The sequence below is a fragment of the Zea mays genome, chromosome 10 (genome assembly GCF_902167145.1).
Source record: "Zea mays cultivar B73 chromosome 10, Zm-B73-REFERENCE-NAM-5.0, whole genome shotgun sequence".
NCBI classification, from domain to species: domain Eukaryota; kingdom Viridiplantae; phylum Streptophyta; class Magnoliopsida; order Poales; family Poaceae; genus Zea; species Zea mays.
The window spans coordinates 142,127,368-142,196,491 of record NC_050105.1 but is presented as its reverse complement, the minus strand read 5'-3'; the positions used below and the strand labels follow the sequence as shown (position 1 = coordinate 142,196,491).

At 49.4% G+C, this 69,124-nt stretch overlaps 4 protein-coding genes across 21 annotated transcripts; 3 read left to right on the top strand and 1 right to left on the bottom strand.

Moving 5' to 3' along the window:
• Positions 1-35,236: 35,236 nt before the first annotated feature.
• On the top strand, positions 35,237-43,385 carry LOC103642006 (transducin beta-like protein 3). Its single transcript, XM_008665320.4, has 14 exons — positions 35,237-35,828; positions 37,248-37,430; positions 37,624-37,773; positions 38,399-38,604; positions 38,677-38,962; positions 39,046-39,180; positions 39,331-39,449; positions 39,536-39,692; positions 40,022-40,268; positions 40,362-40,438; positions 41,905-42,024; positions 42,292-42,422; positions 42,498-42,672; positions 42,804-43,385. Exons 1-14 carry the CDS (start codon positions 35,493-35,495, stop codon positions 43,140-43,142), a joined length of 2,661 nt encoding a protein of 886 aa, XP_008663542.1. The 5' UTR covers positions 35,237-35,492; the 3' UTR covers positions 43,143-43,385.
• Positions 43,386-50,822: 7,437 nt separating this feature from the next.
• On the top strand, positions 50,823-53,546 carry LOC100273321 (SNARE associated Golgi protein family). Of its 4 annotated transcripts, none has more exons than XM_008663371.4 (5): positions 50,823-51,282; positions 52,344-52,389; positions 52,483-52,614; positions 52,767-52,937; positions 53,032-53,546. In XM_008663371.4, the coding sequence occupies exons 1-5, from the start codon at positions 51,122-51,124 to the stop codon at positions 53,191-53,193; spliced, it is 672 nt and encodes a 223-aa protein (XP_008661593.1). In that variant the 5' UTR covers positions 50,823-51,121; the 3' UTR covers positions 53,194-53,546. The 4 variants fall into 4 exon arrangements, with proteins under 4 accessions (XP_008661593.1, XP_008661595.2, XP_008661594.2 ...); XM_008663373.4 differs by having other exon boundaries at positions 50,869-51,460; XM_008663372.4 differs by having other exon boundaries at positions 50,958-51,460; positions 52,344-52,614.
• Positions 53,547-54,238: 692 nt separating this feature from the next.
• On the top strand, positions 54,239-58,219 carry LOC103642005 (uncharacterized). 15 transcript variants are annotated; one of them, XM_035963541.1, is made up of 11 exons: positions 54,239-54,455; positions 55,239-55,287; positions 55,521-55,640; positions 55,729-55,823; positions 56,120-56,513; positions 56,641-56,829; positions 56,901-57,110; positions 57,311-57,464; positions 57,599-57,662; positions 57,743-57,817; positions 57,922-58,219. In XM_035963541.1, the coding sequence occupies exons 5-11, from the start codon at positions 56,422-56,424 to the stop codon at positions 57,999-58,001; spliced, it is 864 nt and encodes a 287-aa protein (XP_035819434.1). In that variant the 5' UTR covers positions 54,239-54,455; positions 55,239-55,287; positions 55,521-55,640; positions 55,729-55,823; positions 56,120-56,421; the 3' UTR covers positions 58,002-58,219. The 15 variants fall into 15 exon arrangements, with proteins under 15 accessions (XP_035819434.1, XP_035819432.1, XP_035819430.1 ...); XM_035963539.1 differs by having other exon boundaries at positions 55,516-55,640; XM_035963537.1 differs by having other exon boundaries at positions 54,244-54,455; positions 55,516-55,640; positions 56,308-56,513.
• A 1,034-nt stretch (positions 58,220-59,253) lies between these two features.
• On the bottom strand, positions 59,254-62,014 carry LOC103642004 (WEB family protein, chloroplastic). The gene is made up of 3 exons (NM_001358368.1): positions 61,934-62,014; positions 61,566-61,794; positions 59,254-61,470 (listed from the first exon to the last, which is right to left on the bottom strand). The coding sequence occupies exons 1-3, from the start codon at positions 61,951-61,953 to the stop codon at positions 59,431-59,433; spliced, it is 2,289 nt and encodes a 762-aa protein (NP_001345297.1). The 5' UTR covers positions 61,954-62,014; the 3' UTR covers positions 59,254-59,430.
• Positions 62,015-69,124: the final 7,110 nt, after the last annotated feature.

The window sequence follows — 69,124 nt, the reverse complement described above, 5'->3', positions numbered from 1 at the left end:
GTTCTAAAGGGGGAGCAAGTAGTATTTTCAAAACTTGATATCTTAAAACCCTCTTGAACACTAAGAGGAGAATTTATTTGAGGGGGGGTTTTGTTTAGTCAAAGGAAAAGCATTTCAAACAAAAGGAGAAAATTTCAAATCTTGAAAATGCTTCTCAAAATTCTTATCCATTTTACCTTTGACTATTTGCAAAAGGATTTTGAAAAGAATTTACAAAAGGATTTGCAAAAACAAAACATTTGGTGCAAATGTGGTCCAATATGATAAAAACAAAGAAGCAATCCATGCACATCATGTAAGTATTTATACTGGCTAAATTCCAAGCAACCTTTGCACTTACATTATGCAAACTAGTTCAATTATGCACGTTTATATTTGCTTTGGTTTGTGTTGGCATCAATCACCAAAAAGGGGAGATTGAAAGGGAATTAGGCTTACACCTAGTTCCTAAATAATTTTGGTGGTTGAATTGCCCAACACAAATCTTTGGACTAACTAGTTTGCTCTAGTATGTAAGTTATACAGGTGCAAAAGGTTCACACTTAGCCAATAAAAAGACCAAGAGTTGGGTTCAACAAAAGGGCAAAGGAGCAACCAAAGGCTCCTCTGGTCTGGCGCACCGGACTGTCCGGTGTGCCACCGGACAGTGTCCGGTGCACCAGAGGACTTCAGCTCAAACTCGTCGCCCTCGGGAAATTTCCAGAGCCTGCGCGCTATAATTCACCGGACTGTCCGGTGTACACCGGACAGTGTCCGGTGCTCATTTGGGTCGCGGCTCAAGAACTCGCCAGTCTCGGGAAATCGCGAAGGCTGCTCCGCTATAATTCACCGGACATGTCCGGTGTGCACCGGACTGTCCGGTGCAACCTCGGGGCAACGGCTACTTCGCGCCAACGGTCACCTGCAGGCGCATTTAATGCGCGCCAGAAGCGCGCAGTCGTCAGGCACGCGGGAGCAGGCGCACCGGACATTGAACAGTACATGTCCGGTGTGCACCGGACATGAAGGCGGGCCCAGAAGACAATACCCCAACGGTCGATCCAACGGCTATTTGGTGACGTGGTTGTCGCACCGGACATGTCCGGTGTGCACCGGACTGTCCGGTGCACCATACGACAGACAGCTTCCACCAACGGTCAAGTTTGGTGGTTGGGGCTATAAATACCCCAACCACCCCACCATTCATATAGCATCCAAGTTTTCCAGCTTCCAACCACTATACAAGAGCTAGCATTCATTGCAAAGCACACCAAAAAGAGATCAAATCCTCTCCCAACTCCACACAAAGCCCTAGTGACTAGAGAGAGTGATTTGTAGTGTTCATTTGAGCTCTTGCGCTTGGATCGCTTCCTTTTCTTTGGCATTCTTTCTTGTGATCAAACACTCACTTGTAATTGAGGCAAGAGACACCAATCGTGTGGTGGTCCTTGCGGGAAGTTTGATTCCCAAGTGATTTGAGAAAGAGAAGCTCACTCGGTCCGAGGGACCGTTTGAGAGAGGGAAGGGTTGAAAGAGACCCGGCCTTTGTGGCCTCCTCAACGGGGAGTAGGTTTGAAAGAACCGAACCTCGGTAAAACAAATCCGCGTGTCTCACTTCATTATTCGCTTGCAATTTGTTTTGCGCCCTCTCTCGCGGACTCGATTATATTTCTAACGCTAACCCGGCTTGTAGTTGTGATTATTTTTGAGAAATTGAGTTTCGCCCTATTCACCCCCCCCCCTCTAGGTGACTTTCACTTACGCGCACTCTTACCCGTCCATAGGGTTCTGTCACCTACGCAGTCGAGAAGGCTCGAAGAATCGCTTCGGCAGAGGAGCTTTCGAACGTGAAGACTTGTTCGGTCCACGGAATCACTTATCCGAACGTGAGTTACTTATCGCAGAAGGTGATGAGTGAGGTATCCGTATCCCGGAGGCGTAGGAGTCCCTCGGCTCGGTCAGCCTTGGCTGCTTACGTGTACTCCGTCATTTACAGGATCCACTTTCGAAGTAGTCGAAAAGCACGAAAGACATTCTGGCAGAAAAGATCTTTTTCCTGGAAAATTTTCGACGCAGAGGGGGTTCCCCCTTTTAGCCCCCGAGGGAGGGTCGGGCTTTGCCGAGGCAAGGCTGACCCTTCCTTGATGACTAAACTTTGCGTGGAAGCGAGGTATATGAACAACTTGAAAGCATCTTAAGGGTAGAAGCGATGTAAATGTTGGATGTTCCAAGCGTTGTTGTAGACCTCGCCTTGATTGTTGGCCAGCTTGTACGTTCCGGGCTTCAGAACTATGGCGATGACGAACGGCCCCTCCCAGGGGGGCGTGTGCTTGTGCCACCCTCGGGCGTCTTGTCGCAGCCGAAGCACCAGGTCGCCCACCTAGAGGTCTCGGGACCGGACCCCTCGGGCGTGGTAGCGTCGCATGGACTGCTGGTACCGCGCCGAGTGTAGTAAGGCCTTGTCCCGAGCCTCTTCCAGCTGGTCCAGCGAGTCTTCTCGATTAGCTTGGTTGCTTTGGTCGGCGTAGGCCCTCGTCCTCGGGGAACCGTATTCCAGGTCTGTGGGCAAGATGGCCTCGGCCCCATAGACTAGAAAGAACGGCGTGAAGCCTATGGCTCGGCTCGGCGTTGTCCTCAGGCTCCAGACCACCGAGGGGAGTTCCTTCATCCATCGCTTGCCGAATTTGTTGAGGTCGTTGTAGATCCGAGGCTTGAGTCCTTGTAGAATCATGCCGTTGGCACGCTCTACTTGCCCATTCGTCATGGGGTGAGCCACGGCGGCCCAGTCCACCCGGATGTGGTGATCCTCGCAGAAGTCCAGGAACTTTCTGCCGGTGAACTGGGTGCCGTTGTCGGTGATGATGGAGTTCGGGACCCTGAAACGATGGATGATGTTGCTGAAGAACGCCACCGCCTGCTCGGACCTGATGTTGTTTAGGGGTCGGACCTCGATCCACTTGGAGAATTTGTCGATGGCGACCAACAGGTGCGTGTAGCCCCCGGGTGCCTTCTGCAAGGGGTCGATGAGGTCTAGACCCCACACGGCAAAAGGCCAGATGATGGGTATGGTCTGCAGAGCCTGAGCAGGCAGGTGGGTCTGCCTTGCGTAGAACTGACACCCTTCGCAGGTGCGGACAATTCTAGTGGCGTCGGCCACCGCCGTCGGCCAGTAGAAACCTTGCCGGAAAGCGTTTCCGACAAGGGTTCGAGGCACTGCGTGATGGCCGCAAGCCCCCGAGTGTATCTCTCGTAGGAGTTCCTGACCTTCGGCGATGAAGATGCATCGCTGGAGGATGCCTGAGGGGCTGCGGTGGTAGAGCTCCTTCCCATCTCCCAGCAAGACGAACGACTTGGCGCGTCGCGCCAACCGCCAAGCTTCGGCTCGGTCGAGGGGTAGCTCTCCTCGGTGGAGATATTGCAGGTACGGGGTCTGCCAGTTTTGATTAGGCGTGACCCCGCTTCGCTCCTCCTCGATGCGCAGTGCCTCACCCTCGGGGGCCGAGGGTACCTCAGGCTGAACCGAGGATGCCTCGGGCCGAGCCGAGGGTGCCTCGGACTGAGTCGAGGGTACCTCGGGCTGGGCCGAGCGTGCCTCGGGCTCGGGCGTGTCGTCGATCTTGACGAAGGGTTGATGCAGGTCTTGGGAGAAGACGTCCGGGGGAACCGTTGTTCGCCCCGAGGCTATTTTAGCCAGCTCGTCCGCCGTCTCATTGTAGCGCTGGGCGATGTGGTTGAGCTCGAGCCCGTAGAACTTGTCTTCCAGGCGCCGAACCTCATCGCAGTAGGCCTCCATCTTCGGGTCGCGGCAGTGGGAGTTCTTCATGACTTGGTCGATGACGAGCTGCGAGTCACCGCGAGCGTCGAGGCGTCGAACCCCTAGCTCGATGGCGATCCGCAACCCGTTGACCAGAGCCTCGTACTCAGCCACATTGTTGGACGCCGGGAAATGGAGGCGTAGCACGTAGCGTAGGTGCTTCCCGAGGGGCGAGATGAAGAGTAGGCCTACGCCGGCTCCTGTCTTCATCAACGACCCGTCGAACAACATGGTCCAGAGCTCCGGTTGGATCGGAGCTGTTGGGAGCTGGGTGTCGACCCATTCAGCCACGAAGTCCGCCAGGACCTGGGACTTGATGGCCTTCCGAGGGGCGAACGAGATTGCTTCGCCCATGATTTCCACTGCCCATTTTGCGATTCTACTCGAGGCCTCTCGGCACTGGATGATCTCCCCCAGGGGGAAGGATGACACCACAGTTACCGGATGAGACTCGAAGTAGTGTCGCAGCTTCCGCCGCGTCAGGATCACCGCGTACAACAGCTTTCTGAACTTGTGGGTAGCGGATCTTGGTCTCGGACAGTACCTCGCTGACGAAGTAGACTGGCCTCTGAATGGGCAATGCATGCCCCTCTTCTTGCCGCTCGACCATAATCGCGGCGCTAACCACCTGAGTGGTCGCGGCGACATAGATCAGGAGGGCTTCTCCGGCAGTTGGGGGCACCAAGATAGGCGCATTCGTGAGGAGCGCCTTCAGGTTCCCGAGGGCTTCCTCGGCCTCAGGGGTCCAAGTGAAGCACTCGGCCTTCCTTAAGAGGCGGTACAGAGGCAGACCTCTTTCGCCGAGGCATGAGATGAAGCGGCTCAGAGCCGCGAGACATCCCATGACTCTCTGTACGCCTTTTAAGTCCTTGATGGGCCCCATGCTGGTGATGGCTGCGATCTTCTCCGGGTTGGCTTTGATGCCCCGCTCGGAGACGATGAACCCCAAGAGCATGCCTCGGGGCACCCCGAAGACACACTTTTCGGGATTGAGCTTCACGCCTTTTGCCTTGAGACATCGGAATTTCACTTCAAGGTCAGAAAGGAGGTCGGAGGCTTTCCTCGTCTTGACTACGATGTCATCGACGTAGGCCTCGACCGTCCGGCCAATGTGTTGGCCAAACACATGGTTCATGCACCGCTGGTACGTCGCGCCCGCATTCCTCAAGCCGAACGGCATGGTGACATAGCAGTACATGCCGAAGGGCGTGATGAAAGAAGTCGCGAGCTGATCGGACTCCTTCATCCTGATTTGGTGATACCCAGAGTAGGCATCGAGGAAAGATAGGGTTTCGCACCTAGCAGTGGAATTCACGATTTGATCGATGCGAGACAGAGGGTAGGGAACCTTCGGACATGCTTTGTTTAGACCAGTGTAGTCTACACACATCCGCCATTTCCCTCCTTTCTTTCTCACAAGCACAGGGTTGGCAAGCCATTCGGGATGGAATACCTCTTTGATGAACCCTGCCGCCATTAGCTTGTGGATCTCCTCGCCTATGGCTCTGCGCTTCTCTTCGTCGAATCGGCGCAGAGGCTGCTTGACGGGTCGGGCTCCGGCTCGGATGTCCAGCGAGTGCTCGGCGACATCCCTCGGTATGCCGGGCATGTCCGAGGGACTCCACGCGAAGACGTCGGCGTTCGCGCGGAGAAAGTCGACGAGCACTGCTTCCTATTTGGGATCGAGCTCGGAGCCGATCCGGACTTGCTTGGAGGCGTCGCTGCTGGGGTCGAGGGGGACGGACTTAACCGTCTCCGCTGGCTCAAAGTTGTCGGCATGACGCTTCACGTCCGACACCTCCTTAGAGAGGCTCTACAGGTTGGTGATGAGGGCCTCGGACTCGGCGAGGGCCTCAGCGTACTCCACGCACTCCACGTTGCATTCGAACGCGTGTTTGTTCGTGGGGTCGACGGTGATGACCCCGTTGGGGCCCGACATCTTGAGCTTGAGGTAGGTGTAGTTGGGGACGACCATGAACTTCGCGTAGCATGGCCTTCCCAGTACCGCGTGGTAGGTTCCTCGGAACCCGACCACCTCGAACGTCAGGGTCTCCCTTCGGAAGTTGGAGGGCGTTCCGAAGTAGACGGGAAGGTCGAGTTGTCCGAGGGGCTGGACGCGCTTCCCGGGGATGATCCCGTGGAAAGGCGCAGCGCCTGCCCGGACCGAGGACAGATCGACACGCAGGAGCCCGAGGGTCTCGGCGTAGATGATGTTGAGGCTGCTGCCTCCGTCCATGAGGACCTTGGTGAGCCTGACGTCGCCGATGACGGGGTCGACAACGAGCGGGTATTTCCCCGGGCTCGGCACGTGGTCGGGGCGGTCGGCTTGGTCGAAGGTGATGGGCTTGTCGGACCAGTCTAGGTAGACTGGCGCCGCCACCTTCACCGAACAGACCTCCCGACGCTCTTGCTTACGGTGCCGAGCCGAGGCGTTCGCCGCTTGCCCACCGTAGATCATGAAGCAGTCGCGGACCTCGGGGAACTCTCCTGCCTGGTGATCTTCCTTCTTGTCGTCGTCGCGAGCCCTGCCACCCTCCGCGGGTGGCCCGGCCCTGTGGAAGTGGCGCCGAAGCATGGCACACTCCTCAAGGGTGTGCTTGACGGCCCCTTGATGATAGGGGCACGGCTCCTTGAGCATCTTGTCGAAGAGGTTGGCACCTCCGGGGGGTTTCCGAGGGTTCTTGTACTCAGCGGCGGCGACAAGGTCCGCGTCGGCGGCGTCGCGTTTCGCTTGCGACTTCTTCTTGCCCTTCTTCTTGGCGCCGCGCTGAGTTGACGCCTCGGGGGCATCTTCCGGTGGGCGGCCCTGGGGCTGCTTGTCCTTCCGGAAGATAGCCTCGACCGCCTCCTGGCCAGAGGCGAACTTGGTGGCGATGTCCATCAGCTCGCTCGCCCTGGTGGGGGTCTTGCGACCCAGCTTGCTCACCAGGTCGCGGCAGGTGGTGCCGGCGAGGAACGCGCCGATGACATCCGAGTCGGTGATGTTGGGCAGCTCGGTGCGCTGCTTTGAGAATCGCCGGATGTAGTCCCGAAGAGACTCTCCCGGCTGCTGTCGGCAGCTTCGGAGGTCCCAGGAATTCCCAGGGCGCACGTACATGCCCTAGAAATTGCCGGCGAAGGCTTGGACCAGGTCGTCCCAGTTGGAGATCTGTCCCGAAGGCAGGTGATCCAACCAGGCGCGAGCGGTGTCGGAGAGGAACAGGGGGAGGTTGCGGATGATGAGGTTGTCATCGTCTGTTCCACCCAGTTGGCAGGTCAGCCGGTAGTCCGCGAGCCACAGCTCCGGTCTCGTCTCCCCCGAGTACTTTGTGATAGTAGTCGGGGGTCGGAACCGGGTCGGGAACGGCACCCGTCGTATGGCCCGGCTGAAAGCCTGCAGACCGGGTGGTTCGGGCGAGGGACTCCGATCTTCCCCACTGTTGTAGCATCCCCCACGCCTGGGGTGGTAGCCTCGGCGCACCCTCTCGTCGAGGTGGGCCCGATGGTCGCGGTGATGGTGCTCGTTGCCGAGGCGACCCGGGGCCGCAGGCGCTGTGTTGCGCGTGCGCCCGGTGTGGACCGAGGCTTCCCGCATGAATCGAGAAGTCGCGGCATGATGTTCCGAGGGGTGCCCCTGCCTTCGGGAGGCGGAGCTTTCGGCCCGCCGGACCGCGGCGCCCTCCAGGAGATTCTTGAGTTCTCCCTGGATTCGCCGCCCCTCGGTGGTCGATGGCTCCGGCATCACGCGGAGAAGCATTACCGCCGCGGCCAGGTTCTGGTCGACCCCACTTGAAGCGGGTGGTGGCCTCATCCTGACATCGTCGGTGATGCGGTGCTGGAAGCCCTGGGGTAGATGACGCATTTCTCCGGCCGGAGGTTGGCCCGCCCATTCCTGCCCGACGTCCCGGCGGATCGGCTCAAGCGCTCCTGCTCCCTCGTCGAGCCTGGCCTGCACCCCGCGGATTTGCTCGAGTTGTGGGTCATGGCCCCCCGCCTGAACGGGGACCACAACTAGCTCCCGCAGGATGTCAGCGCGAGGCACCGGCCTAGGGAGATCACTGTCCTCCGGCATACCGAGATGGTTGCCTTCAGAGGGACCCCCTAGATCGACGTGGAAACATTCGCGGCTTGGGCCGCAGTCCTCGTCGCCGAGGCTGCGGCTACCGTCGGAACAGTCGGAAAGGTAGTAGTCGCATGCGGTCATGAAGTCCCGCATGGCACTGGGGTCGCCAAGTCCAGAGAAATCCCAACAGGAGTCGGGCTCGTCATCTTCCTCAGACCCCGAGGGCCCGTAGGTCGAGACGTCCGTCAGCCGGTCCCAGGGTGACCGCACACGAAACCAGAGGGTTTGGACTCGCCTCTACGAGAGCGTCCGCCAAAGCGAAGCCGCTTGGCGGGTCGAGGCTGAATCCGAAAGGCGTGAGATGAGAATCGGTCGGTACCTCTTGGTCGACGGGCGGTGATGAATTCACGTCGGGGACTGACTGCACCGTCGTCTCAGGTACGAGGGTGACGTCCAGCAAGCCTTTCGCGAGCGTGCTGGCGTCGTCCGTTTGCTCAGAATTGGCGTGTCGCGGGGAGACGGCGCTCGTCTTCTTCTCAAACGCGAAGTCGATGCCCGACGCGCCCCCCGTTGGGGCGCTGGCGCCGTCGACTCGCTCGACAGCCGACGAGGCGCTGCCTCCTGCTTGGCCTTGGTTGCCCCGCCTCCTCCTCCGTCGGCGGGGGAGAGGACGGGGTGAGCTCGAATGTTGTTCTTCCACCACGCGGGGAAGACGTCGTCGATTCCGCCGCCGGCGGGCGGGCTGTCGGCCGCCATTGTCGCTGTCGCACGACGGTGGAAGGAGTATCATGTCGTAGCTGCCGTCGAGGGACATGAACTCAAGACTCCCGAAACGGAGCATCATCCCGGGCCGGAGAGGTTGTTGGAGACTGCCCATCTGGAGCTTGACGGGAAGCTGTTCGTCAACACGCAGCAGGCCCCTACCTGGCGCGCCAACTGTCGGCGTTTCGAGACCGGGGGGTCCCTGGGCCGACGAGTGAAATGTCGCCACGTGCCCCAGCCCAGATGGGTCGGCGCGAGGCCGAGCGCGAAGGGGGGAAGAGAGGTGGCCGGAGACAGGTGTGAGAGAGGTGGAAATCCCGCGGCCTTCGTGTTCGTCCCGCGCCCAGGTCGGGTGCGCTTGCAGTAGGGGGTTACAAGCGTCCACGCGGGAGAGGGAGCGAGCGGCCTCACGCGAGCGCCTGTCTCGTCCTCGTCCCCACGCGGCCAACCCTCTATAAGAGGGCCCTGGTCCTTCCTTTTATATGCGTAAGGAGAGGATCCATGTGTACAATGGGGGGTGTAGCAAAGTGCTACGTGTCTAGCGGAGGAGAGCTAGCACCCTAAGTACATGCCGTCGTGGCAGCCGGAGAGGTTTTGGCACCCGGTTCGTGTGATGTCGTGGCCGTCAGAGGAGCGCTGGAGCCTGGCGGAAGGACAGTTGTCGGGGCTATCGAGTCCTTGCTGACGTCCTCTTGCTTCTGTAAGGGGGCGGAGAGCTGCCGTCGTCAGGGAGCGTGCGGGGCGCCATCATTCCCTATCTAGCGGAGCGAGCCAGATGGGACGCCGGTCTTGTTCCCCGTAGCCCGAGTCAGCTTGGGGTAGGGTAATGATGGCGCCTCCTGTCGACGTGGTCGGTCTGCGCCCTAGGCTGGGCGATGTGGAGGCTCCTCCGAGGTCGAGGTCGAGTCTGTCTTCCGTGGCCGTGGTCGAGTCTGAGCCCCTGGGTCGGGCGAGGCGGATACCGTCCGCTGAGGCCAGGGCTGAGCCCGAGCCCTGGGGTCGGGCGAAGCGGAGTTCGTCGTCTTCTGGGCTGAGCCCAAGTCCGAGCCCTGGGTCGGGCGGAGCGGAGTTCGCCGTGTTCCGGGGCTTAGCCCAAGTCCGAGCCCTGGGTCGGGCGGAGCGGAGTTCGCCGTCTTCCGGGGCTTAGCCCAAGTCCGAGCCCTGGGTCGGGCGGAGCGGAGTTCGCCGTCTTCAGGGGCTTAGCCCGAGTCCGAGCCCTGGGTCGGGCGGAGCGGAGTTCGCCGTCTTCCGGGGCTTAGCCCCAGTCCGAGCCCTGGGTCGGGCGGAGCGGAGTTCGCCGTCTTCAGGGGCTTAGCCCAAGTCCGAGCCCTGGGTCGGGCGGTGCGGAGCTTCCTATGGTGCCTGAGGTCGGGCCTGACTGCCTGTCAGCCTCACTCTGTCAAGTGGCAGTGCAGTCGGTGCGGCGCAGGCGGCGCTGTCCTTCTGTCAGGTCGGTCAGTGGAGCGGCGAAGTGACTGCGGTCACTTCGGCTCTGTCGACTGAAGGGCACGCGTCAGGATAAAGGTGTCAGGCCACCTTTGCATTAAATGCTCCTGCGATTTGGTCGGTCGGCGCGACGATTTGGTCATGGTTGCTTCTTGGCGAAGACAGGGCCTCGGGCAAGCCGGAAGTATGTTCGTCGCTGGAGGGGGGCCTCGGGCGAGGCGGAGATCCTCTGGGGTCGGCTGCCCTTGCCCGAGGCTAGGCTCGGGCGAGGCGTGATCGAGTCCCTCGAATGGACCGATCCCTGACTTAATCGCACCCATCAGGCCTTTGCAGCTTCGTGCTGATGGGGGTTACCAGCTGAGAATTAGGAGCTTTGAGGGTACCCCTAATTATGGTCCCCGACACTTATATACAAAATGTGTGTTATACTGTTACGAGAAAATGTTTCATAATCTATTTGTGATTCTGGTCATACATAAATTTTGTTGTTTTAATCTAGTTGTTTCACCACTACATTGCAACCATCAGTATCATGCCGACTTCGATATATGTCACGATTTTTGTGGTCTCATCATTGGTGAGCACGTCCCACGCCTGCCGAAAGAAGTTCCCTCATACATCTTGAGTCATCAGGCATGTACCACCATACGCGCTTGCTCAAACAAAAAACAATTTTGTGTGTTTGCGAAGAGAATTAAAGACAAACTAGCACAAAAAGCTACCCCGACGTTGTGGAGGATGACGAACTGATCATTGCTGTCGGTCCTCCTCTGCGTCACCTCCGGTGCCGAGATGACGCCATAGTACATGATATAGTAGTCGCCGAACGCGCGCGACATGTCGAGTGTTGTGTCGATGACTCTTGGCTGGGCTGTCAGACGAAGTGCACCTCGGGTTCATCAACAAGGTAGTACACCTGACCGTTGCACCACCGGATGCGCTACTCCTCTACATATATCATGTTCGAGGACACTCACACAACATCAGCAACGACCGTCGTCCGAGCGCACAAGAATTTATGGCCGGTCAGTATTACTTACATGACAGGTTGGGCTTCAGATGGACGATGAGCTGTGAAAGGGAATTAGGCTTTCACCTAGTTCCCAAATAATTTTGGTGGTTGAATTGCCCAACGCAAATTTTTGGACTAACTAGTTTGCCCAAGTGTATAGATTATACAGGTGTTAAAGGTTCACATTCAGTCAATAAAAAGACCAAGTGTTGGATTCAACAAAGGAGCAATGAGGCAACCGAGGGCACCTCTGGCTGGAGGCACCAGACTGTCCGGTGTGCACCGGACAGTGTCCGGTGCGCCCAGAGGACGCCAACTCAAACTCTTCGCCCTCGGGAATTCTCGGAAGTCGGCGCGCTATAATTCACCGGACTGTCCGGTGTGCACCGGACATGTCCGGTGCTCCAAGGAAGCGCGGTCTCCGGAACTCGCCAGCCTCGGGTTCGCGCGGCAGCCGCTCCGCTAAAATTCACCGGACTGTCCGGTGTGCACCGGACTGTCCGGTGTGCCAGCGGAGCAACGGCTCCCTGCGGCGCCAACGGCTCCCTGCGGTGCATTTAATGCGCGCGCAGCGCGCGCAGACGTCAGGCACGCCCATATCGGTGCACCGGACATCAAACAGTACATGTCCGGTGTGCACCGGACACCCAGGCGGGCCCACAAGTCAGAAGCTCCAACGGCTAGAATCCAACGGCAGTGATGACGTGGCAGGGGCACCGGACTGTCCGGTGTGCACCGGACTGTCCGGTGCGCCATCGAACAGACAGGCTCCCAACGGCCACATTTGGTGGTTGGGGCTATAAATACCCCAACCACCCCACCATTCATTGCATCCAAGTTTTTCCACTTCCCAACTACTACAAGAGCTAGGCATTCAATTCTAGACACATTCAAAGAGATCAAATCCTCTCCAATTCCACATAAAACCCTAGTGATTAGTGAGAGTGATTTGCCGTGTTCATTTGAGCTCTTGCGCTTGGATTGCTTCTTTTCTTTCTCACTTGTTCTTGTGATCAAAACTCCATTGTAATCAAGGCAAGAGGCACCAATTGTGTGGTGGCCCTTGCGGGGAAGTTTTGTTCCCGGCTTTGATTTGAGAAGTGAAGCTCACTCGGTCCGAGGGACCGTTTGAGAGAGGGAAGGGTTGAAAGAGACCCGGCCTTTGTGGCCTCCTCAACGGGGAGTAGGTTTGAGAGAACCGAACCTCGGTAAAACAAATCCGTGTGTCACCCTTCATTATTTGCTCGCGATTTGTTTTGCGCCCCCTCTCGCGGACTCGTTTATATTTCTAACGCTAACCCGGCTTGTAGTTGTGTTTATATTTGTAAATTTCAGTTTCGCCCTATTCACCCCCCCTCTAGGCGACTATCAATTGGTATCAAAGCCCGGTGCTTCATTAGAGCCTAACCGCTCGAAGTGATGTCGGGAGATCACGCCAAGAAGGAGATGGAGACCGGCGAAAAGCCTACTACAAGCCATGGGAGCACTTCATCGGAAGAGTCCCGCACCAAAAGGAGGGAGAAGAAGAAGAGCTCCTCCAACAAAGGGAAGGAGAAGAAATCTTCTTCTCACCACAAAGAGAAGAAGGAAAAATCTTCTTCCCACAAGCCGCATCGGAAAGGCGACAAACACAAGAGGATGAGGAAGGTGGTCTACTACGAGACCGACACTTCATCAACATCGACCTCCGACTCCGATGCGCCCTCCGTCACTTCTAAGCGCCAAGAGCGCAAGAAGTATAGTAAGATCCCCCTACGCTACCCTCGCATTTCCAAACATACACCTTTACTTTCCGTCCCATTAGGCAAACCACCAACTTTTGATGGTGAAGATTACGCTAGGTGGAGCGATTTAATGCGATTTCATCTAACCTCGCTCCACAAAAGCATATGGGATGTTGTTGAGTTTGGCGCGCAGGTACCATCCGTAGGGGATGAGGACTATGATGAGGATGAGGTGGCCCAAATCGAGCACTTCAACTCTCAAGCAACAACAATACTCCTCGCCTCTCTAAGTAAAGAGGAGTATAACAAAGTACAAGGGTTGAAGAGCGCCAAGGAGATTTGGGATGTACTCAAAACCGCGCACGAGGGAGACGAGCTCACTAAGATCACCAAGCGGGAAACGATCGAGGGGGAGCTCGGTCGGTTCCGGCTTCACAAAGGAGAGGAGCCACAACACATGTACAACCGGCTCAAGACTTTGGTGAACCAAGTGCGCAACCTCGGGAGCAAGAAGTGGGACGATCACGAAGTGGTAAATGTTATTTTAAGATCTCTCATTTTTCTTAATCCCACTCAAGTTCAATTGATTCGTGGTAATCCTAGATATACTAAAATGACCCCCGAGGAAGTTATCGGGCATTTTGTAAGTTTTGAGTGCATGATAGAAGGCTCGAGGAAAATCAACGAGCTTGGCGACTCATCCGAAGCCCAACCCGTTGCATTCAAGGCAACAAAGGAGAAGAAGGAGGAGGCTACACCAAGTCGACAACCAATCGACGCCTCCAAGCTCGACAATGAGGAAATGGCGCTCGTCATCAAGAGCTTCCGCCAAATCCTCAAACAAAGGAGGGGGAAAGACTACAAGTCCCGCTCCAAGAAGGTTTGCTACAAGTGTGGTAAGCCCGGTCATTTTATTGCTAAATGTCCTATATCTAGTGACAGTGACCGAGGTGACGACAAGAAGGGGAGACGAAAGGAAAAGAAGAGGTATTACAAGAAGAAGGGCGGCGATGCCCATGTTTGTCGCGAGTGGGACTCCGACGAGAGCTCAAGCGACTCCTCCGACGACGAGGACGCCGCCAACATCGCCGTCACCAAGGGACTCCTCTTCCCCAACGTCGGCCACAAGTGCCTCATGGCAAAGGACGGCAAAAAGAAGGTTAAATCTAAATCCTCCACTAAATATGAATCCTCTAGTGATGACAATGCTAGTGATGAGGAAGATAATTTGCGTTCCCTTTTTGCCAACCTTAACATAGCTCAAAAAGAAAAATTAAATGAATTGGTTAGTGCTATTCATGAAAAGGATGACCTTTTGGATTCCCAAGAGGATTGTCTAATTAAAGAAAACAAAAAACATGTTAAGGTTAAAAAGGCTTATGCTCTAGAAGTAGAAAAATGTGAAAAATTATCTAGTGAGCTAAGCACTTGCCGTGAGATGATTGACAACCTTAGGAATGAAAATGCTATTTTAAATGCTAAGGTTGATTCACATGTTTGTAATGTTTCAATTCCCAATCTTAGAAATGATAATGTTGATTTGCTTGCTAAGATTGATGAATTGAATGTATCTCTTGCTAACCTTAGAGTAGAAAATGAAAAGTTGATTACTAAGGCTAAAGAACTAGATGTTTGCAATGTTACAATTTCTGACCTTAGAACTAAAAATGATATGTTGCATGCTAAGGTTGTAGAATTAAAATCTTGCAAACCCTCTACATCTATTGTTGAGCATGTATCTATTTGTACTAGATGTAGAAATGTTGATATTGATGCTATTCATGATCATATGGCTTTAATTAAACAACAAAATGATCATATAGCAAAACTAGATGCTAAAATTGCCGAGCACAACTTAGAAAATGAGAAATTTAAATTTGCTCGTAGCATGCTTTATAATGGGAGACGCCCTGGCATCAAGGATGGCATTGGCTTCCAAAGGGGAGACAATGTCAAACTTAATGCCCCTCCTAAGAACTTGTCTAACTTTGTTAAGGGCAAAGCTCCCATGCCTCAGGATAACGAGGGTTACATTTTATACCCTGTCGGCTATCCTGAGAGCAAAATTAGGAAGATTCATTCTAGGAAGTCTCACTCTGGCCCTAATCATGCTTTTATGTATAAGGGTGAGACATCTAGTTCTAGGCAACCAACCCATGCTAAGTTGCCTAAGAAGAAAATTCCTAATGCATCAAATGATCATGCCATTTCATTTAAAACTTTTGATGCATCTTATGTGCTTACTAGCAAATCCGGCAAGGTAGTTGCCAAATTTGTTGGGGGCAAACACAAGGGCTCCAAGACTTGTGTCTGGGTACCCAAAGTTCTTGTTTCTAATGCCAAAGGACCCAAAACCGTTTGGGTACCTAAAGTCAAGAACTAAAATTGTTTTGTAGGTTTATGCATCCGGGGGCTCAAGTTGGATACTCGACAGCGGGTGCACAAACCACATGACCGGGGAGAAAAGGATGTTCTCCTCATATGAGAAAAACCAAGATTCCCAACGAGCTATCACATTCGGGGATGGAAATCAAGGTTTGGTCAAAGGTTTGGGTAAAATTGCTATATCACCTGACCATACTATTTCCAATGTTTTTCTTGTTGATTCGTTAGATTACAACTTGCTTTCTGTTTCTCAATTATGTCAAATGGGCTACAACTGTCTTTTTACTGATGTAGGTGTCACTGTCTTTAGAAGAAATGATGATTCAATAGCATTTAAGGGTGTGTTAGAGGGTCAGCTATACTTGGTAGATTTTGATAGAGCTGAACTCGACACATGCTTAATTGCTAAGACTAACTTGGGTTGGCTCTGGCACCGCCGACTAGCCCATGTTGGGATGAAGAATCTTCATAAGCTTCTGAAGGGAGAGCACATTTTAGGATTAACAAATGTTCATTTTGAGAAAGACAGGATTTGTAGCGCATGCCAGGCAGGGAAGCAAGTTGGAGTCCATCATCCACACAAGAACATCATGACGACCGACAGGCCGCTTGAGCTACTCCACATGGATCTATTCGGCCCGATTGCTTACATAAGCATCGGCGGGAGTAAGTATTGTCTTGTAATAGTGGATGATTATACTCGCTTCACTTGGGAATTCTTTTTACAGGAAAAATCTCAAACCCAAGAGACCTTAAAGGGATTCTTGAGACAGGCTCAAAATGAGTTCGGATTAAGGATCAAGAAAATAAGAAGCGACAACGGGACGGAGTTCAAGAGCTCTCAAATTGAAGGCTTCCTTGAGGAGGAGGGCATCAAGCATGAGTTCTCCTCTCCCTACACGCCTCAACAAAATGGTGTGGTGGAGAGGAAGAATCGAACTCTATTGGACATGGCAAGAACCATGCTTGATGAGTACAAGACACCGGACCGGTTTTGGGCCGAAGCGGTCAACACCGCCTGCTTCGCCATCAACCGGTTATATCTTCACCGAATCCTCAAGAAGACATCATATGAACTCCTAACCGGTAAAAAGCCCAACATTTCATACTTTAGAGTTTTTGGTAGCAAATGCTTTATTCTTGTTAAAAGAGGTAGAAAATCAAAATTTGCACCTAAAACTATAGAAGGCTTTTTACTAGGATATGACTCAAACACAAGGGCATATAGAGTCTTTAACAAGTCCACTGGACTAGTTGAAGTCTCATGTGACGTTGTGTTTGATGAAACTAACGGCTCTCAAGTAGAGCAAGTTGATCTTGATGAGATAGGTGAAGAACAGGCTCCATGCATAGCGCTAAGGAACATGTCCATTGGGGATGTGTGTCCTAAGGAATCCGAAGAGCCTCCACATGCACAAGATCAACCATCCTCCTCCACGCAAGCATCTCCACCAACTCAAAATGAGGATGAAGCTCAAGTTGATGAAGGACAAAATCAAGAAGATGAGCCACCTCAAGATGATGGCAATGATCAAGGGGGAGATGCAATTGATCAAGAAAAGGAGGATGAGGAAGAACCAAGACCGCCACACCCAAGAGTCCACCAAGCAATACAGCGAGATCACCCCGTCGACACCATCCTCGGCGACATTCATAAGGGGGTAACCACTCGATCTCGTGTTGCACACTTTTGTGAACATTACTCTTTTGTTTCCTCTATTGAGCCACACAGGGTAGAGGAAGCACTACAAGATTCGGATTGGGTGGTGGCGATGCAAGAGGAGCTCAACAACTTCACGAGGAATGAGGTATGGCACTTGGTTCCACGTCCTAACCAAAATGTTGTAGGAACCAAATGGGTCTTCCGCAACAAGCAAGATGAGCATGGTGTGGTGACAAGGAACAAAGCTCGACTCGTGGCCAAAGGGTATTCACAAGTCGAAGGTTTGGATTTCGGTGAAACCTATGCACCCGTAGCTAGGCTTGAGTCAATTCGCATATTATTGGCCTATGCTACTTACCATGGCTTTAAGCTCTATCAAATGGACGTGAAAAGTGCCTTCCTCAACGGACCGATCAAGGAAGAGGTCTATGTTGAGCAACCTCCCGGCTTTGAAGACAGTGAGTATCCTAACCATGTTTATAGGCTCTCTAAGGCGCTTTATGGGCTCAAGCAAGCCCCAAGAGCATGGTATGAATGCCTTAGAGATTTCCTTATTGCTAATGGCTTCAAAGTCGGCAAGGCCGATCCTACACTCTTTACTAAAACTCTTGAAAATGACTTGTTTGTATGCCAAATTTATGTTGATGATATTATATTTGGGTCTACTAACGAGTCTACATGTGAAGAGTTTAGTAGGATCATGACACAGAAATTCGAGATGTCAATGATGGGGGAGTTGAAGTATTTTCTAGGATTCCAAGTCAAGCAACTCCAAGAGGGCACCTTCATTAGCCAAACGAAGTACACTCAAGAAATTCTAACCAAGTTTGGGATGAAGGATGCCAAACCCATCAAGACACCTATGGGAACTAATGGGCATCTCGACCTCGACACGGGAGGTAAGTCCGTGGATCAAAAGGTATACCGGTCGATGATTGGTTCATTGCTTTATTTATGTGCATCTCGACCGGACATTATGCTTTCCGTTTGCATGTGTGCAAGATTCCAATCCGACCCTAAGGAATCCCACCTTACAGCCGTAAAACGAATCTTGAGATATTTGGCTTACACACCTAAGTTTGGGCTTTGGTACCCTCGCGGATCCACGTTTGATTTGATTGGTTATTCGGATGCCGATTGGGCGGGGTGCAAAATTAATAGGAAGAGCACATCGGGGACTTGCCAGTTCTTGGGAAGATCCTTGGTGTCTTGGGCTTCAAAGAAGCAAAATTCGGTCGCTCTTTCCACCGCCGAAGCCGAGTACATTGCCGCAGGTCATTGTTGCGCGCAATTGCTTTGGATGAGGCAAACCCTGCGGGACTATGGTTACAAATTAACCAAAGTCCCTTTGCTATGTGATAATGAGAGTGCAATCAAAATAGCCGACAATCCCGTCGAGCATAGCCGCACTAAGCACATAGCCATTCGGTATCATTTTCTTAGGGATCACCAACAAAAGGGGGATATCGAGATTTCTTACATTAATACTAAAGATCAATTAGCCGATATCTTTACCAAGCCACTTGATGAACAATCTTTTACCAGACTTAGGCATGAGCTCAATATTCTTGATTCTAGAAATTTCTTTTGCTAGCTTGCACACATAGCTCATTCGAATACCTTTGATCATATCTCTTTTATATGCTATGACTAATGTGTTTTCAAGTCTATTTCAAACCAAGTCATAGGTATATTGAAAGGGAATTGGAGTCTTCGGCGAAGACAAAGGCTTCCACTCCGTAACTCATCCTTCGCTATCACTCCAACTATCTCTCTACTCTTTGGGGGAGAAATGAGCATCAAAGAAAAGGACTTCATCTTTGGTATAATCTTAACTCGTTTACTTATGACCAAAGGGGAAGAAATTACCACAAGGGCTCTAATGATTCCGTTTTTGGCGATTCATGCCAAAAAGGGGGAGAAATGAGCCCAAAGCAAAAGGACCGCACCACCACCAATTTCAAAAACTTAGTGCTTTCCAAAAGTATTTATCAATAGGTATCCTATTGTGTTCAAAAGGGGGAGAAAGTAGTATTTCAAAAATGGTATATCAAAACCTTCTTGAACACTAAGAGGTGGATCTCTTTTAGGGGGAGTTTTGTTTAGTCAAAGGAAAAGCATTTGAAACAGGGGGAGAAAATTTCAAATCTTGAAAATGCTTTTGCAAACTCTTATTCATTTACCTTTGACTATTTGCAAAAGATCTTTGAAATGGATTTACAAAAGGATTTGCAAAAACAAAACATGAGGTGCAAACGTGGTCCAAAATGCTAAATAAGAAAGAAACATTCCATGCATATCTTGTAAGTAGTTTCATTGGCTCAATTCCAAGCAACCTTTACACTTACATTATGCAAACTAGTTCAATTATGCACTTCTATATTTGCTTTGGTTTGTGTTGGCATCAATCACCAAAAAGGGGGAGATTGAAAGGGAATTAGGCTTTCACCTAGTTCCCAAATAATTTTGGTGGTTGAATTGCCCAACGCAAATCTTTGGACTAACTAGTTTGCCCAAGTGTATAGATTATACAGGTGTTAAAGGTTCACATTCAGTCAATAAAAAGACCAAGTGTTGGATTCAACAAAGGAGCAATGAGGCAACCGAGGGCACCTCTGGCTGGAGGCACCGGACTGTCCGGTGTGCACCGGACAGTGTCCGGTGCGCCCAGAGGACGCCAACTCAAACTCTTCGCCCTCGGGAATTCTCGGAAGCCGGCGCGCTATAATTCACCGGACTGTCCGGTGTGCACCGGACATGTCCGGTGCTCCAAGGAAGCGCGGTCTCCGGAACTCGCCAGCCTCGGGTTCGCGCGGCAGCCGCTCCGCTAAAATTCACCGGACTGTCCGGTGTGCACCGGACTGTCCGGTGTGCCAGCGGAGCAACGGCTCCCTGCGGTGCATTTAATGCGCGCGCAGCGCGCGCAGACGTCAGGCACGCCCATATCGGTGCACCGGACATCAAACAGTACATGTCCGGTGTGCACCGGACACCCAGGCGGGCCCACAAGTCAGAAGCTCCAACGGCTAGAATCCAACGGCAGTGATGACGTGGCAGGGGCACCGGACTGTCCGGTGCGCCATCGAACAGACAGGCTCCCAACGGCCACATTTGGTGGTTGGGGCTATAAATACCCCAACCACCCCACCATTCATTGCATCCAAGTTTTTCCACTTCCCAACTACTACAAGAGCTAGGCATTCAATTCTAGACACATTCAAAGAGATCAAATCCTCTCCAATTCCACATAAAACCCTAGTGATTAGTGAGAGTGATTTGCCGTGTTCATTTGAGCTCTTGCGCTTGGATTGCTTCTTTTCTTTCTCACTTGTTCTTGTGATCAAAACTCCATTGTAATCAAGGCAAAAGGCACCAATTGTGTGGTGGCCCTTGCGGGGAAGTTTTGTTCCCGGCTTTGATTTGAGAAGAGAAGCTCACTCGGTCCGAGGGACCGTTTGAGAGAGGGAAGGGTTGAAAGAGACCCGGCCTTTGTGGCCTCCTCAACGGGGAGTAGGTTTGAGAGAACCGAACCTCGGTAAAACAAATCCGTGTGTCACCCTTCATTATTTGCTCGCGATTTGTTTTGCGCCCCCTCTCGCGGACTCGTTTATATTTCTAACGCTAACCCGGCTTGTAGTTGTGTTTATATTTGTAAATTTCAGTTTCGCCCTATTCACCCCCCCCTCTAGGCGACTATCAAGCTGGACAGTGTGATGGTTCCGTCGTTGGATGCGGTGCCCAGAATAACCCGAGAGTCGCTGACATTGGCAACAACCATGAGGTCCCCTGCTTAACGATGGACAACGCATTGCAGTCGCTCTGGACCGATTCCAAGCGGCGGCTGCGTCGGAGTTTGTCATACACAGCGACTCATGCGGCCACGTAAGACTGCTTCCAGAGGTCGAACTAGCAGTCGTCAAACTTCTTCTCGTCGTCGATGAGCGATGCCAACGCGAGCGCCTCCTGCTAGTGGTGTTTGTTCAGGGTTTCCAAGCAAGAAACATGGATTCATCCTTGGTGTTGGTTTATGAAAATGACTCACAAGTCAGATCCATGGAAAAAATATTATGGAGAATAAATGCCACGCATGCAAAAAAATAATTTAAGTTGAAAACATCATTCAAACAAAATAAATTGCATGCAATGCTCCTCTTTAAATACTACTCATTATATCTAAAATATAATTCAAGAATCTCGGTGATATTTATCTACTACTACGCATTGTGCAAGGGTAGTAGGATAGCCTTGGAGAGAGATGTAGTAGATATTTTCATGTCATAGATGTAGACATAAACACATGTGGTGTAACGGTAGCTACTGCTCGCATTTGTTTGAGAGGTCACGGGTTCGAATCCCATTGGGGTCATTTGTGTTTTTTAATTTTAGCTAGACGTGGGTTGTACGCGAGAATGAGAATGAGAATGGGCTTTGCGGGGAGGAGGGAATGAGAAAGGCAGAATAGGAAATGAAAGAACATGAGAATGGGCTGTGCGGGAAGGAGGGAATGAGAAAGGAAAAATCTTAAGATTTTTATTGTTGTCTGCTCTCCATATAATATTTTTTATCTGGCTAACTGATGTTATTGTTTACTTCATCCAATATGTCTTGGTACAAGGCCAATCAAGTAAGCGATTAGAAGAGAGTTCACAAGAACTAACTGAACGAACATATATTATAGAATGCATAATTCCACCATACAGAGACCAAATAAGAGAAAGTTTATGAGCTCAAATTTCTAAAATAAGTCACATGAACTCAAACATATAAAAAAAAGATATATCAAAATATGGAGTGGTTTCTAAAGTCAGGCATCAATAAAAACTGGATGTGCTCCATATAACTTATGCTACTTCGTAGCAATTACTAACGTTTAAAACCAACAAATAACCTTTCATTTTACTGTTAGTGTGACAAACCGTTGTTGCTCCATGTAATTTAGTAACCTCAAACACCATGGAGTCCATTGCGCCAATGTGCTCTTAGAACCGACATAATGCTTGCAAGAGCCAAGAACGTTGTGTCGTGCCTGGGCTGCAGCCTCGGCCCATAGTGCTGGTCCGGTCTAACACGATTATATTTTTTATTTTAAAAAATGTGTATACATATATACAATTTTGTCGGCGTTTCGAGACCGGGGGGTCCCTGGGCCGACAAGTGAATGTCGACGCGTGCCCCAGCCCAGATGGGTCGAGCGCGAGGGCGAGCGCGAAGGGGGGAGAGCGAGGCGGCCGGAGACCGGCGTGAGAGAGGTGAGAATCCCGCGGCCTTCGTGTTCGTCCTGCGCCCAGGTCGGGTGCGCTTGCAGTAGGGGGTTACAAGTGTCCACGCGGGAGAGGGAGCGAGCGGCCCCAAGCGAGCGCCTGTCCCGTCCTCGTCCCCACGCGGCCAACCCTCTCTAAGAGGGTCCTGGTCCTTCCTTTTATAGGCGTAAGGAGAGGATCCAGGTGTACAATGGGGGATGTAGCGGAGTGCTACGTGTCTAGCGGAGGAGAGCTAGCGCCCTAAGTACATGCCGTTGTGGCAGCCGGAGAGATTTTGGCACCCAGCTGGTGTGATGTCGTGGCCGTCGGAGGAGCGATGGAGCCTGGCGGAGGGACAGCTGTCGGAGCGGTCGAGTCCTTGCTGATGTCCTCTTGCTTCCGTAAGGGGGCTAAGAGCCACCGCCGTCACAGGGTACGCGGGGCGCCATCATTGCCTATCCGGCGGAGCTAGCCAGATGGGACGCCGGTCTCGTTCCCTGCGACCCGAGTCAGCTCGGGGTAGGGTGATGATGGCGCCTCCTATTGACATGGCTGGTCTACGCCCTAGGTTGGGTGATGTGGAAGCTCCTCCGAGGCCGAGGTCGAGTCTGTCTTCCGTGGTCGAGGTCGAGTCCGAGCCCCTGGGTCGGGCGAGGCGGAGTTCATCGTCTTCTGGGACTTAGCCCGAGTCCGAGCCCTGGGTCGGGCGGAGCGGAGTTTGCCGTCTTCCGGGACTTAGCCCGAGTCCGAGCCCTGGGTCGGGCGGAGCGGAGTTCGCCGTCTTCCGGGACTTAGCCCGAGTCCGAGCCCTGGGTCGGGCGGAGCGGAGTTCGCCGTCTTCCGGGACTTAGCCCGAGTCCGAGCCCTGGGTCGGGCGGAGCGGAGTTCGCCGTCTTCCAGGACTTAGCCCGAGTCCGAGCCCTGGGTTGGGCGGAGCGGAGCTTCCTATGATGCCTTAGCAAGGGCCTGACTGCCTGTCAGTCTCACTCTGTCAAGTGGCACCGCAGTCGGAGTGGCGCAGGCGGCGCTGTCCTCCTGCCAGATCGGTCAGTGGAGCGGCGAAGTGACGGCGGTCACTTCGGCTCTGCCGGCTGGGGGGCGCGCGTCAGGATAAAGGTGTCAGGCCACCTTTGCATTAAATGCTCGATTTGGTCGGTTGGTGCGGCGATTTGGTCAGGGTTGCTTCTTAGCGAAGGCAGGGCCTCGGGCGAGCCGGAAATATGTTCGCCGTTGGAGGGGGGCCTCGGGCGAGACGGAAATCCTCCGGGGTCGGCTGCCCTTGTCCGAGGCTAGGCTCGGGCGAGGCGTGATCGAGTTCCTCGAATGGACTGATCCCTGACTTAATCGCGCCCATCAGGCCTTTGCAGCTTCATGCTGATGGGGGTTACCAGCTGAGAATTAGGAGCCTTGAGGGTACCCCTAATTATGGTCCCCGACAGTAGCCCCCGAGCCTCGAAGGGAGTGTTAGCACTCGCTTGGAGGCTTTCGTCGCACTTTTTTGCAAGGGGACCAGCCTTTCTCGGTTGCGTTTTGTTCCGGTGGGTGCGCGCGAGCGCACCCGCCGGGTGTAGCCCCCGAGGCCTCGGAGGAGTGGTTTCACTCCTTCGAGGTCTTAATGCCTCGCGTAATGCTTCGGCTGGTCTGGTTGTTCCCTCATGCGAGCTGGCCGTAGCCCGAGTGTACGGTCGGGTCCCAAGTTCTCGGGCTAGTATGTTGACGCTGTCAACGGTTCGGCCGGAGCCGGGTTTGCGAGAGCAGCCCCCGAGCCTCTGCACAGGGCGAGAGGGCGATCAGGGACAGACTCGGCTTTTTTACATACGCCCCTGCGTCGCCTTTCCGCAAGGAGGAGGGGGGAAAGCGCCATGTTGCCCTCGATGGGCGCCGAACATGGTGTCTCCGGTGAGCTACAAGCGGGTAATCCGAGTGGACGTCCGTGCCCCGTTCGTTAGGGGTCGGCTAGGGGCCCAGAGGCACGCCCAAAAGTACCTGCGGGTGATCTACCGGACCCGGTCCCCTGGCGACGGGGTCCGAGGGCTCGATGCCTCCCTCGGATGGGATTCCGTTACAAGATCGTTCCCGCTGGTCTCGGAAATGTCCTAGGGTACCTCGGGAGCGCAGCCCGAGCCTTGGTTATGTATCGAACGTACCCATGGTCATCCCTCGCTCGGCATCTGAGGCGGCTGTGAACCCTTCGGGGGCCAGCCTTCGAACCCCTGATCAGTAATGGGCGCGGAGCCCGAATAGCCTGAGGCGGCCGTGGAACCCTTCCGAGGGGCCGGCCTTCGAACCTCTGACCAGTAGTGGGGGTAGGGCCCACGCGATCTGAGGCGGCTGTCGAACCCTTCCGGGGGGCCAGCCTTCGAACCTCTGATCAGTAGGGAGGCTCGGAGCCTGGTTCCTTCACGGGGAAGGATCCTTTTCGGGGGTATCCCCCTTTCCTGGTCCCTGTTGCAAGAGAGAGAAAGAGGAAAAAGGAAAAGGATACGAAATCGAACGACGCGACGTACCCTTTTTGAGGCGGTTATTATGGCGAAGGCGAAGCGTCGCCTGCTTCTCCTGCCAGAGGCGTCGCCTGTCCCGTCGCGGAGTTAATGCGACGGGGCGAGTGGTTGGCTCGAAAAGGAAACCTGGTTGGCCGGAGCCCAGCCGGGTCGTCCGTTAGCGGGACCGACGCCGGAGTTGACCAGCCGAGGCCTCGGGTCGGGCTGGCGCCCTTGGAAGACGGTTGGCCGAGGCCCCGGGGTGACCGGCCGAGCCGCCTGCTCGGGCCGAATTCTCGGAGAAGACCCTGGCAGCGATCGCCCGGGCGTGGCGACGACGCCGTCCTTTAGAGTGGAGGACCTTGGATTGCGTCGCCGTCCGAGGCTAGGTCGGACCTCGCCGAAGGTGTCGTCGATGCCGAGGGTGTTGCCGGCCCCTTCCGGCGTCAAGACCTGAGCCTGCAGGATCGGATCGTCTTGTAGCGTGTGTTTCCTGCGGCCGCCGAGGCCAAAACACACCCTCGCTGTATTGTAAAGTTGCGTCTCATTTCCTCTTGTTTCGAGTATCCGGACTTTTTTTTGTCGGTAACAGGGATGTTTGTGCGAGCGAGAGTTGCTTCTCGCGGAAGGTGACGAGTGAGGTATCCGTATCCCGGAGGCGTAGGAGTCCCTCGGCTCGGTCGGCCTTGCCGCTTACGCGCACTCTTACCCGTCCATGGGGCTCTGTCACCGACGCAGTCGAGAGGGCTCGAAGGATCGCTTCGGCAGAAGAGCTTCCGATCGTGAAGACTTGTTCGGTCCGCGGAATCACTTATCCGAACGTGAGTTACTTATCGCAGAAGGTGATGAGTGAGGTATCCGTATCCCGGAGGCGTAGGAGTTCCTCGGCTCGGTCAGCCTTGGCTGCTTACGTGTACTCCGTCGTTTTCAGGATCCACTTTTCGAAGTAGTCAAAAAGCACGAAAGATATTCTGGCAGAAAAGATCTTTCTTCGAGGAAAATTTCGACGCAGAGGGGGTTCCCCCCTTTTAGCCCCCGAGGGAGGGTCGGGCTTTGCCGAGGCGAGGCCGACCCTTCCTTGATGACTAAACTTTGCGTGGGTGCGAGGTATATGAACAACTTGAAAACATCTTAAGGGTAGAAGCGACGTACATGTTTGATGTTCCAAGCGTTGCCGTAGACCTCGCCTTGACTGTTGGCCAGCTTGTACGTTCCGGGCTTCAGAACCTTGGCGATGACGAACGGTCCCTCCCAGGGGGGCGTGAGCTTGTGCCACCCTCGGGCGTCTTGTCGCAGCCGAAGCACCAGGTCGCCCACCTGGAGGTCTCGGGACCGGACCCCTCGGGCGTGGTAGCGTCGCAGGGACTGCTGGTACCGCGTCGATTGTAGTAAGGCCTTGTCCCGAGCCTCCTCCAGCTGGTCCAGTGAGTCTTCTCGGCTAGCTTGGATGCTTTGATCGCTGTAGGCCCTTGTCCTCGGGGAGCCGTATTCCAGGTCTGTGGGCAAGACGGCCTCGGCCCCGTAGACTAGGAAGAACGGCGTGAAACCCGTGGCTCGGCTCGACGTTGTCCTCAGGCTCCAGACCACCGAGGGGAGTTCCTTCATCCATCGCTTGTCGAACTTGTTGAGGTCGTTGTAGATCCGAGGCTTGAGCCCCTGTAGAATCATGTCGTTGGCACGCTCTACTTGCCCATTTGACATGGGATGAGCCTCGGCGGCCCAGTCCACCCGGATGTGGTGATCCTCGCAGAAGTCTAAGAACTTTCTGCCGGTGAACTGGGCGCTGTTGTCGGTGATGATGGAGTTCGGGACCCCGAAGCGATGGATGATGTTGGTGAAGAACGCCACCGCCTGCTCGGACCCGATGCTGTTCAGAGGTCGGACCTCGATCCACTTGGAGAATTTGTCGATGGCGACCAGCAGGTGCGTGTAGCCCCCGGGTGCCTTCTGCAAGGGGCCAACGAGATCCAGACCCCACACAGCGAAAGGCCTGGTGATGGGTATCGTCTGCAGAGCCTGAGCGGGCAGGTGGGTCTGCCTCGCGTAGAATTGACACCCTTCGTAGGTGCGGACAATTCTAGTGGCGTCAGCCACCGCCGTCGGCCAGTAGAAGCCTTGTCGGAAAGCATTCCCGACAAGGGCTCGAGGCGCTGCGTGATGGCCGCAAGCCCCCGAGTGTATCTCTCGCAGGAGTTCCTGACCTTCGGCGACGGAGATGCATCGCTGGAGGATGCCTGAGGGGCTGCAGTGGTAGAGCTCCTTCTCATCGCCCAGCAAGACGAACGACTTGGCGCGTCGCGCCACCCGTCGAGCCTCGGCTCGGTCGAGGGGTAGCTCTCCTTGGCGGAGATATTGCAGGTACGGGGTCTGCCAGTTTCGATCAGGAGTGACCCCGCTTCGCTCCTCCTCGACGCGCAGTGCCTCACCCTCGGGGGCCGAGGGTACCTCGGGCTGATCCGAGGGCGCCTCGGGCCGAGCTGAGGATGCCTCGGGCTGGGCCGAGGGTACCTCGGGCTGGGCCGAGGGCGCCTCAGGCTCGGGCGTGTCGTCGATCTTGACGGAGGGTTGATGCAGATCCCGGGAGAAGACGTCCGGGGGAACCGTTGTTCGCCCCGAGGCTATTTTAGCCAGCTCGTCCGCAGTCTCGTTGTAGCGCCGGGCGATGTGGTTAAGCTCGAGCCCGTAGAACTTGTCCTCCAAGCGCCGAACCTCATCGCTGTAGGCCTCCATCTTCGGGTCGCGACAGTGGGAGTTCTTCATGACTTGGTCGATGACGAGCTGCGAGTCACCGCGGGCATCGAGGCGTCGGACCCCTAGCTCGATGGCGATCCGCAACCCGTTGACCAGAGCCTCGTACTCAGCCACATTGTTGGACGCCGGGAAATGGAGGCGTAGCGCATAGCGTAGGTGTTTCCCGAGGGGCGAGATGAAGAGCAGGCCTGCGCCGGCCCCTGTCTTCATCAATGACCCGTCGAAAAACATGGTCCAGAGCTCCGGTTGGATCGGAGCCGTCGGTAATTGGGTGTCGACCCATTCGGCCACGAAGTCCTCCAAAACCTGGGACTTGATGGCCTTCCGAGGGGCGAACGAGATTGTCTCGCCCATGATTTCCACTGCCCACTTTGCAATCCTACCCGAGGCCTCTCGGCACTGGATGATCTCCCCCAGGGGGAAGGATGACACCACAGTTACCGGATGAGACTCGAAGTAGTGTCGCAACTTCCGTCGTGTCAGGATCACTGCATACAGCAGCTTCTGAACTTGTGGGTAGCGGATCTTGGTTTTGGACAGTACCTCGCTGACGAAGTAAACTGGCCTCTGAACGGGCAATACATGCCCCTCTTCTTGCCTCTCGACCACAATCGCGGCGCTAACCACCTGAGTGGTCGCGGCGACGTAGACCAAGAGGGCTTCTCCGTCAGCCGGAGGCACCAAGATAGGCGCCTTTGTGAGGAGCGCCTTCAGGTTCCCGAGAGCTTCCTCGGCCTCAGGGGTCCAAGTGAAGCACTCGGCCTTCCATAAGAGACTGTACAGTGGTAGACCTCTTTCGCCGAGGCGTGAGATGAAGCGGCTCAGAGCCGCGAGACATCCCATAACCCTCTGTACGCCTTTCAAGTCCTTGATGGGCCCCATGCTGGTGATGGCTGCGATCTTCTCCGGGTTGGCTTCGATGCCCCACTCGGAGACGATGAACCCCAAGAGCATGCCTCGGGGCACCCCAAAGACGCACTTCTCGGGATTGAGCTTGACGCCTTTCGCCTTGAGACATCAGAATGTCACTTCAAGGTCGGAAAGGAGGTCGGAAGCTTTCCTCGTCTTGACTACGATGTCATCGACATAGGCCTCGACCGTGCGGCCAATGTGTTCGCCGAACACATGGTTCATGCACCGCTGGTACGTCGCGCCCGCATTCCTCAAGCCGAACGACATGGTGACATAGCAGTACATGCCAAAGGGTGTGATGAAAGAAGTCGCGAGCTGGTCGGACTCTTTCATCCTGATTTGGTGATACCCTGAGTAGGCATCGAGGAAAGATAGGGTTTCGCACCCAGCAGTGGAATCCACGATTTGATCGATGCGAGGCAGAGGGTAGGGAACCTTCGGACATGCTTTGTTGAGACTAGTGTAGTCTACACACATCCGCCATTTCCCCCCTTTCTTTCTCACAAGCACAGGGTTGGCAAGCCATTCGGGATGGAATACCTCTTTGATGAACCCTGCCGCCATTAGCTTGTGGATCTCCTCGCCTATGGCTTTGCGCTTCTCCTTGTCAAATCGGCGCAGAGGCTGCTTGACGGGTCGGGCTCCGGCTCGAATGTCCAGCGAGTGCTCGGCGACATCCCTCGGTATGCCGGGCATGTCCGAGGGACCCCACGCGAAGACGTCGGCGTTCGCGCGGAGAAAGTCGACGAGCACTGCTTCCTATTTGGGATCGAGCCCGGAGCCGATCCGGATCGGCTTGGAGGCGTCGCCGCTGGGGTCGAGGGGGACGGCCTTAACCGTCTCCACTGGCTCGAAGTTGCCGGCATGACGTTTCACGTCTGGCACATCTTTAGAGAGGCTTTCCAGGTCGGCAATGAGGGCCTCGGACTCGGCGAGGGCCTCGGCGTACTCCACGCACTCCACGTCGCATTCGAACGCGTGTTTGTACGTGGGGCCGACGGTGATGACCCCGTTGGGGCCCGGCATCTTGAGCTTCAGGTAGGTGTAGTTGGGGACGACCATGAACTTCGCGTAGCATGGTCTTCCCAGTACCGCGTGGTAGGTTCCTCGGAACCCAACCACCTCGAACGTTAGGGTCTCCCTTCGGAAGTTGGAGGGTGTTCCGAAGCAGACGGGAAGGTCGAGTTGTCCGAGGGGCTGGACGCGCTTCCCAGGAATGATCCCATGGAAGGGCGCAGCGCCTGCTCGGACGGAGGACAGATCGACACGCAGGAGCCCGAGGGTCTCGGCGTAGATGATGTTGAGGCTGCTGCCTCCGTCCATGAGGACCTTGGTGAGCCTGACGTCGCCGATGACGGGGTCGACGACGAGCGGGTATTTCCCCGGGCTCGACACGTGGTCGGGTGGTCGGCTTGGTCGAAGGTGATGGGCTTGTCGGACCAGTCTAGGTAGACTGGCGCCGCCACCTTCACCGCGCAGACCTCCCGGCGCTCTTGCTTGCGGTGCCGAGCCGAGGTATTCGCCGCTTGCCCACCGTAGATCATGAAGCAGTCGCGGACCTCGGGGAACTCTCCTGCTTGGTGATCTTCCTTCTTGTCGTCGTCGCGGGCCCTGCCACCCTCCGCGGGTGGCCCGACCCTGTGGAAGTGGCGCCGAAGCATGACGCACTCCTCAAGGGTGTGCTTGACGGGCCCCTGGTGATAGGGGCACGGCTCCTTGAGCATCTTGTCGAAGAGGTTGGCACCTCCGGGGGGTTTCCGAGGGTTCTTGTACTCGGCGGCGGCGACAAGGTCCGCGTCGGCGGCGTCGCGTTTCGCTTGCGACTTCTTCTTGCCTTTCTTCTTGGCGCCGCGCTGAGCCGACGCCTCGGGAGCATCTTCCGATGGGCGGCCCTAGGGCTACTTGTCCTTTCGGAAGATAGCCTCGACCGCTTCCTGGCCGGAGGCGAACTTGGTGGCGATGTCCATCAGCTCGCTCGCCCTGGTGGGGGTCTTGCGACCTAGCTTGCTCACCAGGTCGCGGCAGGTGGTGCCGGCAAGGAACGCGCCGATGACATCCGAGTCGGCGATGTTGGGCAGCTCGGTGCGCTGCTTCGAGAATCGCCGGATGTAGTCCCGGAGAGACTCTCCCGGCTGCTGCCGGCAGCTTCGGAGGTCCCAAGAATTCCCGGGGCGCACGTATGTGCCCTGGAAATTGCCGGCGAAAGCTTGGACTAGGTCGTCCCAGTTGGAGATCTGCCCCGGAGGCAGGTGCTCCAACCAGGCGCGAGCGGTGTCGGAGAGGAACAGGGGGAGGTTGCGGATGATGAGGTTGTCATCGTCCGTTCCACCTAGTTGGCAGGCCAGACGGTAGTCCGTGAGCCACAGTTCCGGTCTCGTCTCCCCCGAGTACTTTGTGATAGTAGTCGGGGGTCGGAACCGGGTCAGGAACGGTGCCCGTCGGATGGCCCGGCTGAAGGCCTGCGGACCGGGTGGTTCGAGCAAGGGACTCTGATCCTCCCCGCTGTCGTAGCGTCCCCCACGCCTGGGGTGGTAGCCTCGGCGCACCCTCTCGTCGAGGTGGGCCCGACGGTCGCGGTGATGGTGCTCGTTGCCGAGGCGGCCCGGGGCCACAAGCGCGGTGTTGCGCGTGCGCCCGGTGTAGACTGAGGCTTCCCGCATGAATCGGGAAGTCGCGGCATGAGGTTCCGAGGGGTACCCCTGCCTTCGGGAGGCAGAGCTCTCGGCCCGTCGGACCGCGACGCCTTCCAGGAGATTCTTGAGCTCCCCCTGGATTCGCCGGCCCTCGGTGGTTGATGGCTCCGGCATCGCGCGGAGAAGCATCGCTGCTGCAGCCAGGTTCTGGCCGACCCCACTAGATGCGGGTGGTGGCCTGACCCTGACGTCGTCGGCGACGCGGTGCTGGAAGCCCTGGGGTAGATGACGTATTTCTCTGGCCGGGGGTTGGCCCGCCCATGTCTGCCCGACGTCCCGGCGGATCGGCTCAAGCGCTCCTGCTCCCTCGTCGAGCCTGGCCTGCACCCCGCGGATTTGCTCGAGCTGTGGGTCATGGCCCCCCGCCTGAACGGGGACCACAGCTAGCTCCCGTGGGATGTCAACGCGGGGCACCGGCCTAGGGAGATCACCGTCCTCCGGCATGCCGAGATGATGGCCTTCGGAGGGACCCCCTAGATCGACATGGAAACATTCACGGCTTGGGCCGCAGTCCTCGTCGCCGAGGCTACGACTACCGTCGGAACAGTCGGAGAGGCAGTAGTCACATGCAGTCATGAAGTCCCGCATGGCACTGGGGTTGCCAAGTCCAGAGAAATCCTAACAGATGATGGGCTCGTCGTCTTCCTCGGACCCAGAGGGCCCGTAGGTCGAGACGTCCGTCAGCCGGTCCCAAGGCGACCGCATGCGAAACCCCAGAGGGTTTGGACTCGCCTCTACGAGAGCGCCCACCAAAGCGGGGTCGCTAGGCGGGTTGAGGCTGAATCCAAATGACGTGGGATGGGAATCGGTCGGTACCTCTTGGTCGACGAGCAGCGATAAAGTCACGTCGGGGACTGACTGCACCGTCGTCTCAGGTACGAGGGTGACGTCCAGCAAGCTTTTCGCAAGCGCGCTGGCGTCGTCCTCTTGCTCGGGATTGGCGTGTCGCGGGGAGTCGGCGCTCGTCTTCGTCTCAAGCGCGAAGTCGATACCCGGTGCGCCCCCCGTTGGGGTGCCGGTGCTGTCGACTCGCTCGACAGCCAACGAGGCGCTGCCTCCTGCTTGGCCTTGGTTGCCCTGCCTTCCCCTCCGTCGGCGGGGAAGAAGGCGGGATGAGCTCGAAGGTTGTTCTTCCACCACGCGGGGAAGACGTCGTCGATTCCACCGCCGGCGGGCGGGCTGTCGGCCGCCATTGTCGTTGTCGCGCGGCAGTGGAAGAAGTATCATGTCGTAGCCGCCGTCGAGGGACATGAACTCAAGACTCCCGAAACGGAGCACCGTCCCGGGACGGAGAGGTTGCTGGAGACTGCCCATCTGGAGCTTGACGGGATGCTGTTCGTCAACACGCAGCAGGCCCCTACCTGGCGTGCCACCTGTCGGCGTTTCGAGACCGGGGGGTCCCTGGGCCGACGAGTGAATGTCGCGGCGTGCCCCAGCCCAGATGGGTCGAGCGCGAGGGCGAGCGCGAAGGAGGGAGAGCGAGGCGGCCGGAGACCGGCGTGAGAGAGGTGGGAATCCCGTGGCCTTCGTGTTCGTCCCGCGCCCAGGTCGGGTGCGCTTGCAGTAGGGGGTTACAAGCGTCCACGCGGGAGAGGGAGCGAGCGGCCCCAAGCGAGCGCCTGTCCCGTCCTCGTCCCCGCGCGGCCAACCCTCTCTAAGAGGGCCCTGGTCCTTCCTTTTATAGGCGTAAGGAGAGGATCCAGGTGTACAATGGGGGATGTAGCGGAGTGCTACGTGTCTAGCGGAGGAGAGCTAGCGCCCTAAGTACATGCCGTTGTGGCAGCCGGAGAGATTTTGGCACCCAGCTGGTGTGATGTCGTGGCCGTCGGAGGAGCGATGGAGCCTGGCGGAGGAACAGCTGTCGGAGCGGTCGAGTCCTTGTTGACGTCCTCTTGCTTCCGTAAGGGGGCTGAGAGCCGCCGCCGTCACAGGGTACGCGGGGCGCCATCATTGCCTATTTGGCGGAGCTAGCCAGATGGGACGCCGGTCTCGTTCCCTGCGGCCCGAGTCAGCTCGGGGTAGAGTGATGATGGCGCCTCCTGTTGACGTGGCTGGTCTACGCCCTAGGTTGGGTGATGTGGAAGCTCCTCCGAGGCCGAGGTCGAGTCTGTCTTCCGTGGTCGAGGTCGAGTTCGAGCCCCTGGGTCGGGCGAGGCGGAGTTCATCGTCTTCCGGGACTTAGCCCGAGTCCGAGCCCTGGGTCGGGCGGAGCGGAGTTCGCCGTCTTCCGGGACTTAGCCCGAGTCCGAGCCCTGGGTCGGGCGGAGCGGAGTTCGCCGTCTTTCGGGACTTAGCCCGAGTCCGAGCCCTGGGTTGGGCGGAGCGGAGTTCGCCGTCTTCCGGGACTTAGCCCGAGTCCGAGCCCTGGGTCGGGCGGAGCGGAGTTCGCCGTCTTCCGGGACTTAGCCCGAGTCCGAGCCCTGGGTCGGGCGGAGCGGAGCTTCCTATGTTGCCTTCGGCAGGGCCTGACTGCCTGTCAGTCTCACTCTGTCAAGTGGCACCACAGTCGGAGTGGCGCAGGCGGCGCTGTCCTCCTGCCAGATGGTCAGTGGAGCGGCGAAGTGAGGGCGGTCACTTCGGCTCTGCCGGCTGGGGGCGCGCGCGTCAGGATAAAGGTGTCAGGCCACCTTTACATTAAATGCTCGATTTGGTCGGTTGGTGCGGCGATTTGGTCAGGGTTGCTTCTTAGCGAAGGCAGGCCCGAGCCGGAAATATGTTCGCCGTTGGAGGGGGGCCTCGGGCGAGACGGAAATCCTCCGGGGTCGGCTGCCCTTGTCCGAGGCTAGGCTCGGGCGAGGCGTGATCGAGTCCCTCGTATGGACTGATCCTTGACTTAATCGCGCCCATCAGGCCTTTGCAGCTTCATGCTGATGGGGGTTACCAGCTGAGAATTAGGAGCCTTGAGGGTACCCCTAATTATGGTCCCCGACAAATTTATATTTAATATTAAAAACATCTGAACATGATGTTCTACTGGTTAGACAGCTTCACCCAGTGTCTCCCGTCCTTCATCCACCAGGGTATGGGTTTGAACCCCACCTCTTGCATTGTTTGTAACATTTTACGCTGATTTAATCAAACGGGCCGACGAGCTAACGAGGTTTGGCCATCTATATGTGGAGGTGTGTTTTGGAACGTTAACCGGACGGGCATGCAACAGATTAATTTGAAATATCTGTGAGAGATTATTTGTAAAAAGATGACACGAGACGACCGTTGAAGCTGGTGCTTTAAGTATAGTAGAGATAGAGATATTAGATATATATTTTACTTTTAATTTTTATACGTACATATTTATCATGCTCTCAAAGGTATTGTACATTTTTTTGTTTTGCTAAATTTGTTGCTTAAAAAATAAAATATTGTGCGAGCTTCGCACCGCAACCAAACACACAATTTGCACGGGTACAACAAACAAACAACAATTCCCTACATCCCACGATGCAAGCGCACGTAGAAGCACACAACTAAACTTCGAAGCACATGCATAAGCACGCCCTACACGGGTCCACCTCAAGCCACATGGAACAAAAAAATTCGACTGATAGGGAAAAGACCGTCACACAATATTATATTAAAAAGAAGTTCAATCGGAGTCTGACCGATAAAGGACACGAAAGTTGTCCCCTTGTGTATCATGAGGGTCCACACGTATATGTCAGATTTTTACTCGTGTTTTGAGCCCTTCCAGCCTCTACACGAGAATCCATTCGTCATAAGTCAATACATCTTATGTGCACACAATTAGCCTAAAATTCGCTCGCACTGTGACTGAAACTCAGGACAAAAAATGTTACTTAGACCACCTAACCAACTCAGTCAGAGATATTTCACCCACCCCGAACAATACCCACATCTCCCAACCCTATCCAGCGTACTTTGGAGGGGTTAGCTGGTCCAATGGTACCCCTATTACATATTCTATATGGAGGGAGAGAAGAAACTCTCCACGCATATGGGAGGTCTAACCCCATTATACATTAATTACCCCTATTTGCATGGCGCCTGCAGGGGTGCCACATGCCCGCAGCGTTACCCTCTGCAGGACCCCTACGCGCCGGCCCCCATTCTATCTCTTTTGATATAGCGTGTCACTGTTCACACCCTCTAGCACTGTTCATTCTTGTAGCAGTGAGTGTACAAGTAATTGTTAGTAGATGAAAAATTGATAATAGATGAAAAGTAGGTATAGTAAATAATATTTTATGGTTATAATGGGGTATAGGGGAAAATATAGAGAAAATTTTACGGGGGACGGAAAGTATGAACTAAAAAATTGATGATGTGACACGAAAAGATGATATAAGACGTAAATTTAAATGAAACCACTGCCGATACCCTCGGTCATTCTCCCGTGCTCTGTCCGAACTCAGAAGAGAGGCGAGACGCACCGTGGAGCCCAAGTTGTCTCGCTGCCGGCGGGACCCACAATTCGGCGACACCCTCAACGCTTTCCCTACTCTGTCCAGCAGCCTGAGTGCCTGACTTAACTTTGCTTAAACCCTCTTCTCCCTCCATCTCCCGCGCCGCCGCCGCAAAACCCTAGCTCCGACGCCCCTCCGCCGTTGCCGCGGCCGCCAGAACCAGCCATGGCTTCGACGCATGTTTATAAGAAGAACTACCGCTGCGACCGCTCCCTGCAGCAGTTCTACACGGGCGGGCCCTTTGCGGTCGGGCTCGCCCCCGGCGGCGATGGCGAGGGCGGCGCCGAGGCTGAGGCCTTCCTCGCGTGCGCGTGCGGTGGAGAGGTACGCGTGGTGTCCGCCGCGGACGCCTCCGCCATAGGGGAGCCCGTCGACGGAGACTCGGAGGCCATCACCGCGCTAGCGCTGTCCCCCGACTCACGGCTCATATTCGCCGCGGGCCACAGCAGGCTTATTAGGGTCTGGGACCTCGCGTCCCGAACTTGCATACGCAGCTGGAAGGTGAGTATTGAGCTGTCGTGTGTTTCGTGGTGCTCCCTGGTATCCACATTACTGTGCACGGCTTAGTGAATTCGACCACAGGAAAGAAAATTTATGTGAATGCTGCTATATGCTGACTTTGTATCTAGCTAGAAAGTAATCCAGAGCTTCACCGCATAGCAAAAATCTCGGAGTTCTGGTACTGGTTTGACAGTTTGAAAGACAGCTCACATGTAATTGCCACAGGTTTAGGAAGCTCGTATCCTTGTGTGAATATCGGAACTGTCACCTGTGCATATTCTAAGTTTCAGCTCCTCAACCTGAAACATTATTCGTTTGACATTTTGGTTAGTGTGTTGGTAGGGATGGGGGTCATTGTATAGTAACTGTTGGAAATTAAATGGATTGAAGTTTTAGAAGCTTTTCAAGAGCTTTGCTATAAGTCTATGAGACTGGAGTAGTTTCCTTACAAAAAAAAAAGGTTATTGTGCGCTTGTAGAATACCATACCAGAACTCATGCACTGCTTTTCATAAACTGTGATTGAGGACATATCTGGTGCACATGGAAGTTTAGTGCATATGGTGCACATATTAAATCATCACTATTCATCTTAGATCTAACGTCTCTGGTTGATCATTGTAATTTACAAATAACACCTTCCACCACTACACCCCACCACGTTAGAGGGCGTCCTTAGCAAAACATACCAAGCAACTAGAGACGTTAGATCTAAGATGAGTGGTGATGATTTAATATATGCACCATGTGCACTAAACATTCATGTGCACCAGATATGTTCTCATTGTGATTTGTGTGAAGTTCAATTAAACGTGGAATTGTGGCTGCTGTATTGTAACGTCTTAGTGTTACCATCTTATCTTTTCTGGTTAATTGCGCAAAGATAAAGGATACCATTATTATTTCCACTAACTAACGTGATGTTACAATTGGATGCACTAATTTCTTACAGATCATGTGCACAGCTTTTCAAATTTTTTTCATTATTTGATCTTAATCCTGCCATACTAATTGTTGTGTTAGTTAGTTAACTTAGAGACTATATGACTGATGGCAACAACTGTTATGCAAGCAGTCCTTCTGTGCAAGCGTGCAAGCAAACCATTTGATTCATTAGATTACAATCCAACCACAGATACAACCATGGTTTGTTAGGGGTTTTTTATAAATATTATTGAGCTAGTGGTGGAAGGGTTTAAGTGTTAAATGTGACCTACGGTTGGATCACGATCAAATGGATCAGATGGTTTGCTTGCACGCTTGCATAGAAGGACTGCTTGCATAGCAGTCGTTGCCATGACTGATTTACCACTACAGGCTAACATTTTTTACAATTAAATTTGCTCGTGCCATTATGTTAATAATATGCTAGTATACTGCCATGTGAGGTAAACTAATGTATTTAACCTATTCTTTACAGGGACATGATGGTCCTATCATGGCCATGGCATGCCATGCTTCTGGTGGTTTGCTTGCAACTGCCGGAGCAGACAAGAAGGTCTGCGTATGGGATGTGGATGGTGGATTTTGCACCCATTTTCTTAGAGGTCATATGGGCGTTGTGACAACCATTATGTTTCACAAAGATCCAAAGCGCCTTTTGGTGAGGACAACTTGAAGTTAAGAAATTGTGCTTTTATTGAACTGGATCACTGAAAATTTCTCTGGGAGCTTGTTAGTTCAAATCACTGCATTATTTTTATTGAGCTTTACTGGTTCCCCCTCCCTCCATGTATGAAGTGTATTCCACTTCCTTTTGACGAACCCAAGATAACCTCTGTGAGCTGGATCTCCAGTTGTTTTCAGGAAGTGAAGATGGCACTGTGCGAGTGTGGAACCTTGAAACCAAAAAATGTGTTGCTGTTCTTAAAGAGCATTTTTCAGCAGTCACTTCATTGGCATTGTCTGATGATGGACAAACATTGCTCAGCGCTGGGAGGGATAAGGTATGAATGGTCCCATTTCTATTATGTATTCTAGGGTTTTCATTATGTTATCATTACATATGTTAAACATTTATACTTCCCTTGTACTGGAATATATTTATAATCCCTCCGGTAAAAAATGCTTGACAAATTTGACTTTTCACGGTCTTTGATGCCTATCTTTGACCAGTTTTTTGAGAATATATTCTTAAAATCCTTCAAATTTAAGAGATTTTGCAAGTATTTTGATTACAAATCTACACATCTGATCTAACCTACATGTTTACAAACTGAATAATGCAGTGGTTATTGGTGTCTGTAGTTTTTAATGGTTGGCCAAATTTTGTCTCAAACTACATGTTTTTATGACCGGAGGTAGTGTATTCTTAGGGCTCCATGGATTCAGAAATATATAGACTGTAGAGTAAGTTAAGGTGCTAAAAACAGTCAAAACTTGCTGGACGTGTCAGAACTTAGAAGTTGAAGCATTTCTTCATTTTGTATGTGGATCTTTGTGCTCAAAAAGTGGTGGTCATAGGAGTACCCTTTTTTCTTGAATTTTGATATTTCTAACATAGGAATTTACTGTGGTTTGGATTTTCTGTGTGGAGTTACTGGTTATTATGAATGTTTGGAACACCTGCAGATTGTTACCGCATGGGATATTCGTAAGTACAGCTCAAAGAAGACAATACCGACATATGAAATGATAGAAGCTGTTTCCTTCATTGGATCAGGAAGTGAGCTCTTGGCTTGTTTGGGCATAGAACTGGCAAATATAAAGGAGAAATCTGCTGGTTATTTTCTTACAGTTGGTGAACGTGGGGTCGTGCGTGTCTGGTGCTTGGAGAGGTACATTAGTTTGTCATTTTTTTGCATATTTCTGTTGTACATGCAATGAATGGCTTTTCTGGTCTTGTGCAGTTGTGTTTGCGTGTTCGAGCAGCAAACATCTGATGTAACTGTTAACTCAGAGAACGAGGAAACCAGGAGGGGCTTTACATCTGCTGTTATGTTGCCAAATGATCAAGGATTGCTATGTGTTACTGCTGATCAGCAGTTTTTGTTCTATTGTCCCAAAAGAACTGATGATGGGGACTTTGAACTGTCTCTATATAGACGACTAATAGGTTATAATGATGAGATTCTTGACTTGAAGTTTATCGGGGAGGAGGAACAATACCTTGCCGTGGCTACCAACTTGGAGCAGGTGAGCTATTCATAAATGATGTCTGCACAGTTCTTGTTGGTTAATGCACTTGAAACTTATCAAACCGTTACCGGCATATTCAGGTCCGTGTTTACGATGTTGCGTCGATGTCATGTTCTTATGTACTCGCTGGCCACACTGAAATAGTTGTTTGCATTGACACCTGTGTCTCTGCTTCCGGGAAGACACTTGTCGTAACTGGGAGCAAGGATCATACTGTAAGTTGTGATGTCTGGACCTGAAAACTATGTTGACTTACCATAATGTTTTTGTTTGTGGTTTCTTTTGATAATCCTCGGTACCTCACTGCTGTCGAGTGCATTCTTGTGCTACTTCTTCTATTTTTGAGTCTGACCTTTTGTACACAGGTAAGGTTATGGGATGCCGAAAGAAAAGGCTGTATTGGCATTGGCAAAGGCCATCTGGGAGCTGTTGGTTCTGTTGCCTTCTCAAAGAAAACAAATAACTTTTTTGTTAGTGGCAGCAGGTTTGCTCTTCAGTTTCTCTGTGATCTTTGTTTGCCTGAAGTGACACCAAATTTGATATTCTAAAATATTACTATCTTTTTGTTAGTGATCGAACCATCAAGGTATGGACCTGGGACGATGCACTTGGTGATGCTGAGGATGAAGTCCCTCTTAAAGCAAAGGCTGTTGTAGCTGCACATGATAAAGATATTAATTCTCTGGCAATTTCACCTAATGATGGCCTTGTTTGCAGTGGTTCTGAGGTATGATTGTAGCATGATACTTCATTCCAAATTATAGGTCACTTTGGTTTTGTCTTAAAGTCAAGTTTCTCTAACTTTGAGCATGTTTATTGAAAAATTCATTACATCTACAACATTAAATTTCATTAAATCCACCATAAATGTCTTAGTGCATTTTTTCTATTATATATGCTATTTTTTTTTTTCATAAAAACTTGGTCAGAATTTATAATTTTGGCTTAGGACAGAGCTAAAGTGACCTATAGTTTGGAAAGGAGGGTGTAGTTCTTTTAGATGTGACATGTCTTTTTATCTGGTTTACATTATATATTATCATCTTTATTTTGTAGGACCGAACTGCTTGCATATGGAAGCTCCCTAACCTAGTGTTATCTGTTGTCCTTAAGGGACACAAAAGAGGAATCTGGTCAGTTGAGTTTTCTTCTGTTGAACAATGTGTAATGACGTCCTCTGGTGATAGAACAATCAAAATATGGTCCGTTGCTGATGGCTCATGCTTGAAGACATTTGAAGGTCATACATCAAGTGTTCTGCGAGCTTCTTTCCTTTCACGTGGAACTCAAGTTATTTCTTGCGGTAATAGGAAATAAGATGTTCATCTAAGTTATTTCATGTTTATCTTCAGCTTTTAGGGAGTCTTGTTGACCCTGCTCTTTTGCCTTAATGTAGGAAGTGATGGTCTAGTGAAGCTATGGACAATCAAGACAAATGAATGTATTGCTACTTATGATAAGCATGATGGGAAGGTATGATATCATTGCAATGCACCAGAGAAGAGTTATTTTTTTAGTCTCACTGCTGGAGGAATAATTAGGATCTCTATGAATCGATTTGGTTTAATGCTCGGGAGGTCAACCATAGAAGTCATATAGGGAGTAGGACCACATGATTTTTATCGACTTTGAGAAGGCTTATTACAAAATACCAAGGAATAGCAAGGATCTGTATGAACCAATTTGGTTTCATGCACGGAAGGACAACCGTTGAAGCCATTTTGTAATAAGACAGATGTTGGATCGATATATGGAGTAGAAGGACGACCTACACATGGTTTTCATCGACTTGGAGAAGGCTTGAGACAAAATACCAAGGAATGTTATGTGGTGGGTTTTCGACAAATATAAAGTTCCAACTAAGTATGTTGGACTCGTTAAGGACAAGTACAACAATGTTGTGACTAGTGTTCGGACAAATAATGGGGACACAAATGACTTCCCGATTAGAAATAGGACTATATCAAGGGTCAGGTTTAAGCCCTTACTTTTTGCCTTTGTGATAGATGAGGTCACACGGGACATACATGGGGATATCTCTTGGTGTACGCTTTTCGGATGTAGTGCTAGTTGATGAAAGTCAGTCAGGAGTAAATAGAAATCTGGAGTTGTGGCAAGGGGGGCTCTAGGGTCCAAAGGTTTTAGACTCAGTAGAACTAAAATCGAATACATGAGACATGATTTTGACACTACTACACATGAGGAAGAAAATGTTTGTTTGGAAGGTCTACTATCCAGAAAGGATACCTTTTGGTATTTAGGATCAAAGCTATGGAGAGATAGGGATACTAATGAAGATGTTAGCTATATAATCAAAGCACGATGGAGGAATTGACGCCAAGCATCTGATGTTCTACATTACAAGAGGGTATTAAAGAAACTAAAAGGCAAATTTTATAGGAGAACGATTAGACCTACTATGTTGTTTGGTTCATAATGTTGGTCTATATAAAGGTGTCATGTTTAACTGATAAATGTTACGGAAATATGTATGTTGCATTGGATTTGTGGCTATATAAGAAAAGATCGAGTTTAGTATGATGATAATACGCGATAGGCTAGGGGTAGCACTAATTGAAGAAAAAGCTTGTCCAATACCGATTGAGATGGCTTTGGACATGTCCAATGGAGACTTTTAGAGGTACTAATGTGTAGTGGAATTCTAAGGTGATAGTAATGGGAAGAGAGACGGTAAAAGATCGAAGTTGGCATGGAAGAGGCAGTAAAAGAAGATTTAAAAGGATGAAATTTACCCAAAGATTTAGCTTTTTATAGGAGCAAATGAAAAACAACTATCTACGTGCCTGAACCTTGATTTCTGGCTTTTTAGCATTTCAACTGTAACTGTGTTTCATACCCCAACTTGCTTGGGACTAAGAGACTTTGTTGTTGTTGGTGGTGCTGGAGGGGACTCAATCTCACTATTATTTGTTCCGTAGGTCTGGGCATTGGCTGTTGGCATGAAAACTGAAATGGTTGCTACTGGTGGAACCGATGCTGTCCTCAACCTGTGGCATGATTCCACCATGGAAGATAAGCAGGAAGATTTTCGTAAGAAGGCAAGTGAAACCTGTTACTGTTACACTTTGAGCATATATAATTGCAAGCAAGATGCTTGCTTTTGGAAGAAAAACTATGAAATTTCTGACATTAGATCTTGTATCAATATAGTGAGCTCGTATGTCGTTGGGATATGATACCTCTCTCAGTTTGCCATATTTTTGATATATTCGTGTTTGCCTCTGCTTGATGGGTTTAGGAATTCATACAGGTCTATGTCACTATGTCAGGCATCCACAGCACTCTAAAACTCATCATTGTTGCAGGAGGAAGAAGTTTTAAGAGGCCAGGAATTGGAAAATGCTGTGTCAGATTCTGACTACGCAAAGGCAATACAACTTGCATTTGAGCTTAGAAGACCACACAGACTTCTAGATTTATTCTCAAAGCTTGCAAGGTACTATTTCTTGATTCGAATGAAGTCAGCCGCTTTGAATTATTAACATGATGTTATGCATCATTGGGTTTGCAGGAGAGCTGATGCAGAGGATCCAATAGAAAAGGCTCTTCTTGGTCTTCCAACGGATGGCCTTCGCGTGCTTCTTGAATACGTCCGTGAATGGAATACGAAGCCCAAGTTCTGTCATGTTGCACAGTTTGTGCTTTTTCGGTTATTGAGGAGTTTCTCTCCCACTGATATCCTGGAGGTAATAACTTTTTCCTGTCCTAAGGCATTTTAACTTCCTTCTTTAGAGCGTTTCAACTTTTATTAAGAGTGTGTTCATGGTCTGACAAACTTGTGCTTCTCATGAGACGATTTCTGCTTTTATCTCTGCAGATCAAGGGCATCAGTGAGCTCCTTGAGGGCCTTATTCCGTATTCGCAGAGGCATTTCAGCCGAGTCGATAGACTAGTCCGAAGCACGTTTCTGTTGGACTATACGCTGATGCGAATGTCCGTGGTAGATCCAGATGTAGATGCGGGAACAATCAAAGATGAAATGAACGGTTCGTCTGTGGAGAACGGTGAACTTGCAGAGCCTCGGCCTGCTTCACCTGTACCACAGAAGTCAAGCAAGAAGAGAAAATCTGGCAAATCAGGTAAAAAGGGCAAGGAGAAGAAGGTGAAGGTTGCCTCAAGCGGACTACTCAGCAAGGATGTTTCTGTTGAACCCTAAATATCTAGCTGAGAATCTGTTTTTTTTATGCATGCCGCCAATTTTGTAGCTGCTGTTGCAACGGACGTTGCCCAACACACGAATCCCATATGATGTAAATGCATTTTTGCTGATTTATTAGGAGGGCGAAGTGTTATCAAAATCTGCCATGCCAAATGTTCTGGTAAGCAAAAGTTGCCAAAAGTTGGATGGAATAATTTTTACATAGATTTGGTAAGCCAAGTATGAGGTATTGGTAAGTTCTGGTCTCAAACCAAATGGCTGGCAAAAGCATCGGCCTGCCGCCTGCCTAAGTTTTTGGCAATTACATTTTGATCGTTAACGAACCACGTTTCGGTCGTTGACTAACCTCATTTTGATCGTTTACTAACAATGATTTGGTCGTTAACTTGGTGTTCGCATTTGGATTTTGAAAAATCTAATTTCAGTGTAAATCACGATCAAATGCGACCCATGGGCACAGTCAAAGTGAGAATGTCGGCAATAGATTTTCTGATGTAGATGCGGCCACAACCACAGATGTAAATGCATTATTTGATACAAGGTCACAGTGCCTTAGGCTATCTGTTTGAAATTCTTCGGCTATCTGTTTGAAACTTTCTTGGGAGCTTATTGCAGGGAACTTTCGTACCAGATTTCAGAAGTTATATTTAGGCTCAAGCAGCTTATACATTGCTAAACCCTATATTCGAACTTCACTCGACCAATAATGTAATTTACAGTGCAAAACATTGTTTTGGGTGACCTGCTGAACACGGCCTTACAGTCTTTGATTGCTTGCTGTTCGGGTTGGTTTTCCCTTTGTGATTGTGTCCCATGTGTGCCTTGTGTTGAGCGTGTGATTCGGAAGCAGTACCACGCCCAGCAATCAACCCCACCTTAACTGTTGGATCTGCGATCTGGATGTCGGCGATGCACTCCATAATTCCATTCCCTGCCGTTTGGCGGTTGGCACAAGCTTCCTTTTTTTTTTGTTTATGGATGTACCGAATGCTGCGGCTTTTTGAGGTGGACCATCCGCGCTTCTCGTTTCATTAACATATCATTTCGTTTAGTTATCTGTGATAGTAGTTCAGTATTTTCTTACTACTATTGTTTCACATCGGATTCTTCTGCCACTGCATGCGGTATGATCAGTGTGGGCGCGCGTTCGAAATCGCGATGCTGCGATTGGCTGCTTGGTACGGTACAAACAGTTTGTCTTCCTCAGTTGCAATCCAGCAAAGCTTTTGTTGGTTGAGCATTCGGTGGTGAGGAAAGATCGTCCTTATTATATTAAGAAGTTTAATTGAAACCTCGACCGAGAAAGGTCACGAAATATGATCTCTATCTAATATAGGTGTTGTGATTCTTCATGAGACCTTACACGAATTACATCGTAAGAAGCAAAATGGAGTAGTGTTTAAGATTGATTTTGAGAAAGCTTACGACAAAGTACGGTGGTCTTTTGTTAGACAAACTTTGCTGATGAAAGGTTTCTCGAACAAGTGGTGTGATTGGATTGAGGCCTTCACCCAAAGAGGTCACGTGAACATAAAGATTAATGACCAGCTCACCAATAACTTTCAAACAAAGAAAGGTCTAAGACAAGGTGACCCGTTATCTCCAGTCCTGTTTAATGTCATTGTTGACATGCTGGTTACTCTTATCAACCGTGCCAAGAGAGAGGGGCATATTGAGGGAGTTATCCCTCACCTGCTGGACGATGGTCTTTCCATCCTCCAATACGCAGACGATACAATACTCTTTATGGATCATGATCTTGACAAAGCTCGAAATCTCAAACTCATTTTATGTGCGTTTGAGCAACTGTCCGGTCTCAAGATAAATTTTCATAAGAGCGAGATCTTCTGTTTTGGGGATGCCAAAGAACATGAGCAGGCCTATTCAGACCTTTTCGGGTGTAAAGCGGGGGCGTACCCCTTCAGATATTTGGGGATTCCTATGCACTTCAGAAAACTTAGGAATGCGTAGTGGAATAGTGTTATAGAGAGAATAGAAAAGAAACTGAGTAGCTGGAAAGAAAAGCATCTCTCGGTGGGAGGACGCTTAGTCCTTATTAACTCGGTTCTTTCTAGTCTCCCGATATACATGTTATCTTTCTTTGAAATACCCCGTAAGGTTCTAGAAAAGATTGACTTTCTTAGATCTCGTTTTTACTGGCAATCAGAGGATGAAAAGAAAAAATATAGGTTGGCAAAGTGGGGCGTCCTCTGCCAACCAAAAGAGGTAGGGGGGATCGGGATTAAGAATATTGATTCCCAGAATAAGTGTTTGTTAGTTAAGTGGTTGTTCAAGCTAGCCAACGAAGAGGGAATGTGGCAACAAATCTTAAAGAGAAAATACTTTCGTAACAAGACTATTGGAGAGGTGCAGGTGAAACCTGGAGACTCTCATTTTTGGTAGGGTCTTATGAAAATAAAAGAGCTTTTTCTCTCACATGAGCGGTTTGTGACCAATAGAGGGATAAACGTTAGATTCTGGGAAGATAAGTGGCTAGGGGATTTTTCACTAGAGCACAGATTTCCTTCCCTTTACTACATTACTAGGCGAAAGCATGCTACAGTGGCCAATGTTCTCAGCTCTACTCCCCTTAATGTCTCTTTTCGTAGAGGTCTACGAGGTGATACGTTGAGGCAGTGGAACTCACTAGTGGCCTTGGTACTTGATGTGTCCCTCAACCTTGCGAAAGATCACTTCCGTTGGAATCTGACCCAGAACGGAGAGTACACAGTGCAATCGTTATACTCTGTAATGATTTGCAGTGGACAAGGCCGGCAGGACTAGACAATTTGGAAGATGAAAATACCGTTGAAAATTAAGATTTTCGCGTGGTATTTGAGAAGGGGTGTCACTCTCACGAGAGACAACTTGGCTAAGCGTAATTGGAACGGTCCTAAATATTGTGTTTTCTGTTATTGCAATGAATCCATACAACATCTGTTCTTTGAGTGTCATTTTGCCAAATTCATGTTGTGGACGGTGAGTCTTACCTTTGGGTTAAGGACACCTTATAGCGTTTATGATTTTTTTAATCTTTGGGCCCGGGGATTCTCCCCCAAGGATAGATTAAAGATTCTAGTAGGGGCTATAGCCATATGCTGGGCAATTTGGCTAAGTAGGAATGATGTGGTTTTTAATAAAAGTCCGATCAAAACTTACATGCAGGTACTTTACAGAGGAACCTACTGGTGTCGTTTCTGGGCGCAACTTCAAAGGCATGAGGAAGACGCCAAGGTCATCAGGGAGGCTTGCAGGAAGCTTGAGACGACAGTGATGCAGATCTTCGCTTTTCATGGGTGGCAGTTTAGTAATAGGATCGCTCTGTGAGCTTTGTTTTTACTTTTTGCCGTCCACCCAACTGCGTTTGGGGTTTGTATCGCCGCTTGTGGCTCTTTGAGTTGGATTTGTTGGTCTTGTGTTGGCGTGACAGGCCGTCATCTTCGTGATGTAGGCTGGGAACGCTCTATCCCATTATCTAAAAAAAATCTAATATAAAGGTCCGCCTCTTAAGGACTTGTTCGTTTTGCTCTCAATACATGTGGATTGGGTGAGAATGAGTGGATTTAAATCCCAAACAAACAAAAAATATTTTATATTTTTTCCAATCTTATCAAATTCACGTGTGGGATATGAATAATTGAACAAGACCTAAAAGTTATATCTTTGCTCGTGCTTTAAGCCCTCCCAACCTATATACGAGGATCCGCTCCATAGATCAGTTCATCTCGTATGCACAAACTGAAACTCACTTACATTGAGATTCGAACTCACAATCTAAGAAAGTGCTACTCAAATCATCTAACCATTAGAGACTTTTCGCAGCCTTTACAAGAGAGCATGTGTTGACCCCAAGCACATCCTTTTTCGATATGCTTCTAGCCAAACTCTGCTCACGAAACCAAACACCCGCGACGCATGAAAATTGCAAGACGAGGAGCACGAGCTGGGAATACTGCGAGAGCCAGCCAACCACCTGCTCTGAAACTCTGAATGACTGGAACTTTGAAAGCAGCACCTCTCTGCCTCGTCGTAAACACTTCCCGTCTGATTGGTTTGCTTGTACCGTCTTGTCCTGAATCATCATATGCGCTTGATTTTATGTAAGCTTCTATTTGTCTGTTTACACGCGGAAAACGTAAGTTATATGAGTAAATGCAAAACAAGTCATTTTTGTTGCACGGGCAGATACGCTCAACTCTATTGTATCCAGCCGGCCAGGTTGGTGTGTGCCTGACCGCGCATAACCAGCCATCCAATCAGGCTGTTTTTGTAACCAGGCGAACCGCAGCCTGTGGAATCTGATCGCATCGCAGTCGCAGTCGCAGTCGCATTTCAGCAGCGGGTAAAATTTCACCGGCCAAGTTTGGTCCACCACCATGCATGCGATGCGAGACAGTGACAGTGAGTGAGTGAGAGCCACACCAGTGAAACGAGCCGTAAAAGAGAAACAGAAATCCTCCTCCTGCTGTTGATGAGATGAGATCTGATCTCCACGAGGAGGGATGAGGCAGGCCACTGGCAGGCACGCCCTAGCCCTACGGAATTCGCTCTCCTCGGTCTCTGTCCAACGGCGGCCGGTGGGCGACCTGTCCTGTCGTCGCCAGTCGCCGTCCTCTCCTCGTTTAAAGTTTACCACTACTAGTACAGATGAATGAACAAACAGAAACAGTGCTTTGTTCTAGATGAAACAGACGCCTTTGGCGTCGGTTTTACGATGGTGTGCACGCACACGGTACACACGTTAAAAACAAGGGGTTTCTAAGGGTAAAAATGAGCACACCAGCAAAATGGAGGGCACCACCATAAAAAACCCTAAAACAATCGTATGTGTGGATTTTGTTTTAGAGTAAATAACTAGATGTGGTTGAAATGCTGCTGATGTGACATCGCCTAGTTGAAAACAACAAGCACGTCAGTTTTACCCCACGTTTCCAATCAGCTTATGTGTTATGTTGCTCGTTTGTTTTTCGGAAAACTCCAGCAGTTTCATAAAAATAAACTTCTTTTTTTTAAAAAAAAATAGGTGTGGGGTCTTCTTACGGCGTGCTTCTTCTATGTAAAAAACAATATAATTTTTGGATCCAGATTAAAATTTTGACAAGTTTATAGAAAACAGTTTCAATATTTAGGTATCCAAGTATGTTTACTAAGAAAAAATATTTTTTAGTTTATCAATTGATATTTATGTGGTGCGGTAATTACTGGCAATTTTTTATATAAATTTAGGTTCTATTTGAAAGCAACCTAATTTTTAATAAACTAATTTTATTTTTTTAGATAGGAGAGTTCATCCTCTTCATTTTTAAGAAACCGATAATGTAATTTTTATAAACTGAGTCATAAACTGTTGTGTATGGTAAACTAGTTTCTTAAAAACTGAATGCTTCTAAATAGGACCTTAGTTAGATTTAAAAATTGTTTAGCTTCTTGGGAGTTACGAGTTGCATTGAAACGTTGCTGATGTGATTTCACCTAGTTGAAAACAAGAAGCAACCCCACTTCTACCTCACGTTTTCAATCAGCCAGAAATAGACCGCTGCCTTCCTTGCTACGACGTAGCCTCCGCGATATACACATACTACTGTTTGGAAGTGCTCATTGGTTTGTCTCGTTGGTCTAGGCTTTGACTTCCGCTGTTTTTAAAGCCACCCTCGTCTCAACTCATGGGTGTTGGACCGTTGGGACCGCCGCCGGGACCAGCTGCGATTGCTGCCGCTTGCCCGCTTGGGCACACAGCGTGGCTTGCATTACTACGAGAATTCAAAAAAAAAAAAATGATTATAGCTGTTTTTAGTGATTCGATGGCCAAAATCAGACCGCTGAAAATTAATGTTTGATTCTTTTACGGTCTTCCATGACCGATGAAAATACAATCACCTAAACACTTATATGAGATTATATTATATGATACTATGTGCGAATGTTTGTGTAAACTTGAGATATTATATTTAAATGTGATCTGGTGTTGCCAATCATGATTCGTGAAAAACGGGCTAAAAACCACAAAGAATAACTACTTTTTTTGGCAGGATAGATTTTATTTCGAGTGGTATCTAGCCATCGAAAGTTATTTAAATTTCAACAATGGTTATAGCGGCCCAGCGTGTTGGTTTTTGACTTGCATAAATAAATATACTAGTTAGATGCTCCGTTCATCGCTACGGTTTATATATATATATATATATATATATATATATATATATATATATATATATATATATATATATATATATATATATATATATATATATATAATTCTTAGATTTTGTTTTAGGCCGTAGGAATCCAACTAAAAAAAAGGTGGCTGCAATTCTTGTGCGACGGCGACGGATTCCCTCGCCGTGGCAGATCCGCAGATGTAGCGCTTGTGCAGAGTCAGCAGTGACTCGGAACGAGAGGCAGACGGAGGAGAGGAAGAGGACGCACGCACTGGATTTGGACCTGCAGCTGTGGTCGGTGGAGTAGGAGGAGGAGCAGCAGGAGGACTGACGAAAAAGGCTCCTCGCCACCCCCGTCAGGCCAGCCGCAGCGGTGGAAACTACCTGCACTTACTCATTACTGTTCCTTGGAGATCCACATCTACGAGGAACAATGGATAATGCTTGGTCCCTCAGCTTTGCAGCTTTTGCATCCTTGCCTAGGTTAACTACCCAACAACGCTCCGTGCCGTGCACATGGTTCCCGTCAGATTCGCCTCGGTCAAACTAATCCTACGCGCCTTTTGAATAGCCTTCCGAAGTACCGATACGATGATAATTAACCATCGAGTCGAAGAGGCTGTCCAAGCAAAGCTGCCCCGCTCGCTCAGCAAAACCGAGGGCACCACCATAAAAACTCCATTGTTTTATGAAGTTTATGTTTGTTCGCTTCAAATTTAAAATAATTGTTCATATTGCTGTAGCTCTAATCTACAGAGACAAATCATATAAACAATTTTGGATTCAAACCAAATAAATAGCTGATACAATTTTTTATGAACTGAAATACTGGATGAATGGAGTTCTACTTAGGCCATGTTTGGTTTCAATTAGTCTTAGGACTAAACTTTAGTCCTAGGACTAAACTTTAGTCCCTACTTGTTTGGTTCTAGGGACTAAATAGACTCAAATGCTCTTGGAATACACTCATGTGGGCTTTTAGTCTCTTTTAGCACCTATGTGAAGGACTAAAGACTAAATCATTTTAATCTATATTTTAGTCCTAGTGTTTGGCAAAAAAAAGGGACTAAATGGGACTAAAAACTAGAGACTAATCTTTAGTCCCTCTAACCAAACACCCCCTTAAGATAAGGAAAAGAAAATAAAATTTGACATCCAATTCGCAAAACGTTTAATATTTAACATCCTGACTCACATATTAATGACTCATATTGACTCTACATATTATTATGATAAAGGTTTCAAATCTTTAATGGCTTGTAAATTTGATGTCAAATTTCAAAACTTCTCCAAAATAAGCAAGTGAGATAAACACGAGGAGCAAGCAACCATATCAAATGGCCCGAGATCAGAAAGTTGCCAAATCAGCACAGACCGAACAAAACCTGGCCGAAAAGCATGTTTATATCTTTACACCAGCGCCACGCCAAGGCAACCATATCAAATGATTGCTTGGGATTAAAGCTAATTGTTTAAACTATTGCAGATACAATCTATAACGATAAAAATATTGTAAAGAAAAAGTAGAATTCGATTAAAACCAAACAGCTAAATTAAACAGGAGAGAGAATATTCTATTTCAGCTCCCGACCGTTCCCCTCCTCTCTTGGTAGTTGGGCTCTTGGCCTAGAAAAGCAAAGTGAGGGACGAGAAAGGGAGGGAAGTGTGAAGGTAGGAGAGAGAGAGAGGGAGCCAAGGGAAGCTCTCTTCTTTCTTCCTCCTCCTCGTCCTCTCGAATTCCGTCTCTTGTCTCTGTCCTCCTCGCTCGGCTTCCCCGGTTCTTGAGAGGGGAAATAGGAGGCGGAGCCGAGGAGAGGGATGGGGAGGGACGAGAGGTTCCCAGTGTGGGAGGCCGCGCTCGGCGCTGGGGTCGCCGCCGCCTTCGCCGCTGGGCTCGTCGGGGTTTACCTTTCCATGCCGGACTCCGACTACAGCTTCCTCAAGCTGCCACGTAATCTCCAGGAACTCCAAATCCTCACGTATGTTTTTTTTTAACTTTTGCCTGCCCCTTAAGCTCCTCATTTTTTTCTTTGTCCGGTTGGTTGGTGCCGGTGGTGCACGAAAGCTTCCGCCTTCTCTCTGTTTTCTCGTACGAAATTTGATGCCGATATGCCCTATGATTATCTGCACGCAAGTTGTCTGCATCCTCTTAATGGAGTACGTAGTTTGCAAGGAACAGTTCGATTTCCATTCCTTCTTTTTTTTTTCCAAATTCTGTACGTACAAGGTAAATCTGTATCGGTGCATCGATTGAACAATAATGTGCACAACAAATGTTTGATTCTTTGTCTGCGATTTCAATACCAAATGACACTGGCGTTTGTGGCAATGGAACAGTTGATTGGTGGCAGCAGCTATGCATGGAATTAGTTAGCAGTTATCTCGTGATCTGGGATGGATCATGGATCTCAACGATAGTTTGGTGGAAATTCTGAAAACTTATAGCATGTATCCCGTGAAACTTGTTGACGCTTGTGTCAATCGAAATTGCAAAGAGATGATTTGTTTTCGTTCTGGATAATTATGAACTTACCTTGAAGATTAGAAAGATTAGATTTTTTTTCAATATTAAGACTGGTGCCATATTCAAGATTAGTGTTTGTGCTGTTAGTTGAACCATGATTTTAGATCTGAGAACCGACCAACTTGAATTACAACCTGGTTTTCCAATTCAAATCTACATTTCTATGGATAAAAATTTAAAACGGTACCTTTATCATGTCACTTTATTTTCCTAATTACCATGTCACTTTCGTGCCAGCCACAATTGCCATATGCTTTCGACTTGGTCTAAAGCGTGTTCCATGTGCCTTGAGCCGATAACCACACAGGATTTTATCTGTCTGCACACGCCAGCTATTTAATGGTTTACCGTTTGCATATTGCCTTCTCGTTTCTTGCTTTGCAACACTACCCAAATGGACATGATCTTTTTTTTTGCCGAAATGAAATTTCAGATGTGCACTGTAGTTAGTGATTGCGAGTACCATTGAGATGGAAATCCCCTTTGTTTTCTAACCACTCGGTTGTTTCTTTGCAGTGGCCATCTTGAGAACTATACTAGCGACTACACCCTACAGGTGTTGGTAGGCTACTGCGCCGTGTACATCTTCATGCAGACCTTCATGATCCCAGGAACGATATTCATGTCACTGCTTGCTGGTGCTCTGTTTGGGCAGCTCCGGGGCGTGGCCCTGGTAGTCTTCGCCGCCACTGCTGGCGCTTCTTCGTGCTATTTCCTGTCGAAGATGATTGGGAAGCCACTGGTGTTCACGCTGTGGCCAGATAAACTCAGCTTCTTCCAGAGACAGGTATCTAAAGATGCCCAATTTAGTTTTGTATTCAGACTTAAATTGTTTATTCTGAATTGCTCTATGCTTGAGTTAGAGGCTATTTGATTTAAGTTCCTCGGAGACTATGTAGCTCATAACTGAGGAGAGAAGTAAATTGCCTTTCGTTCCAGGTTGCTAAAAGAAGAGAGAAGCTCTTGAATTACATGCTTTTCCTCAGGGTGACCCCAACATTGCCAAATACCTTCATCAACTTGGCTTCACCGATAGTAGATGTCCCCTACCACATATTCTTACTGGGAACTCTCATTGGCCTTATCCCAGCTTCTTATGTGACTGTCAGGGTAAGTTAGGAGTGTCAGATATTATGCTCGTTTGCCTGTTGCCATCTAGTATTCTAGTGTCTTTTTGTTGTGCTAATACCAGTTCTGCATTCAGGCTGGAATCGCTCTTGGAGAATTAACTTCGCTAAGCGACCTTTACGACACCCAGTCGATAGCGCTGCTATTCCTGATCGGTGTTGTTTCAGTCACACCAGCATTGTTGGGCAAGGACGAGGCACAAGAAAAACCATCAGAAATGGCTGTAGGCGCGTCGTGATCACCAAAGCACCGAGCACCTGTACATATCAACATGCAGCCATGCAGTGGCTTCATTAGTTCAGATCGACGGGCCCGTGTGGCTGGATGACAAAAACGGTTCGCATGGCTACTACACAGCTTGGATAGGCCATTCAGCACATTATGATTATGAACGATTGAATGAATCTGGGAAGCAGAATGCCCGTTCCACAAGCTGCTCTGATGTGTAAACGAGTAGTGCTGTTCGGATAGGCCTGGCATTTAGTCTAATCCCTGTTTATATTGACCAGATTCATTCAATCCATATTCAGTGGTTCAAAGATAATGCCCTGTCCAGCTGCTGTGTTCCTCAATGTCTTTCTCCATTTCTAATTTCCCTTCTGTGCCTGATTGCCTACTGGTTCTTTTGTGATCCGCATCACTTAGGCATTTGGCAAGTGATGATGCATAATGCCTTCCGGTCGGTAGGAAACAGTAGAGCTTGTTTCCTCCCTTTCCATGCCAAGTGACGCGGTCGTGAAATGCGCGACATGCAAAAGGAAGCAGTAGATCTTGTTATGATCGTGTGTTTATTTTTGTTTGGTGAGCATGATGGGACTATGGGAGGAAGTAGTCGACGCACAGTTTTAAAACAAAACTAGTTCGATTTTTTTTCAGATGAACAATCTCATCACTATAAATACACTACTTAAATGATGATGTTATTAAATTCTAAAATAAAATTTCACCGTCAGAAATATATACAGCTGACCTACGCTCAGTTTGCTAGTTCAGATGAACTTGCGATAATGTCGCTACTTTTTTCAGATAGAATGCTTCGGTTTTGAAGTTTCTTAAGCCAAATTTTAAAGCTAGAACATTTGAAATAATGTTGAACTGGAACCGTCGACTCATGGTATTAGATGAAAGAAACGTTGATAGCCATTGTTAGCTGGCGTTCAATTCGTCTTTGGGACTCATGCACTCCAAGCGCTAACAATTGTTGGGCCATTGGCAACGCGTCCAGTCCAGCAAATCGTCATGGGCCGATGACCCTACATGGGCTACCCCGCAGCCGCACTGTTGGGCTACCCGAGTTGAATTAGGAATGGGATCGTCCCCTCCGCCGTTGCGGCGAGCAGGCAGCGAGCGCCGCAGCCCGCAGCCCGCAGCCAAACGCCGCCAGGCCGGGGAAGGGGAACGGTGGAAGAGAAGTGGAGCACCAGCGAACCGCATATGCTCGGGGTTCTTCGTCGCGCAGCCCTCGCCGCAGCGTCATCGCCGGCGGCGGACCTCCGACAGGTGCGATCGATTCCCACTCTCAGGGCGTGTGATGCTGCTTGCGATCCATTGCATTCCTTCCGCTACCGGCACTGGTCTGGTCGATTTCAGGTGTGGTTTGCCGTCCTGCATTCTGAGGATCCAGAAGCACCTTATGCTGAACGTATGATTAGGTAGAACGATGGGTTGTTCAGTGTTCACTAAACGATTCGAATAGACGGTCCGTAGTTTAGAGTGCTGCACTTTCGGGTGGCGCGCGGTTGGATAGTCTAAGGGTGAGTTTGGTTGGGGATGGAGCGGCTCCATTCCAGTTTCTAAGAATTGAGTCATTTCATTCTGTGTTTGGCAAGCAGAACTAAACCGCTCCATTTTTTGTTTGGTTGAAGAGTAGAATAGAGCGTAGCCGCTCAATTTATTGTTTGGTTGGAGAGTCATATGACTATTGAATGGAGGAGAGGGAGGAGAGCGCTCGCGTCCACGAGAGCGCTCGCATCCGGTTGTTTTGGTGGAGCGAGAGCATCCCAAATATTTGCCATTTATAGACTCCAGGAGCCGCTCCGCTCTCCTCCATGAAAACCAAACATCGAAAAAATAAGAATGGAGCCGTTCCATTCCCCCCGCTCCTCAACTAAACACACCCTAAGAGCGGGTTACGACTTACGAGTATCGGTTTATGGTGGAAATAAACGAGGTTTCCGTGTAAACAGCGAATCAGTTACTACGACTGTCTGCTCGTTGTGATTAGAAAAAATAGCAGTGCTCCGTGTGAAGCCTTACAAAGCTTTTGGTTTCTGAATTTTGCAGTTTCAGTGTGCTTACCATAGAAGCAGTGAGAGATTATCACCTATCCGAGGTAAATGTGGTCAATGGCCATACTTTCCTCTTTCGAGCTTCTCAAAGACTCATACCTAAGTACGGGTCTCCCAAACCACAAGCTATGGCATGCCCCACCAAATTTCGACTTGGGTTATGTTTATGTCACTAACTGCTTATTATGTGGAGCTTGATATTTCATTTCATTCTATTTGGCCAGCCATTACAAAATATCTGCAAAATTTCTCGACTACTTTTTGTTGCACAGAGAAGACCAAGAAGTTTCATATGGTCTTAATTGGGCTATTGCTGGAAAAGGTGTCATTGTGAAAGATAAGGTCCTCCATAACTTGGAAACATCTGAGCTTCAGAAAGGTGGCGCTACTTACCCTGGTATGTGCAAATTGTTGTTGTCCTGTAATGATGTGTATGTCCAATTGATATCTGATACAATAACTCTGACTGCTTCTGGAACATGCAGACTTTTTGTCTGGTATACCACTTCATGTTAGAGGAGATGTTATTGGTGGTGTCCCTGGTGTTTCTAAAGCTCAATTTGCAAAGCTTCTAAAACTGGTAGGTTCTAAATTTTGGCTTCACCACTCAGGCCCTGTTCGTTTTTTGTCAAACAATGGGGATTGAGGGGGAACAAATCCCCTATAAGTCAAAATCCTCCTCAATCCCTTCCAATCCCCCCCCCCCCAAATCCCCATGATTTTGGGATGAAACGAACATGGCCTCAATGGGATGATGATATTCAATGATGATTGTCATGAATGGAGCTGAAATACTGTTAGTCCCTTTTTTTAGCATCTGATTTTTTTTCTCATTTTTAATTTAGTTGTGACATCTCCCTATTTGTTGAAGGGCAGTCCTGGTGCAACAATGAGAGCTGTCTCACTGAGTCATCAGGTCACGGGTTCGAAGTAGTCTCTCCGTATTTGCGGGGGAAGGCTTGCTTCGGTTTATCCCTATCCTAGACGTCACATATGGGAGCCTCCAACAGTGGATCTACCTTTTTTTATCTCCCTGTTTGTTGACAGACTACTTGCTTGCATAGGTGACGTTCCATCTTTCATCCATCTCGTGTCTATATGTTCAAGATGGCGCCATTGGTTCCTCAGCAGAATGTGATGCAAAGGTTCGGGTCATTAGTGATAATCCCTCTGCTGTTATGTTACTGTCGAATGTCCTTTGGAAAATACCAGATCGTGCGATTTCCCATGACACATCCCCTTTGACTATATATGCTACCAGTTCAATAAGGTACCGTACATTATCTTTTTCATTCTTTTACTTATGATTTTAACTTGTTCATTCATTGAAGTCTGTACTTGGCTGTAACAGAAGGCTAATTAATGTCTTCTATCTTCTTTATGAATGTTTGAAGCAGTAACAACGTTAAGACTGTTCTTGGTTCTGGAACACAATATGCTAATGGATTTGCTGTGGCGGATATTGAACGATCATCTCTAATCCTATGCGGTAAAGCATTTGCTGATTCAGCTATCGTGAAAGATGCACTTACTGCTATGACAGCCCCAATATTGTCTGCAAGAGGAGGCCTCCCTGTTCCAGGATGGTAAAGTCAGTTTATTACTCTTTATTTCTTCTGTTTATGTAAAGTTCTTAAATTCTTTCCATGTATTTCAGGATTCTGAACTTTGGTGGTTCTACTGTATTATTGTTTGCCCCAGTGGAAATCATGATGTCCTGCGTAGAAATCCACAATGCTCTATTGTCCATTGACTGTGGTGCAGTCATATCTTCCAAGGGGTCTACTGTGCTTTTCCCAACAAAGGCAAGCAGGGAGCAGAAACTGCTTACCAAACCAACTGCAGTAATTATCGTATCATCTGATAGGTAATGAAGAGTCCATGCTTTGATGACATTATTTGTCTTGTCTAAAACATGCAGTTTGTGGAGTGCTACAGCAGTTCTTTTGCTAAACAGGAATATCAATGTCTCTTGGTTGATAGTTAAAATGAAAAAATGGTTTGAAGTTGTGACAAGAAAGAATAGGACTATGTTTGCTAACAATGTATTGGCATTTTTACTTTCAGCTCTGGCGCCATACCATCTGTATGTAAGCTCTCTCCTGGCCAGGCTGCCTACCATTTCTTGGCTGGATATCACGATGGAAAATTTGTCCCAGCATACAACAGAGCCCCCTCTCCTGCTGACCCACTTGCACTTGCAAGTTCTTTATTCTCACATGTAGGTGGCTCTATTTCTTTGTTTTTTTTTCAGCTCTGGTTATTTAGTAACTCGTGTTGGTTCTCTACCTTATGCTCATTACTGTCTTTCTGGTCTTGGTCTTGGCCCTGATGATTGATGTGCTGTCTTTGCAGTTGAAAGAAGATGATACACCATCGTATCTGATCAACGCTAAGCACTCTGGAAAGTACATTGACGGTAATATTACATCCTTTCGTGTATTGTTCACTTTGCCTTCCAGGAACGGACACGAAGATGACAAATATTGTGTGTGACAGGCAATGGGTTTATGAAATTATTAAAGCTGGCACTATCTCACGATCTTCCTGACATCAAAACTGAAGGCTCTAGAGGTTAGTACGTAGTTCTTGGTGCCCTACATACTCAATATCTTGGTTAGTGATATCCATAAAGTACGGTCCAATTTTAACCGACAAAAATACATCTTTGGTTGAAGTTGGGGAACTCAAGGGGAAGTACAGGAGCTTTCTATCCAGCAAGTTTGGCCAATGTTTACCCGAGGAATTCTCTTTTTAGGAGATACACCCTGAGGTTGCAATGAACATGTATATTTACTGGCATAGGTTTACATTTTGGTTTGAAAAGGTGTCAGTATTCCCATTCTGTCTCAGTTTCAATGTAATACTCTATTACCTTACATTGCATCTTTCCGCCTCCTGGTGTTTGGATATACTGACGTAACGACAATGTAGCTAGTACCTACATGCATGAATTGTCTTGTGCACTCCGCTTCAGTCAAATTTTGTTAAGCAGCAGAAAATTGGAAACTCTCAGTATACATGTCACGTGCGACTTTGTGAGCTGCACTGTGCACTGCAGAGATCGGACTGTACTATTCTGTAGGATCGCTTCGCTCCAGATTCCCAGTAACAACCAAATGGTCCAAAGCTGCTCTTCATCATTCTGCAGTGTCCCCGGCTTCACTTTACCGGACACTGTTGCCTCTTCACAATTACTACTCCTGGGGCTGGGGCAACCAGAGTGCAGAATGCAGTGAACTGTGAAGCATTGGAGGACACGGTCAACCGTCGACATTGAGAAATTGAACCTTACCCTTTCGTTTTACGCGGGAGCTGCCAGAGCTTCACATGGTTACGCTGAGAAGACCGGCGCGGTGGTCCCTCTGCACCATGGTCCATGCATCTCCTCCTCTTATAGATGCTGATCTCCAGAGAACAGGCGAAGCAGGTGACCCCTCTGGCCCTCTCCATGTTCAGGTTGGCATTACTAGTATCGGTACGCATCACATCTTAACTCGCATAGTATTTAATATTTTTGGCATTTTGTGTTCCTGAAAATTTCAACCGTAATCTGAACCGAACCAGACCTTTTGGTGTTCCTGATGGGCTCATTTATTCATGCACATTACTCCAGGTCCTTGTGAACCAAACGAATGGAAGTACCATGCACTGATGCATCGTATAATGTTGCATCTTATTTCGACTTTAGGGGAGTGGGGGACAATTGCCAAAGGAAAAAAAAGGGGGTACCCGGAGCAAATTGATTATTGAGGGCCAACAAACAGCCTCATCAAGAACCCTACTGGCTCTCACATGTTTAACAGGCCTTTTCCCATCCAATAATGCATCATGACCCGTAGCTATCATCGCTCTGTAATACCAGCTCAGTAACATGGGGATCGTCACTTCTGCTCATACAGGCCAATTGATCTTTTAGTAGTAGACCTGATTTGAAAATCTCTACTTCATAGACAATAACATTAACAAAAGCATAGAATGAACAATTACAAGAGCTCGCATACAAAAATGTAAGACACGAACTCAGCATACGCAATTATGTAAATACACTCGACATTCTGTATTCTTCTTTGAAGCATCCATCATCTGCTTTCCATAACATATGTGAAGACTCGGGAAATAGATGGCTCGCCAAAGAAATATGCCACAAAGGATAGAACAAAGAATATGATCAGATGGTTTTTATGCTAATTTTCGCTTTTCTTCTTCAGCAGACCACCGAATCTCTTGAGAGAAAGCTTCTTCTTATGCTGCTGGTGCTGTTTAGTTGGTGATGTCCTGCCACTGCTCTGCTTAGTTGGGAGCAGGCCGTTGCTATCAACACCTGCGTCGCCCCTGTTTGATTCCAAATCAACCTGCGAGTCGCCATCGTTCTCCTTAACCTTAGATGAATCGTAGTCAGCAAAGTTGCTGTTCTCCCATACTTTGGCAACTACCACAACAGGTTCGTCATCCTTTTCGGTGTCGCCCTTCTCATTATCTTCTTCCTTGGCTTTACCATTCGTCGTGCCATCTCTTGCATTGGCAAGCTGGGAAGAGAGTTCCTTAATCTTCTCAGAAGCAGCCGATACCTTTGCCTGCAGGTCGTCGTTCTCCTGTTTTATGTTCTGCAATTCATTCTCTTGGTCTAACACTTTCTCCTTCCATTGGATAGTTTTAGCGTTGGCTTCCTCCCTGATTCTGTTAGCTTCCATTAGCTGAGACTCAAGCTGCAGCAGCTTCTCCTGCAACTCAGTGTTTTCATTTTCTTTCTCCTTAACAACCTCCAAGGTCATGTCCATCTGAACTTTGACAGCGACTATTTCTTCTTCTGAATTCTTAATAGAGTTGACAAAACTTAGCTCTTTAGACTGCCATTCGTCATGCGCACTCTTAGCTTCTGCTTCTAGCCTTTCAACTGATTTGGTAAGGCAAACCTTCTCGTAGTTTGCTTCATCAAGCATTAGCTCATAGTTCTCTTTAGTATTCTTCAGGTTCATGTTAAGCTCCTCTACCTGTGCCTGAGCATGCTCAATCTCATCTTGTTTGAAAAGGTACTTCTCTTGCATCTCTCTGGATTCAGCTGATGTTTCCTGTAAGGCTGAGGCCAGACCCTCCATTGCCTTCTTAATTTTCTCAAGCTCATCTTTGCTAGCTTCAAGCTCGTCAGCCAGCTGGTTCTTCTGTTCATTCAAGGTCTCTATTTCTGACCTACCATTCCTAACACTATTCAGCGCCTCCATTTTCTCTTCTTCCGCTGCACAGACCTTCAACCTAAGCCCTTCAACCTCTGTCCATAGATCTGCCGCCTCTTTCTCCGCAGCATTTGCCCGTTGGCCCGACACATCAATATCACACTTGAGCTTTGCCAGCTCATCCTCCAAGAACCTGACTTTGTCCCGAAGGGCAACAACTTCAGATTCTTTATCATAGAGCAAGCTACTTGTTGAATCCAATTCTGCCATTGCTGAGTTCAAAGACTCGCCCTTCAAAATATTAGACTGGTCAGCCTCTTGCAATCTGACCTCGAGCAGATGTGCCTTCTTCTGCCATTCATCAGCTAACTGCTCTGACTTGGAGCCAGACTTCCTAGCATCATCAACATCACTCTTAAGTTCATCAACCATGTGCTCCAATTGAACAGCCTTCTCTTCAGCAGACTTTGCTTTCTCGAGCTCGAGCTTTAATGCAGAGTTCTCTGCTTCAAGATTCTGAATCCTCTCTACAGTCTTCGCTTCGCCATCCAGCTTGGAATCAACCAGCCCTTTGAGGCGCTTAACCTCTGCAGTAAGCAGCTCGGCTTCCTGAGCCTTCACCTCAGAAGCCCTAACAGCATCATCTACCTGGCTGAGTGCTTCATTCCTGGCATCGATTGCGTCGGCCAGCTCATACCTGGCCTTCTCAAGCTGCTCCACTGCCGATCGCAGCGCAGTAACATCAGCCTCCTGCTGGCTGTGCATGCTTGCTTGGTCCGACTCGCCGGCAGGGAGTTTGTCAGCCTCCTGCGCGTCCTCGGCCCTCCTCTGCGCATCAAGCGCCTCCTGCAGCTTGGCATTGGCCTCATCAGCCGCCTGCTTGGCACGCTCCAGCTCCGCAAGGACTCTGCCCTTTTCCTTCTCGTTCTCCACCAGCTGCTCCTTGGCCTTCACGAGCTCTTCTCGGACCACGGCAAGCTGCGCCTGCAGCTCCTGAGGAGGCTTCGCTGCCTGCTGCTCCTGCGGCGGCTTCGCGGGCTTCCCCCCTTGCTTCTGAAACCACCAAAGCAAGTCTGAATTCCGCGAAAAACACGCGGATTTCCGCGCCCGCACGCACGTAGTGCTGTGGTGGTCGCGGGTTGCCATACCTCGGGAGGCGTGGCGAGGCGGGAGGCGGCCTTGGGCGTGGGCGCCTTGCGGTCCGACCCCGACCCGGGGGACTTGTCGGCCGCGCGCGTCGTGCCATGGCTGGCGGCGCTCGCCTTGGGCACAGCCGGCTTGCGCGGTCTGCTGTCCTTGGGAGTTGGCGGCGTGCCGCCGCCACCCTTCTTCTCCTTGTCCGGCTTGCCGTTGCCCTTCGCCTCAGCGGAGCCAGATCTGCGTTCCAACCAATAAACGGAACCACCGACAGAATCAGACGGTGAAGGATCCACCGCCGCTGCCCGCGGGGATCCACCTCGCAGAGTCGCAGTGATCAAGAACCAGCACAGAAGAGAAGGGTGTGATGGACGCTTACTTGGTCCTGGAGCCCTGCATTGCGGCGCCTGCGTCTCTGCCGCTGCTGCTTGGCCTCCTGTCCTCTCCTCCCCCCTTTGTGCGTGCGTGGCTCTCTACGGGCAGGGAGGTGTAGGACAATCAATGAGGAGAAATTCGGGTCCGATCTGTATCCCTCACTGTGGTCTGCTGTTTGGTCGCGTGGGGTCTTCACATTTTCCTCGCAGGTTCAGGCCGGGTCACCGGACAGCCATGCATGGTGCCCAGGGACACGGAATGGATGGGTTGGAATGCGTCCGTCTTTTCTTTTCTTTCACTGGTTACACTGTGGACTGTGGTATCACATCAATCTCATGCCTCACCATAGTTTACAATTGTAAAAATATTATAGTGTTCTTTTATCACAGTAAAATCATAATATCACTTAAAACTAAGGTCTATTTTGTTCCATTGAAAAACTAAAGTATGGACAACTCTTTCAGCGTTAAACTATCTCCAACAACATCATAAATTATATCTCTTAAAAGAATATTCTTTAACCTTTACAGTGTTCTCGAAAAGATTTCATTCTCTATATCTTCTTCATCACCAACGTTCTATAAATTCAGTCATCTATTTCTACAGTGTTAACATAATACACAACTACCTTATTTTCTCATTTTTCTTTTACCTTCGAACTATAAGCAATGTGCTGCATAGAAAATAAAGGAATTAATAATTATTCAATAATGCATACTTGCGATCTTATAAATATGACGCCCACAATTATGTTAACATATTGCGTCAAATTCAAATTATGCACATTTTATTAAATCGTAAAAGAAGGCTTGAAATATTAGGTGCCCTCCGCGTTCCTCGGGAAATAATTGCTTGATAACATGCAAATTATTGTCTCCTCCAGTATTGGCTTCATGTATAAGCCAAGTAGCGTCTTCTCCCGCAAACGGATGGCTTCTTGCTTAAGACACACGGTGGTGTATGCCCAAAGCCATGCGAGCCTATATAACACATGAGCCCCCTCTTCCCCAACACTTTATTCACCACTTTCACCTCTACAGACCAGAAACATCAATGGACCCATTTCTTGAGTCCAACGTTCTCAAGCGCATGGCTCAGGACATGGAAGTTGACGACAACGAGCTCGACTTAGCGACCTTTTGCTACCTCAAGTGTCGTTGTTACCGCAACCAGTGTGGTCATGGTGGTTTCGTGCCTAGCCGGGTTCGGATCGCCCGAGACCATTTTGGCGGTCACTTAAGGATTGTAGCCGACTACTTCTCAGTTCATCCAGTCTACATCGATGCGCAATTCCAAAGGAGGTACATTTGCTATATCGGTTGTTGTGTGTTTGTAACACACTCGATTCAACCATCTCATAAAATTTTGTCGTGTAGGTTTCACATGCGTCGTCATGTGTTTGAGTGCCCAGTTGGTACAGTCCAATAGGTGGACCAGTACTTCGTTCAACGTCCTATCCTAACTGCGTCGGAGAGATGGGACTCTCTTCTTTGCAGAAGGTTGTTGCCGCCATCCATATCCTCGCCTATGGTGTCCATGCTGATGTCGTCGATGAGTACGTGCGCATTAGAGAGTCCACCACACATGAGGCTCTTCAACAGTTTTGTAAGGCCACCATCACTGCATTTGCTAGTTACTACCTCCACAAGCCTACACCCGATGATGTCACACGACTACTCGAAGTAGGTTAGTCTCGTGGCTTTCCTAGGATGCTTGGAAGCATCGATTGCATGCATTAGGAGTGGTGAAACTGTCCTACCACATGGAAGGGTATTCACAGGCCAAGAGAAGCATCCGATGATTATCCTGGAAGCGGTTGCATCTTATGACTTATGGATATGTCATGCATACTTTGGCATGCCTGGAAGCGATAACGACCTGAATGTTTTGCTACCTTCGACAACACAGGTGAATCTGTTGATCCATTTTATGGATCTTTGGAGTAACGAAATTGTTTCATCCTCAAACAACACAAGAAGCTTAAAGATCCACTCATGTACCATCAACTGCAGAGGGAGCTAATCGAGCATCACTGGGCACGTCTCGGCGTCGACATTCAGTAGAAGCTTGTGTCATGTAATGTTATGTGAGAGTCTACCAAAGTTAGTGTGTTGTCTTCCTATTGTGCAAGTCAGTTTTTCATTGGTAAGAAGTTAGTAGTAGTAGTAGTGATCATGTGCCTTGTCGGGTTGTTCATGTTACTTTGTCATCGTCAGGAAATAAACTTAGTGTGTTGTGTCTCTGTGGTTCCAAGTATTTTGTGTGGTCGTGCAATGTTCACAATTTGGAAGTATTTGCTAATCCATCCAACAACTTTATTCATGAACACAACATTACCATAAACAAAAAGGGGGCCCAAATGTCTCAACAAAGTATCACATCAAAGATGTCATGCAAACTACATTATGGTTCGTCACAAAAATGAATACATAAATGAAATTCTCATGCAAAGTACATAGAAGTTCATAACAACGTACGACATATTCCAAAACAGACCCTCAAATTGTGACACCCCCGTTGTTCGAAAGTTTAGATATAATCTTTTGCTGCTTCAACAGGTAGTATTGCCTTTGCATAGTTTTGCAGCTATTCAAATATTTGCCCATTATCATAAACTTCTCTTCTGTCTCTTGCTTGCTTTTTTCCATATCTAGTCTTTCTCGCTCAATGGACAACTTCTTCTTCTCAATGTTCATTTTTTTGTTTGCGTAGACGCGTGTACTCCTGCAGTTTCCTCTCCTCCACATCTGCTGCATTCTGGTACATGCTCAAACGTTGCAAAGACAATCCCCTAATCCTTTGCAACTCAGAGTCAGTCTCTGATGTGGTCATTGATTTTGACTTCTTGCCTTTGGCCTTGCTAGAATCGTGTCCCAAAGGCCTCTTTGATGTTGTGTTATCTGGTATTGAGTCCTCAAACACACACATGCACACGCCCTAGGAACGGAGGGACGTCAACAAATGAAAATTCTATCTTCAGGAGTTCCACTGACAACATTGAGATAGTTGACATCCACAACAACCTCCCCAAAATCATATGCGGAAATGTTGAAAGGTCAGTTTGGTTATCAATTAATTGACTGGGGCCCTATTTGTTAACCACATAGTTTATATAATCTAGCCTATATGTCATGGTAAATATGGTAAAGTAGCACCTCAGATGCCAAAAATAGCATTAAATAAATACAATTTAGGCAACTTATTTTGGCACATTGGACTGTACTTTACCAAGCTGGTCTCCTTGGACCATAGCTTCTTAGCACATGTAAGTTGAGACTTGGAAGGAGGGAAATGACATAATAACATGTTATGTCTTTACTCTAAAATAAAAAACATGTCATGTCAGAATGACAAATAAAGCACCAGAATAAACTTTCATATACTGTTTGTACCACTTTAACATTGTCGTGTATCATATGTTGATTGATAATTTCATCATGTTGTGCATCCAAAAGAGCCAGGAGTGTTGCGATATAAAACAATAAATTGTCTTTTCCCATGCGAAAAGAATAGATATTCAAAAAGAAAGTTAAAATAATGCAGACTACTCTGCAACCAGGAAAACAGGGAAAGCAGTAAAATAATTGAAGTGGTAAACAAATGTTGAGTATGTGAAAGGGAATTAGGCTTACACCTAGTTCCTAAATAATTTTGGTGGTTCAATTGCCCAACACAAATAATTGGACTAACTAGTTTGCCCAAGTGTATAGATTATACAGGTGTAAAAGGCTCACACTCAGTCAATAAAAAGATCAAGTTTGGATTCAACAAAAGAGCAAAGGGCCAACCGAAGGCACCTCTGGTCTGGCGCACCGGACTGTCCGGTGTGCCACCGGACAGTGTCCGGTGCGCCACCGGACAGTGTCCGGTGCACCAGAGGACTCCAACTCGAACTTGCCACCTTCGGGAATTTCTGAGGCGACTCCGCTATGAATCACCGGACTGTCCGGTGTACACCGGACAGTGTCCGGTGTACACCGGACAGTGTCCGGTGCGCCAAGGAAGAGCGGCCTCAGGAACTCGCCGGCTTCGGGAATCTCCAACGGCTAGTCCGCTATAATTCACCGGACATGTCCGGTGTGCACCGGACTGTCCGGTGCAACTCTGGAGCAATGACTATTCGGCGCCAACGGCTACCTGCGACGCAATTAATGCGCGCGCAACGCGCGCAGAAGTCAGGCGCGCCCATACTGGCGCACCGGACAAGGAACAGTACATGTCCGGTGTGCACCGGACATCCAGGCGGGCCCACAAGTCAGAAGCTCCAACGGTCAGAATCCAACGGCAGTAATGACGTGGCGGGGGCACCGGACATGTCCGGTGTGCACCGGACTGTCCGGTGCGCCATCGAACAGGCAGCCTCCCAACGGCTACTTTTGGTGGTTGGGGCTATAAATACCCCAACCACCCCACCATTCATTGCATCCAAGTTTTCCACTTCTCAACCACTTACAAGAGCTAGGCATTCAATTCTAGACACAACAAAGAGATCAAATCCTCTCCAATTCCACAAAAGGCTTTAGTGATTAGCGAGAGAGATTTGTCGTGTTCTTTTGAGCTCTTGCGCTTGGATTGCTTCTTTTCTTTCTCACTTGCTCTTGTGATCAACACTCAATTGTAATCAAGGCAAGAGGCACCAATTGTGTGGTGGCCCTTGCGGGGAAGTTTTGTTCCCGGCTTTGATTTGAGAAGAGAAGCTCACTCGGTCGGAAGGACCGTTTGAGAGAGGGAAGGGTTGAAAGAGACCTGGCCTTTGTGGCCTCCTCAACGGGGAGTAGGTTTGAGAGAACCGAACCTCGGTAAAACAAATCCGTGTGTCACACTCTTCATTTGCTTGTGATTTGTTTTCCACCCTCTCTCGCGGACTCGGTTTTATTTCTAACGCTAACCCGGCTTGTAGTTGTGTTTATATTTGTAAATTTCAGTTTCGCCCTATTCACCCCCCCTCTAGGCGACTATCAATTGGTATCAGAGCCCGGTGCTTCATTAGAGCCTAATCGCTTGAAGTGATGTCGGGAGATCACGCCAAGAAGGAGATGGAGACCGGCGAAAAGCCCACTACAAGCCACGGGAGCACTTCATCGGAAGAGTCCCGCACCAAAAGGAGGGAGAAGAAGAAGAGCTCCTCCAACAAAGGGAAGGAGAAGAAATCTTCTTCTCACCACAAAGAGAAGAAGGAAAAATCTTCTTCCCACAAGCCGCATCGGAGTGAGGACAAGCCAAAGAGGATGAGGAAAGTGGTCTACTACGAGACCGACACTTCATCAACATCGACCTCCAGCTCCGATGCGCCCTCCGTAACTTCTAAACGCCAAGGGCGTAAGAAGTTTAGTAAGATCCCCCTACACTACCCTCGCATTTCTAAACATGCACCTTTACTTTCCGTCCCATTAGGCAAACCACCAACTTTTGATGGTGAAGATTATGCTAGGTGGAGTGATTTAATGCGATTTCATCTAACCTCACTCCACAAAAGTATATGGAATGTTGTTGAGTTTGGTGCACAGGTACCATCCGTAGGGGATAAAGACTATGATGAGGATGAGGTGGCCCAAATCGAGCACTTCAACTCTCAAGCGACAACAATACTCCTCGCCTCTTTAAGTAGAGAGGAGTATAACAAAGTTCAAGGGTTGAAGAGCGCCAAGGAGGTTTGGGATGTGCTCAAAACCGCGCACGAGGGAGATGAGCTCACAAAGATCACCAAGCGGGAAACGATCGAGGGGGAGCTCGGTCGGTTCCGGCTTCGCAAAGGGGAGGAGCCACAAAACATGTACAACCGGCTCAAGACCTTGGTGAACCAAGTGCACAACCTCGGGAGCAAAAAGTGGGATGACCACGAGGTGGTTAAGGTTATTCTAAGATCTCTTATTTTCCTTAACCCCACTCAAGTTCAATTAATTCGTGGTAATCCTAGATATACCAAAATGACCCCCGAGGAAGTTATCGGGAATTTTGTAAGTTTTGAGTGCATGATCGAAGGCTCAAGGAAGATCAACGAGCTTGATGATCCCTCCACATCCGAAGCTCAACCCGTCGCATTCAAGGCGACGGAGGAAAAGAAGGAGGAGTCCACACCAAGTCGGCAACCAATCGACGCCTCCAAGCTCGACAATGAGGAAATGGCGCTCGTCATCAAGAGTTTCCGCCAAATCCTCAAGCAAAGGAGAGGGAAAGACTACAAGTCCCGCTCCAAGAAGGTTTGCTACAAATGTGGTAAGCCCGGTCACTTCATTGCTAAATGTCCATTATCAAGTGACAGTGACAGGGATAACGACAAGAAGGGCAAGAGGAGAGAAAAGAAGAGGTACTACAAGAAGAGGGGCGACGATGCCCATGTTTGTCGGGAATGGGACTCCGACGAAAGCTCAAGCGACTCCTCCGACGACGAGGACGCCGCCAACATCGCCGTCACCAAGGGACTCCTCTTCCCAAACGTCGGCCACAAGTGCCTCATGGCAAAGGACGGCAAAAAAAAGGTTAAATCTAAATCCTCCACTAAATATGAATCTTCTAGTGATGAAAATGTTAGTGATGAGGAAGATAACTTGCGATCTCTTTTTGCCAACCTCAACATGCAACAAAAAGAAAAACTTAATGAATTGATTAGTGCCATCCATGAAAAGGATGATCTCTTGGACACCCAAGAGGACTTCCTAATCAAGGAAAATAAAAAGCATGTTAAGGTTAAAAATGTTTATTCTCTAGAAGTAGAAAAATGTCAAAAACTATCTAGTGAGCTAAGCACTTGCCGTGAGATGATTGACAACCTTAAAAATGAAAATGCTAATTTGTTAGCTAAGGTTGATACTCATGTTTGCAATGTTTCAATTCTCAACCCTAGAGATAATAATGATGATTTGCTTGCTAGGATTGAAGAATTGAACATTTCTCTTACTAGTCTTAGATTAGAAAATGAGAATTTGATTGCTAAGGCTAAAGATTTTGATGTTTGCAAAGCTACAATTTCCGATCTTAGAGATAAAAATGATATTCTTCATGCTAAGATTGTTGAACTTAATTCTTGCAAACCATCTACATCTACCATTGAGCATGTCACTATTTGTACTAGATGTAGAGATGTTGATATCAATGCTATACATGATCACATGACTTTAATTAAGCAACAAAATGATCATATAGCTAAATTAGATGCTAAAATTGTCGAGCATAACTTAGAAAATGAAAAATTTAA

Excerpts from the sequence above, each read along its gene's own strand:
- LOC103642005 (XM_035963532.1), top strand. The coding sequence starts at position 56,422 with ATGTTACTGTCGAATGTCCTTTGGAAAATACCAGATCGTGCGATTTCC. Across the intron at positions 56,514-56,637 it reads TATGCTACCAGTTCAATAAG|CAGTAACAACGTTAAGACTG; the intron begins GTACCGTACATT and ends GAATGTTTGAAG. Across the intron at positions 56,830-56,900 it reads GGCCTCCCTGTTCCAGGATG|GATTCTGAACTTTGGTGGTT; the intron begins GTAAAGTCAGTT and ends CATGTATTTCAG.
- LOC103642006 (XM_008665320.4), top strand. The coding sequence starts at position 35,493 with ATGGCTTCGACGCATGTTTATAAGAAGAACTACCGCTGCGACCGCTCC. Across the intron at positions 37,774-38,398 it reads TCAGCGCTGGGAGGGATAAG|ATTGTTACCGCATGGGATAT; the intron begins GTATGAATGGTC and ends GAACACCTGCAG. Across the intron at positions 42,673-42,803 it reads CTCCCACTGATATCCTGGAG|ATCAAGGGCATCAGTGAGCT; the intron begins GTAATAACTTTT and ends TTATCTCTGCAG.
- LOC103642004 (NM_001358368.1), bottom strand. The coding sequence starts at position 61,953 with ATGCAGGGCTCCAGGACCAA. Across the intron at positions 61,795-61,933 it reads ATGCAGGGCTCCAGGACCAA|ATCTGGCTCCGCTGAGGCGA; the intron begins GTAAGCGTCCAT and ends GTTGGAACGCAG. Across the intron at positions 61,471-61,565 it reads GCCTCGCCACGCCTCCCGAG|AAGCAAGGGGGGAAGCCCGC; the intron begins GTATGGCAACCC and ends TGGTGGTTTCAG.
- LOC100273321 (XM_008663372.4), top strand. The coding sequence starts at position 51,285 with ATGTTTTTTTTTAACTTTTGCCTGCCCCTTAAGCTCCTCATTTTTTTC. Across the intron at positions 51,461-52,343 it reads GTCTGCATCCTCTTAATGGA|TGGCCATCTTGAGAACTATA; the intron begins GTACGTAGTTTG and ends GTTTCTTTGCAG. Across the intron at positions 52,615-52,766 it reads TCAGCTTCTTCCAGAGACAG|GTTGCTAAAAGAAGAGAGAA; the intron begins GTATCTAAAGAT and ends CTTTCGTTCCAG.